This window comes from Rhododendron vialii, chromosome 6a (assembly GCF_030253575.1).
Source record: "Rhododendron vialii isolate Sample 1 chromosome 6a, ASM3025357v1".
NCBI classification, from domain to species: domain Eukaryota; kingdom Viridiplantae; phylum Streptophyta; class Magnoliopsida; order Ericales; family Ericaceae; genus Rhododendron; species Rhododendron vialii.
Window position 1 is genome coordinate 4,853,452 of NC_080562.1, and position 71,808 is coordinate 4,925,259.

At 39.3% G+C, this 71,808-nt stretch overlaps 3 protein-coding genes, 2 long non-coding RNA genes, 1 other non-coding gene and 2 pseudogenes across 7 annotated transcripts; 3 read left to right on the forward strand and 5 right to left on the reverse strand.

Moving 5' to 3' along the window:
* Positions 1-5,315: 5,315 nt before the first annotated feature.
* Positions 5,316-8,749, forward strand: LOC131331107 (uncharacterized). The gene is made up of 2 exons (XR_009201318.1): positions 5,316-5,421; positions 8,277-8,749. It is a non-coding gene; the product is annotated as an uncharacterized LOC131331107 (long non-coding RNA).
* LOC131331678 (small nucleolar RNA SNOR75) lies at positions 5,550-5,639 on the forward strand. Its single transcript, XR_009201479.1, has one exon. It is a non-coding gene; the product is annotated as a small nucleolar RNA SNOR75 (small nucleolar RNA).
* A 1,123-nt stretch (positions 8,750-9,872) lies between the features above and the next one.
* Positions 9,873-16,184, reverse strand: LOC131331108 (wall-associated receptor kinase-like 14). The gene is made up of 3 exons (XM_058364946.1): positions 15,082-16,184; positions 11,415-11,492; positions 9,873-11,325 (listed from the first exon to the last, which is right to left on the reverse strand). The coding sequence occupies exons 1-3, from the start codon at positions 15,848-15,850 to the stop codon at positions 10,058-10,060; spliced, it is 2,115 nt and encodes a 704-aa protein (XP_058220929.1). The 5' UTR covers positions 15,851-16,184; the 3' UTR covers positions 9,873-10,057.
* Positions 16,185-19,789: 3,605 nt separating this feature from the next.
* LOC131331112 (uncharacterized) lies at positions 19,790-20,523 on the reverse strand. Its single transcript, XR_009201319.1, has 2 exons — positions 20,271-20,523; positions 19,790-20,134 (listed from the first exon to the last, which is right to left on the reverse strand). It is a non-coding gene; the product is annotated as an uncharacterized LOC131331112 (long non-coding RNA).
* A 12,450-nt stretch (positions 20,524-32,973) lies between these two features.
* LOC131331111 (protein JINGUBANG-like) lies at positions 32,974-35,767 on the forward strand. Its single transcript, XM_058364951.1, has one exon. It carries the CDS (start codon positions 33,639-33,641, stop codon positions 34,992-34,994), a length of 1,356 nt encoding a protein of 451 aa, XP_058220934.1. The 5' UTR covers positions 32,974-33,638; the 3' UTR covers positions 34,995-35,767.
* Positions 35,768-36,562: 795 nt separating this feature from the next.
* On the reverse strand, positions 36,563-42,999 carry LOC131331110 (inactive protein kinase SELMODRAFT_444075-like). 2 transcript variants are annotated; one of them, XM_058364950.1, is made up of 8 exons: positions 42,657-42,999; positions 41,980-42,122; positions 40,525-40,607; positions 38,346-39,358; positions 38,001-38,161; positions 37,704-37,777; positions 37,067-37,358; positions 36,563-36,909 (listed from the first exon to the last, which is right to left on the reverse strand). In XM_058364950.1, the coding sequence occupies exons 1-8, from the start codon at positions 42,805-42,807 to the stop codon at positions 36,757-36,759; spliced, it is 2,070 nt and encodes a 689-aa protein (XP_058220933.1). In that variant the 5' UTR covers positions 42,808-42,999; the 3' UTR covers positions 36,563-36,756. The 2 variants fall into 2 exon arrangements, with proteins under 2 accessions (XP_058220933.1, XP_058220932.1); XM_058364949.1 differs by having other exon boundaries at positions 40,525-40,619; positions 42,657-42,926.
* Positions 43,000-49,114: 6,115 nt separating this feature from the next.
* Positions 49,115-52,268, reverse strand: LOC131331117 (cytochrome P450 CYP82D47-like; annotated as a pseudogene).
* Positions 52,269-58,281: 6,013 nt separating this feature from the next.
* Positions 58,282-64,895, reverse strand: LOC131328292 (isoflavone 2'-hydroxylase-like; annotated as a pseudogene).
* Between the last annotated feature and the right edge of the window lie 6,913 nt (positions 64,896-71,808).

Genomic DNA, 71,808 nt, shown 5'->3' on the forward strand with positions numbered 1-71,808 from the left:
CTCTCTGACCACCATTGTAGTTGCACACTCTTTTCAGTTAAAACCACCTGAAATTCGTCGATTTCAGCTTCCAAGTCAAAATAACTAGCCAACCAATCAAGTTTAAAAATTCTTCCCGTATGCCACATCTCCTTTCCTTTTAGGCATTTTGATTGTTTGAGGTGCATACGAAATAAGACTGTAAATAGGTGTTACTAAATGACTCAAGGGGAATTAAGTTAACCAATTACAGTTTTATCTTCTTACTGCAGTTACGGGGGCTTAATAGAAGACACAAGGAGAAAAAGACATATCAGACTCTTCCTCTGCAACAAGGAAAGTGACTTCTCAACTAGTTGACTCCCTTTCCTTCTTGAACCCATAAGCCCTATTTACTCAAATAGCTGGATTATTGAGTAACCTTGTGGAAGTGTTGGGTGATACTAATCAGCAAGAAGATTCATTTACCCTTTTGCTGGTGAAACTTATCAGAAAAAAAAAAGGAAGACGTGAGGAATGGGACAAAGCCAAATATGAGCCCAGGTTTTGCACATTTACACAATGTTTGGAGTGTGTCGCATTTGTGCCACCATGGCTTATCCAATCAATGATATGGTGCTGATAAGCCCTACCCGGCTACCACCACATCAACTTGATACAATGAGCAACTTATAAACCTATACCAATGAAATGGCATCCTAAGCTATGTTCTCTAAGAAAATATTTTCAAAATGTGCTTATAATCCCTCGTTTCTTTGCCATTTCAAATGGTAACGGATAATGGTGGTGCCCTCTTATTCGACAAAAGCCATCCAAACATCGATTTGGTTGCAAGTTCGCGCATGACCTAGTTCAATCAAATAGAAAACTTCATTGTATTATGTCTTCACCCATCCAAACCTACTTTATCTAAACCCTAGAGTGAAGGTTTAGGACAATGCACTACACGAGTAAATTCCATAGTGCTCAAGATTCTACACCCTTCTCTCTTGAGTCTCCTCGATATTTATCAGCTCATACCTCTTTGTGTCGGTATTGTGGAATTCAAAGGAAAGCCTGTGATAGTATAGAAAGAAGTATCAATAGTGGGAAAGGAGAGAGATTTACCAGTTCTGGTGACCTTGTTCATGAGAGAGAGAGAGAGAGAGAGAGAGATGGGGTTAATGTCGCGAAGCTGAAGCACGATTTGGATCGTTTTCACTCGTTCCATTACAAACACGCGTTTAAGAGACACGAGGTAACATAAAACGATGCTGCCCACGTTTCACAGAGACTTCGCATGTACATTAAAACGACGTCGCAGCCAATGGAGTTGGGACTGCAGCGTGTAATTGGTAAATTTCGAACTCATACCGAGTTTATTTCTAGATCGAAACTGTTTAAGTTGTAGAACTTATCACCAAGATGAATATTGTGAAATATTATGTTAATCGGATATCGATTGATACATAATTAGAGGTGATTTTGATGAATTTATTTTTATGAAAATAGATTTGGGCATATTGGATGAAAACCATATTTCAGGGCGACTGGAACCGTTACACACTTGCGTTTAAGAGGGGTGTGCGAACTATTTGCAACTACAAATTTTCTATACTTAGCTTATTCTAAGCATAATTCACAAATCTTATAACAATTTGTTATACGCAACCTAACAAATATCCATGAGCTTTCTAAAATACCCTTCCCACAGGCCACCAGTCGTCTTCCCCCTTCTCTCTCTCCCCGTTCTGTCTTCTCTTCTCCCCCCTCTCTCCCCGTTTTGTCTTCTCCCACCAGTCACCACCACCACCAACACACACCACCACCACACCAGTCATTTTTCTTCTTCTCCTACCCAGGGCCGGCCCAAGGTATTTGGATGCTCTAGGCCAAGTGGTGGAATAGTGTTCTATATAAATTTTTTAATTTAAAAACAATAAACAAAAATACTTTTCTATATATAATTTTCGTTCATACTATTTAACATGGTAAATATTTTGGCCTTAATGGCTTATACGGTTGCAATAATATTCAGTAGACTCAAGTTTGAATCACAGCAGCCCCAATTTGTGTGATAGAAGAAATTTTTTTTTGGCAAAAAGACACTTCAAAAAAGTACCTTAACAAGATTTGAACCTAAGCAACTTAGGTAAAAAAACAAACACTTTACCACTGAACTATCAAAGGAATTTGTATTATAATTATACACAGAAAATATATATACTTATCTAAGAAGGGGGTGCCCCATTTTTGGCCCAAAATATGGAGGCCCAAGGCGGCGGCCTCTTGGGCCTCCCCATTGGGCCGGCCCTGCTCCTACCCTTCCCCTTCTCTCTCCCCGTTCTCTCTTCTTCTGTTAACACCACCACCACCATCACACAACACCAAAACTTAATAACTTTCCCTAAATTGTGGTTGACAAAAAATTATACTTTTTGTTAAAAGATTACATGGTCAGCGAAAACTCCAGTCGTGGCAAACAAAGTTCGATGAGGTCGATAATTTTTTCTTTGGAACCTCCAATCAGATATCCAATCCCGAAAATATCTATCAAAATCAGAAATTAACTTTTGAAATTATTCAAAGAATTCGGAAGTTAGAGTTCATCGCACATTATGGTAATTGGAATCGTGCATTGATGAAATGCGTTTTAGCACAATCCAATATCCTTAAAAGCATTTCGTGCATGCACGATTGACATCACGCATTTTGGTAATGCGCGATCAACTCTAACTTTTGAATTCTTTGATTAATTTCAGAAGTTAACTTCCGAATTAGTGGGTATTTTTCAGAAATTAGTATCTGAAATTTTCTAGGCAACGAGAGTAGAATATGACCCCGCCCTAAATCTGAAATCGAATGAACCACTGCTCGTTGTTGAAAATGCTTGATGTCTACGTACAGGATTCACACGAAGGAGCTGAAGCTCGTAGAATCTCTGTTTGTTGTTGAAAATTCTTGGCGGCGATGGAGGGGCTCTAAATCCGCTCACATAAACTTGTTTTTGCGTGGTTATGGGAATTAGAGGTGTTCTCTTCTGAATGAGTTCTGATTTCTGTGCTGTTTTTTTCTTTTTTTCGTTTTCGGCAAGAAACGGTGAGTATGGTGGCTATGGTGGAACCGGTGGGAGGGAGGGAGGAAGATGGGTGGCTATGGTGGAACCGGTCGTAGAGAGGGAGGAAGATGGGTGGATTGTGTTTAGTAATTTTAAGGATATTTTTGTCTATTTTTTTAAGGGCATTTTTGTTTGAAAATGGTTTATTTTAAAACAAGTTACATTTAGAGAATTTGTGGTTACAAATAGCTCGGTCCGTTTAATATACATGAGGTAACCCAAAACGATTTTGCTGAAGTTTCACAAAGACCTCGCATCTTGAAAATGCGAGGTCACTTATAACAACGTCGCCTCCGTTTAAAGCTCCAATTACAGGAACTAGGACGTCTATTTGGTAAATTGCGAACTCATGCCGAGTTCTTTTTGTTGATCGAGGTTGTTCAAGTTGTAGATATTATCAAGGAGATAACTCTTGTTAAAAATCGTGTTAATCCAATATCAACTATTACATAATTGGAGATGATTTTGGTGAATATATTTTTATAAAAATGGATTTGGTCACACCTGATCAATCCCACCTCATTACAGAATATACTAAATTCAATCCAAGCTAGGGAGAGAGAAAAAAAAATTATGGTGGTTCGTTGCCTCGTTGGTTCAGCTATTGCAAGCTTACTGACATAATTCTTTTCAGTACGATCCTTCGCATTTGCTCTTAATCATCGCTACATATTTGCGCTCTTGTGAATTTTTATAATTTGGAATGTTTTTTTTTTTTGAAATATCTTTCGAGCTCGTGCTTCTGCTTATACATGCACGGACATGCGCATTTTGTGACTTTGATTATGAGCACCGGTAAACTGACAATTAGAAAGAGAGGGAGTATCTCTTTGATGACTTGTTAAACTACCTATGCTCTCTCCCCTTGTTGATTGGAACGGTGTCGTGCTCATCAACCCCTGTCCTCGCAACTTGAAAATGGAAGAGCCCGGTTCCGCAACGGGAAAAAAATCCTTATTTTTTAAGAAGACAATTTCAAACTCAAAAATTATAAACTTATTGAAATCTAAAAATATGCAATATGGAACTTATTTGAAAGATCTTATCGAGATCTTTTATACGATGCAAAAAAAATTGAAAATTTATTTTTTATTTACATTATTTTTGAATTTGAAAATGTGAAATAAGCTGCTTATTTTTTAAAAAGGTTTCTGGAATGAGGCCTAGCTTCTGAGCGTATTCCAAGACACAAGTTGGAAGCCATCCGAAACGGCGTCGTTCCTTCACCCAATTCCATCGAGATACAAGCCGGCTATAACCCGACTCGATTAAAGCTTCTTTGAAAAAATTTCTTGGGTAGACAAGCAAAATTCAAACATATTCGTAAAAATAGTTAATTTTTTATGGTAAAAATCGTTAATTATTATCAAATAAATCTCGACAAACAAAATTCAAACATGTTCGTAAAAATCGTTAATTATGGAGTATCAAACAGATGAGTGATTTTGCCACTCTCTTTTTTGTTAATGACACTCCATTTTGTGTCCTTATTAGATGATTTGTATTTTGTGAGAGAAGGGGAGTGACAAAATCAATTCCCATAAAATACAGTAAAGATTAAGGTACAACAAAGGTTGTACATCAGCCATGTACAGATGGTTTTTGCCTCCGTCTCGGGTCCCGCAAAGATGATCGGAGCCGCTCATTTAGTTCAAAACATATTGTTTGTGGTCACTGTAAAAAATCATCTCAATCCGATATCGGTAAAGGCATTTACGAATCATCCAACTTTGCTTCAGAATTTAGTCGAGTTGAATGATTCGTAAAAAATCATCCAACTTCCGAAGTAAAGTTGGATGATTCGTAAATGCTTTTATCGATATCGGATGGAGATGATTTTTTACAGGGACCGTAAATAATATGTTTTGAACTAAATAAGCGGCTCCGATCATCTTCGTGGGACCCGAGATGGGCATAAAAATCATCTGTACACGGCTGTTGTACGTCCTTTGTGTACCATTAGCAGCTCTCCATCAAATAAAGCTCGAACAAACAGTTACTCGGGCATTTAGGAATCGATAAATTTTTGGGTGCCGGGTGATAACACGTCGGCCAGCCGATGTGGTGCTCAAGCAACATATTTTGACCGTTCAAAAGTGTATTGGACGACCGAGATTGAATCACTCTCTCTCTTCTTTTTCTCTTTTTTCTCAATTCAAATCCGAGCTGTCCAAAACAGAAATAGACGTTTTAAATGTGCAGAGCAGGCATCACAGGTGGTACCCATTCCGTGCTGAAAATCTTTAGGAACCTTATCCGCGATGCTATCCGCCTATCTATAAAGCCAAAGCAAGCAGCGCCGCTCCATGGAACAGTTGTTATGGTCTAACAGTCATTGCTTTGAGGTTTGCTGCTCATGCCTCTAAACTCTTTCTCTTTGATTACTCCTATTGGTTTTACTTACTAATCCTCAGTACGATCTCTAGCTTTTCTGATTTCAATTGATCTGTTGATTTCTGGATTATTGTGGGTTTCTCTGTGATGATTAAAATGATGACGAGTCTGAACTCTATTTATCCATTCCATTCACCCATGACGACAATGAGGCATTTGTCTGAGAGAAACCCCCTCTTTCCTGTAACTTAGTGTATATAGCGGCCTCAGTGAACAGTTTGGAGTTCGATTTCTTTACTCGTTTGACAAGTCGTTGAGCATTATCCTTTAATGTGATTGGTTAATACAGTGGGATCGGTAATTTTTGATTGAGCTTACCCGTTGTTTTTATCAATCACATATTGGAGGGTAATGTTCACCCACTTGTCAGGTTGTTTTCATTCAGGTGGGCTGTCCTAAACAAACTTGCTCCGATACAGCAAAATCTGATCCTGAAAGAATGTCGCAATGCACTGTGCCTGTGTACACGTATATTGCATGATGACATGGTGGGTATGAAGTATGGACTCTGATTTTGTTCACTCACTTGACTTGTCGGTGAATGAAACTCCCTTTTGTGGCTGGTTGAAATAGTAGGACTTGCCTCAACATTTTAATCAATTGGTTCTATTCATTCTCGTGTCAAGTAGGTGGACAAGATAAATTTTAGTGCATCTCGCATGAACAGCCATGTTTTATCTTTCATGAAAGTATTATGAACTTTGAGTTTCAAAGTTGAAGATTGAGTTTAGATCACGTTTGCTTGTTTTATCCATTTTCAATCACTCAGACTGAAAATGGCTCCAAACTCTAAGCCTATCGCTTCTAGTGGGTTATTTTGTTTGATGTCCTTTGGTAGTTAGGGTAGATTAAACGGTTAAAGAATCTAGAGTCGTCTTGTCAAATCTGACATGATGAGGCAAACCCACTCTTGTAGATAGGAAGGAAGGATAGAATGGCATTTGACATCATTATCATGGTGGATAAGTCTTGGAATCAAATGGTTTGTTTGCTTTTAAGGTGAGAAGTGTAGAAAAGAAAGTTATATACTAATTCAATAAATTAGGATTGTTGTTTAAGAGAGATCATGTTTAAGATGTCAAATTGTCACGTAGGAGTATCTTCAACACAGATTTCATCTAGGAAATGTCAAGTTCTATTTGAAGGTGCTCATGTGGCAATTTGAAGAGTTGGATACTTGGCATCTACAAAATATGAACTCTACTTGTCAAATGTAATCTGAAATTCATCTAAATTTTTTTGACTATTTTTACCAAATTTGAGCACTAGCATATTTGTCCTTTGACTTTGCAAATGGCATGACTATTCAAATGGGAATCTCCAATTGTCCTTTTTCTTAAACTGACGCTATGACTTTGGACATGTGGATTCATATAACAATCCATAGTATATAGCTTTTGCTATGCCAAATTTTACACCCAAGCTTTGTATGTCAAAACTCCCATGGAGACTGACATTTAAATGGGAGAGAAACGGACTTCCGCTTCTTTTACCATTAAGGGTGTCAAACAACATTTGAGATCTTCAAATTTGGAGATTGCAAAAACTTTTGCAGGCTTAGGCCTTAGAGCAGCTCCAAGAGAGCCATAATGATCAATTTGGAGTGGACAAAGTAACAAATGGAGTGCTAGATCACTCCAACTGACCGGCCAATTGTAATGAGAAATCTGAGTTACCATTTGGCGTATGAATTCTGCTGCCTAATTTGGCCGTTCAAAAACCGCTATGCCAAATGATAAAGTTCAGCATTATTTTGGTTGGCCATTCCAAAGTTGAACATTGAAGTTTGAATTTGGGGGATTGTTGGAAATGGGAGTTAACATGTGAGAATTGAGGGAATTTAGCACTTCATTTGAAGTCTGTTTTGCAAAGCTTGTTCTTCATTGTGTTATCAGTTATGCAATGCAGGTTATCATTGCTTGGCAAAAGCAAATACTTTAAAACTCTCTGAAGTCAATTTTGCTGAACATCACAAGTTATTTTACTGTCAGGATGCAATGCTGGTTGTCAAAATCATTCTCATTGAATATCTTCAAGTATTTGATATGCAAGTCTTTATGCAAGCACGGCATCCTATGAGATTATCTTTTTTTCTCTCTCCCTCGACTAGGTTTGATGCTATATCCCGAATGACCTCTGTCCTCATTTGGGCTACGCATAACTTCCAAAATAGGATGCCATATCCCTCTGATTATCTTAGTGGGTGAATTTGAATTTTGAAGACATTGGTTGGTGCTTGTTTTGACAAACAAATTGGAAGAGTATGGATTCAAGGGATGTTAGTTCATAGCAAGCATGTTGTAGACAGTGTAATTGTGTCCTTTAACACATGCTTTTTATGAGCACTTCCCTATTTTTCCGTTGGGTGGTTTTGTTCCCTCTATTAGCTGTTGTTGGCCTATGCAAGTGAAGTAACATATGGTTCTGGGGTTATGTTTCATCTGCCTTTTTACAGTAGTAAGCATTGATGGAACATAGAGTTGCTGAGGATTTGTTTATCAGTAACAAACCAAATTCTGTGCGTCGCATACTGGGAAAAGGCTTGCATTAACCATTGGTCTGGCCCTCAGCTGCTAACGAATTTACTTGAGTGTAGATATTACTCATAGTTACCAGTGAAAGGAGATACCTAAGTTGATATAGCTTTCATTGCCTATTTTTGGTTTGTCAATTGAGCGGAGGCTTGGATTCCAAAGCATTGGAATTTACTCGGTTTTGATTCTTTTGGCTAATTGGGTATCCGGAAATACGTCTCTCATTGCCAATCTAGCTTTTGCACTTTCCCATGTGATTCAGTTGTACACAGGTGAGCAATATGGTAGCTTGCATTGGAGACTAGAAATCGGTTCTCTGATATCCCTCTCTCAGAAGATTTGTTTACTGGAAGAGAGCATAAAGTTCAAGTGTCTCAAATGTATCAGACTTACCAGAAAAAAAAGTGTCAAATGTATCAGTCCAGCGCTGCAAACTTGAAAGCTTTGATTATGGAGGGATATATGTGTATATATGTCCAAGTTGTATTACCTGATGCTAGGGGGTGAAGTGCAAGCACACTCAGTTAGCTTTCTCTGCTTATATCACCCAAAACAGAGATTGGTCTCTTATACGTAATTTGTTATTGGTGTGAAATTTGATTTTTTTTTTTGGGTTGTATGTGATGAATCTCAACAAATTGTTGTACCAAAATGGAAGCTTAAATCTAGAGCGAATGTGTAAAAAGGAGTTGCTGTCATGAGCTCTTTCCCTTGGTTTGAATTGTTTCTGTATATTTTCCACTCACTCCTCTTGGCCTTTTCCATTGCAATTTGTGTCAATATTTTTTTGAGCAAGGAATTCATGTTAGTATTAACTATTAAGCATCCAATATCATGTGCCTGCTGTGTTATTCTATGCTATGATTTCTCTTGTAGGGCCGTATTCAGTTTTGTGGTTATGCGACGACTAGTTTTTGGTTTTTCACAAGCAGTAAGATGTTAAAAGCTTATATGTTGCACCGATCAAAAACAAAAACTTTGTATGTTTTGCTTCTATAGCTAGGATTCATATGTTTGGTTTTGATAATCGGACTTGGGAGTTGCAAACCTTTGTTGCACCTCAAAATGACGCTTTTGAGGTCAACCGTAGCCAAGCCGAACACCTCCTGGACTTTTTTGGGGCCAATTCCGGAACCGAGACGAACACCTGTTAGCTTGCATTTGGTAGCAATTATGTTTGGATGATTGCAAATGCATCCTTATGGCTTACGCAGCCAGGCAGCCTAGAAGAGATGAGTAGCTCAGAGCAGGCCTGATTGATGCTTTAAAGTTTCCACTATGGGAAGTGTTGTGCTAGAAAGAAAAAAGAAGAGAGAAGGAAAAATAGTTTCCATTGTGGTTTCATTTCTCCTCCCCTATCAAACAAGTGTTGAGAATTCCCTTTTAGTTCTCTCCCCCTATCTCTTCCATTAGGCCCTATTTGGAACTTGGGGAAGGGAAGGAAAAATAATGAATGGGAAAATTAGAGGGAAAGTTAAGAAGAAAGTGAAGAGAAAATTGAATTTGTTTTTTTAACTTTGGCTTCTCTTTCTTTAGAAATCAAACAACTAAAGGAATTTTTTTAAAATACACTAGGGTGTAATTTGGCATAGGGGAAAAGTTAAGGCAAGTTCCGTATGAATTGATCCCATAAGAGGTGATTGCACTTAATTAGGAGGTTTCGAACTTGATACCTCAGAGCGTAAACCTATAAGTCTCGGGCCTTGACCACCAGTCAAGTCATTAGGTTGTCATCTCTGTAACCAACTCAGTTGATCTCCTGTTTACATAAAGCAAGGTATTGTTGATTCCAGAAATCAATAAAGAGTGCTCTGTGAGAAAAATTGAACTATTAACAAGAGAAGCTATTGAGTTGTGCACAAGCAAAATGATTCATGAATCCCCCATCAATAAGAGAAGCTATTGTTGGAAAACATGGGAACGAACTTACCTTAATCTGTAAACCAAAAAAATAAGACGCTCAGTTTTTACCCTGTGTAAAGCAAATGTACATTCGAAATTCAATCCAAATGATGCAAAAATGCAAATAATCCAAAAAAATATCAGCATAAGATCATTGGACCATATTATGGAGCAGACTATTCGATGAAGGCGAGCTTTGCTCGCTTAACCAAGGGTCCTGCACTGAAATAGGCGAAAAATCCGCTGTACTGATGCTATTGATAGCCCCAGCCTCTGTAACAAATAGACCTCTAGGATCCAATTCTGGCTTCTTAAATGTCACACCGAGTGTATTTTCGCTCAAATTAGATGACGATGAACAAGTGGATGTCTTATATAAAGCCGGTGTATTATCTTCTACTGAGGCACATCCACTGAGCCTAATATGCTCCAGAACAAGCGCTACTTCGTTCATCGAAGGCCTCATGTCTCTATCATACAAAAGGCATCTAAATGCCAGCTCAGAAACTTGATGTACTGATGAAAGGGTCCACGAATCCGACTCTGCCTTGATTAATGGATCAATTATCTCGTCTAACCGCCCCTTCACAATTCTGTCCATAGCCAGAGAAGCCAAGTTCACCTCATTCTGGGGTCGAGAAAAGTCCACCACTTTTAGTGCCGTTATGATCTCCACAAGCACAACTCCGAAGCTATAAACATCGCTTTTGTCGGAAAGTTGGAAGTTCTGATGGTACTGAGGATCCAGGTAGCCGGGAGTCCCTTGTGGGGCGGTGGAAATATGAGATGTTTCGGTGAGACCAAGCCTAGAAAGCCCAAAATCCGCTACTTTGGACTTGAAGTTGTAGTCCAAAAGTATGTTGCTTGACTTGATGTCCCTATGGTATATGGGAGGGCTTATCGAAGAATGAAGAAAGGCTATGGCTTGAGCTGTTTCTGTAGCAATAGCGAGGCGAACTGGCCAAGTAAGTCCTTCTTTCGTTTGCCGATGTATATGCTGAGATACGGTTCCATTTGGCATGAACTCGTAAACGAGGATTTGTTCCCCTTTCTCTACGCAACAACCTAAGAGGCGTACGAGATTCGGGTGGCTCACAGAAGACAGGAGTCTGATCTCATTCATGACTTGCTCTATGCTTTCGGTGTCTCTATGTCTAATCCTTTTAATGGCAACCCATTCATCTTTATTGAGTTTTCCCGCATAGACTGTTCCATAAGCCCCGGTTCCTAGGCGTTGTTTGTCTGAGAAGTAATCTGTGGCTCTCTCCATTTCTCTGTAGGGATAAATGGGGATGGTCATCCCTGTAGCTTCACATAACCGGCGGTTCACTTTCTTTGTGTGCTTTAGATTGGAGCGCCTTCGTATAAAACAACATGTCAGAGCCACACTGATCATTAAACAAGCTCCTGCAACAATACCTGAGGCAAGTAGACTTAAACATTCAGAAACAAACCCAGAGTCACCGACTAAGGCACGAGATCAAACATTCGTATAAAACTGGAATTACCTCCAACTAAGGCACCAACTCTTGTTGTACCACCGCATTGGGCGGACATGTATTTTGCAGGGTTGCATGTTAAAGAAGCTGTTCAAACAAGAAAAGGCAGCAGAGAAACTGTTTATTTTCATTAGAAGTAGAAATCGCACCTCAAAAAAGACTGTAACACCCTTTGAATGATGCATAAATCATATATGCCGCCAAAACGGATATTCTTCAAGCTGGGTATTTTGCAGTTTGACTAGGTACAACAGGTGAACAAAATATCGGTACATTTTCCCCTCAACACGAACTTGTTCATTGTATATATTGCTTGTTAGAACAAATTGCACCTTTCTTAACAGAACTTTGGTCACTCACTAGTCACTCCACCCTCTTAGATTGGTGTCTTCTTAACTTCCTTTCATACCCCAAATCCTCCTTACTCTTCCAAACTCTACCCTTGTGGGCCCATCCCGGTTCTAGATTCCACAGAGAAGAACGTCTGTGAAAGAAAACCAGTTTAATCGGATACCTATGGTCACATGATCAATGCGTATAAAGTGGACTGTAAATAGAGTTCTAACTTAAAAGGCATCCATTTTGTAAACAAATAGGAGTATTGACGTACTCATCTTCAATGTCCAATCAAGCTGACTATATTATAGATATCGTTCTCTGCAGAAAGTATGAACTCGCAGTTTGGATATCCGTACAGGACCCGGGACGGGCCCATGAAGGGAGACTATGGAGGAGTAAGGAGGATTATAGCACAAATGAAGTAAAATCTACCTTTGTTATCGTTAACATAGTTCATCTTGTTGCTATGACGATGTGATATCGCATCCTCACCGGAAAATAGTCTATCTATTATTCTATATTTTCGGCATGCTGTAAGCGGAAGTCTTGTGCATTTTGTATGATTGAGGTAGAATTATTAACCAAAAGTCTCTCCACTTTCCAAATTTCATGTTCAGTGAGTGGTTCTCTACTCAAAAGGTTTTCAATTGCAATGGCAACTTTTTCTACATGTACTCGAATGGCTTGTTTGAAACTGGACTCCCAAGGAGAAAGAGGGTTATGGGGTCCCTCTAAAGGCATTTTATAGTACTACTAGTTAAATCTACACCTTTCTAATGCACGATTTACACTTACAAAACGCTTGTGCTTAATTGCTCAACTAGCTAGCTGGGGGGAAAACAATGCCCCAATCCACTACAAAAATGATAGACGAAAATTTGGACTTCCTCATCATATCAAGTGGTTGGTCGGTCTGGTGCTTGTGATTAGTGTCAAGAGAGTGAGTAGAAAGTCAAGAGTAGTATTTTGTTGAGAAAAAGGGTTATTATGATCATTTGAGTGGAGCCTTTTGAAATAGGAAGTAGTTATTTGGTGGTTTTGAGGCACCGCCATATGGTGCCCTAACACTCTTATCCACGACACATTTTTGTGAAATTTATACACTTAGTACGGAGCCTTGCAGAAACTGTGTGGTGGAGTGGATAAAGGTGATGGGTGCCCCAAGAACACCAAATAAATTTTCAATAAATAATAGATCACGAGGGCTCAAAACATAAAAAAGTAAGGATGATTGGGTCGGTTCCTTTCGTTTTCACTTAAATTTCCTTGTGGAACATCAATTTCTAAGGTGTCACATTCACACTATAGCAGGAAGGCGTATTTTATTGAAATTATGCATCCAATTGTAAAAGAATTCCTGCCAAGCCTTTTGCTTTATCCCACGAGTCCCTCCCTGTTTTTTTTTTTTTTAATTTATTATTATTATTATTTTTTATAACTACATATTTGAGTCAGTTTACGCATAACTCGACTACTTCTAAGGACTTTAAACCCATCGTTCAGTAGCAAGAGCCCGACTTCAAGACGGAGCAAATGCTCCGCAGAAATTGAATTCAAAGATGTTGATAGCATTTGAGAAATTTAAAACCTGAGACCGTATAAAAAAGCATACCCCTTAGTCTCAAGTATTTACCACTAAACTAAGTCTCTCCCTTTCAATGCACAAGGCCCCCCCCCCAACTTCTAGAACATAGTCGTTCTTAGACTGACGTTTAGCGGCCACAACTTGGGTTTGGAACCCTGCCCTAGGCCCCTAGTGGTATCAATGCCTAAGTTCAGTTAAGATTTTTGGAGCTTTTTTATTTTGTCTCTATTTAATTTTTATGCCTATTTTTTTATGAATTAGTGATTCGTCTCGAATAAAAGAATCGGAAAAGCAAAAACTTATAACTTTTACCCAAATATATTTTTGAAAATATCCAAGAAAAAATTCCCCAAAACCTACTTTCTATACTTTATTATAGAGGATTTGGATCTGTTTTGCAAGGGCCTAGGGTCCAACAAGAATCCAACGGACTTAAGATGTGACGCAAGTATTTACGACTGGAATTTTTAACCTTTTTTTTCAGTAAAATTTATAAACCAAAAGGGCGTAATCTCAACTTGAACTAAAAAGCTGGTCAACCTATATCTTCAACTTAAATTGTATCCTGTATATTTGAGTCAGTAAATAAAAGAATTTTAATATCATCCATGCACCTGCATTTATGTAACAACAATCAACCACCCATAAACCAATCCGTCCCTCCTTTAGACACTGCATATTTGTCTTGATAACTCAGGATACCCAAGTTAGTTGATGTCTAACTCGACTAATCTGATCAATCCATAGTTCACTAGTGAAGACCTAATTAAAGTTGGGATAAAGAATTGATAACACATAATATATTTCGAACTTGACATCTACCAAAGAACAAACTCCTATGTTCGAGGTTTTAAATGCCAACTACCCTATTTCAAACAATAAACATACACGATATTTTTATGAAGGAATTGCAAAGGGGAGTATTTGGTTTGGCATTTGGGGTAGTGGCATGGGAAATTAAAAAGCTTCTACCACTTAAATGGTATACAGCTATAGCATTTTCGGTTTGATCTTTTGGCCTTCGGTTTGCCTCATCGATTTGTTCGTTGTGATGATTTTCTTTTTCGGGTTTAGGTAGTTTTGATTGTTTTTTGTTTGGGTTATGTTCGCGGCTGTGTTTGGGTTGGTGTCTTGGTTAGGTTTTGGTATATTGGATTTCGTTTGCTTGTTTGGGTTTGAGGTAGTGAGGTTCTTGGCTCTGGTTTTTCGGTTTTCAAGTTGGCGTCTTGCCTTTCTTTAGATTTTGGGTGGCTTTTTGCCGTTGTGCTCTTGATCGTTTTAATTTTTTAATCTTTTATAAAGATTGATAAATTCTTTTGCTTAGCAACAAAAAAAAAAAATGCTATACACCTATAAAAATCATTTTTCACCGGGAAGTGATTTTCACACTTTCATTTTTTATAATTTTCAGTCCTTATTCACATGAATTTACTTTTTTCCCTTTTTAATTCACTTTTTCATATATCCAAGGGCAAAATAATAAATTCATGTGAATAATGATAAAAAATAGAAAAAAAAAATAAAGTGTGTATTATAAAAAAAAGAGTGTGCGTATCATTTTTCTTTCCTATTTACCTAAGAAAAAGTTCTACAACAATTGGCCCCCAAAAAGATATATTACCATAAAGAAAGGAGTATTTAATTACGAGATTATGTAAATCTCAAAAGCATTGGGTAAATAGAAATCTACCAAAAGTTCAAAAACTCAATACTGCTATCATAAATAAACACATTTAATTCCACAAAACTCACCTTTCCTGCAGCCCAACCCCGCCCTATACCCATCGCCGACGAACCCATCTCCGCACCGGCACCGATACCGCCTCCGCCCATCCACCGGCGACAAAAGTCTCGTACAATTCGCATTCTCCGAACACTCACAACCACCCTCTAACCACCACCCCAACTGCACCACCTCAACCTCCAACGACGTCACCGCCGGCAAACCACTCCCCGCCAACGTCTTAACCGCCGATATAGCCGAAAACAGCGACTCACACCCACTCCTCATCACCCCCGAGTACTCAATAAACTCCGTCCTCTTATTTTCCTCCGAGTAACAACTCACGTTGTTGTTGCTGCTGCTGCTGCTGCTGCTGTTGTTTCCCTTGGGCCCGCACTCGAGTAACTCGAAGTGGGTCTGGACAGTTGTGTCAGGAATCTCGCACGTTTTTATGGGTTTGCTGCAGTTCTCGAGGAGGATACCGTTTTGGGAAGTGGGGGCGTAGTGGCGGCTGAAGAGGTGGCGGAGGGTTTCGATTGGGCGGCCGCATTGGGCCGGGAGATTGATCAGAACGGTGTCGGGAGTGAATGATTGGACGGCGAATCGGTCGATGGAAACGGTGCCGTTTTGTGTGCAGTTGAGTTGGATTGGGCAGCCGGAGGAGAATCCGAACGGGAACGGGACGGTTTTCAGCTGGCCCCGTCCGCATGAACGCTTGCAGTTGGTTGGGTGGTGAGCGAAAATTGAAGGGAGAATACATATACTGAAAAACAGGAGTTTTTGAGTTGTTGTAATCATCAGAATTGAATCGATTCTCCTTGGCTGGAAGAGATTTTATTTATTTATTTTTACTGTGGACAGAGAGAGGGGTTAAGGCGTTTTGTTGTGGAATTTAGAAAGGGAGAAGATTTTGCGGATTCCCGAGAGAGAGAGAGAGAGAGAGAGAGAGAGGGGTTTTATGGCGTTTTGCTGTGGAATTTAGAAAGGGAGAAGATTTTGTGGATTCCTGAGATTCGGGGTGTGACATTATTGATTGGGGAAGAATTTGGAAAGGGAAAGAAAACAAAGAAATGAAGAGGCAGAGTAGGGGAATCTAAATTAAGAAGTCTAGGGGCCAGAGTTGGCCCTGGTTGTAAAGGTTGTCAACTTTTGTGCTAGGTACATTTTTACCTATCACTATTCGTCTATTTTTCTTTTACATATGCGTCGGTTTTACAATTAATAGACCCCACACATATATAAGAGAGAAGTGGTTGGTAGAAGAGATTCAAGAGTTATTATATTCTACTTGTCGATGAATGATCGTTTTAACATTATTCCGATGTGATCAAGCGGCATAAGTTGTAGGACCATGGGAGAATTAATTGTACTTCATTAAAAGTGCTATAAAAGGAACGACGATTCTTGTCATGGTGCTGAGATTTCAAAAGGACTCACCCGAGGTCCCTGACTCCCTGCAGTGCATTTGGTGCACTATTGATAACCCATGTCCGGTCCCTTTTACTTGCATATACCCCACTTGCTACCAGGGTCGACTCCGGAGTAAACCCTCCAAGTTCTTGGACTTGGACAACCTCCAGAGTCCAGACTGGGGTAACCAAAAAAAAGCAAACAAACTTAGGTATATAAGTATAAAAAAGTTTACATTAGTCACACAAAGAGCTTGATTAGTATTGTGGTAACTGACAAGTTATCAAAACTTTGGGCTGATGAGTTCAAATCCCAACGCCCCCACTCTCTCTTTTATATTTTTCTATTTTTGTTCCTCCTCTCTCTCTCTCCCTCCTTCCTGATGCTCTAAAAATCTCCAAAATCAAACTACATAAAAAATCCCGCAAGTCCATTTTCCTCCAAAGATCAGGTTTTTAATCTCTCTTGAAAAAATATAAACTCCCCGAAGCTTTGGGTTTTGTCCTTAATGTTGTTTTTGGACTTTGAATATAAATCATTTTTTTTAAATAATAGTATTATTTCTTCCCAATTTATAATTTCAGCAGGCATTTTATTTTATCTCAATTGAAAAATGAGGCTCCATTCCACTAAAAGCATTTTTGGGCGTTTGCGGCTTTTTTAATTTTCTATGCTTTTCGAGACCATTTATTCTTCTCACATATATCAACTAAAAAGTCCAAAAAGACAAAAATCAAAAGTCCCAAATTCTTGGATAATTAAAATACGATGACTCAATTGAAAATTTTGTTCCAAAAAATGCAAGGAGAAATTGTTTTCTTTGAAGTGGATCGTGCTAATCATAAAGCACTATGACCGGAGTTTACATTTTGATGTTGATTTTTTTTTTTATGTTATTCAAGTTAAAAGAACAATGTAATTTTGATTTTTTTTTTGTGCTTGTATATTTTTTAATTTTGTATGACTTAATAGTAGGTGGGCAACAAAATAAGAGGTTAGGCTAGGGCAATCTAAATATCGAGGCCGACACTGCTTGCTACCAAAGTTTAACAAGACATACGATTTTTACCGCACACGTAGCGTTTCATGTTTGCGACATGGATAGAGTGGTAGCATTAAGCATGCTACAGCTATTCCGAAGCAAAAATCAAATAACGCTGGTTCGTCTGGTGAAAGAACACGGATAAAAAAAAAAAAAACCCACAGTATTTGACCTTATTCTCTACCCGCGAAATCATATCGGCTAGATGATTGATTACGTACCTTACTCATTTTTCTTCCCTCACGAGAGGGAAATCCTTGTTTGCAACTGACTCTCGCACTCTCTGGGTTCCTTAATTCCAAAGAGGGGTCAATAAGTCAACCAGCATAAAATGAATCCATCAATTATCGAGCCAGGGAAGTCAACAAGGTGGGTGGGATTCGTGTCAAAGGTCAGAGGGGGAGAGATTATTTAATGTTCTTGGAACACTGCCACGGAGTACTTAAAGGGCTTTTCCCCGCCAAATCATTAGAGCACCCGCCGCCATGTAGTGCTGCTCTAGGGTCTTTTTCCACTAGACATTATGAACTTTGCTGCCTAATATGTGGTGGAGAAAAACCTTAGAGGCTGGAGCACCGAGCAGGGCTCTAGAAGCACTTTTAGAATGATTACCGCTCTGAAGCATTAATATTACAGTATGTTTTCTCATGAAATGGGACCCTTTTCCCCCTTGAATCGATCACACGAAAAATTCTTCGCCCTTCAACACACTCAGAAGCAACTTGCAAGTCCTTCCACGGCATCGTAATGTCATGTGGTGAAAGCTCCAAATCTAAAATGACAATGTGCGCGTTTTCGAAAAATTGGAGTAACATTGGGGTTCTGTTTGGAAAAGCTTTTATTTCTCAGTTTTTTATTTTTGTTTCCGATATTTTTTGAAACATATACTATAAACATGTTTGTGTTATTTTTTTTTGTTTACAAAATATATAATCAATTCTATTATTTTACAGAAATTCTAGAAATACAAAGATTTCGTTTTCATTTGTTTTGAAAACACTTTTGGCAGCCCAAAAAATAAACAAACAAAAAACTATTATGGCCACCAAATATGTTTTTTGTTTTTATTTTTAATAAATAAACAAAAACTCATTTCTTATTTTTCATAAACGAGAAACAAAAACTGACAACTTTATCAAAAAGAGTCTAGATTTAAAGAATTTTTGTTCCTAAAAACTACAGTTTTTGTTGCAGTTTGTCAAAACTTTTTATCGAACATGTTATCGAATTCTACGAATTCTTGAAATCTCAAAAATGATATGAATATATGATTTTAGAGAAGTTAGGTTTGGAGCGCTTGAGTTTTGAGATTAAATTTTCGACTCTGACTAATTAAAAAGTTAGTATTCAAAACTTTGTAGTAAATTATCAGTTTTGTTGTAGATTAATTTTCCTAGCTTGCGGGTAAAAATGCCACTCTGCCGAGCAGCACCTTGCAAAGCAGTGCAGAGCGGCCGGATCGACCACTCTTTTCGACAATCAACTACTTGAATCTTAACGGAGCAATAGACCGTTCAGATATGTATGCGCTCAGATTCGATTCGCTGTTCGTGCTGAGATGAACGGTCAAATCGGCCGCTCTGCACCCGCTCGACAAGGAGTTGCTCGGCAACCTCTCGGGTCCGCTCATAAGAGCCATCTAGCTAGGAGAGCAAATTAACATTGACCATCTGTCTGTAATTCAGCCGCGACTTGCTCCCGCTATTCTGTAATTAATTTTTCGTCTTATTTCGTTTTGGATATATCTAACCGTTACGGTGGACTTTCAAATATTTGACCATTTAGCTCTACAAAATACAAGTTACTGTCCGGAAGCTAGCCAGGCCAATAAATCATCTGTTCAACAACTAGTGGGTCAGTGATTCATTCCTATGGTTTTACAACCCGAGCAGCTCCGTGCCGAATGGTCGATCCGGCCGTTCATCTCGGTACGGATGGCTCGAATCGAATCTGAGCGCATACAAACTTGAACTGCCCATTGCTAGGATAATATCCGAGCCGTTGATTTGCCGAGATGAGCGGTCGGATATGCCACTTTGCACTGCTGTACGGGGAGATGCTACCATCTCCCATTCCCTATGGTTGAACCATCCGTGAAGGACTCCCTCGCAGCAGACTTGGCGGGATTTTCTAATGGCAAGTATAGAACTTACCCGTCAAGATCAAATGTTGGACTATCATTGCCACCAAAAACTCTTGAGGTTATTAAAAGTACTAGGTGCATGGCGACGTGCCTTGCACGTCTGTCATGCCCGTTGAGTTGTCCGCTAATTGACATCGTCAAAGGCTACAATTCCAATTCTTTTCCCATTGCGATAGCTTAATTCATTGAAAGAAAAACTGATACAGGGTGTAAACTACAAATAATTTGGATAGAAAGGAAGAACTAATATATTTGTACCTAAGTACAAGTAGATCACTCCGAGATGAGATGAAGCATAAATATCTTTATGATTTTTGAACTGTTATTTTGATTTTGTTGGACACCTTAATCTTGACTTGCTGCTTTGTGCTTTTCAAACTTGGGAAGACCATCTTGCTGATTGAATTTGTGCCTCATGACAATCACTAAACTTTGTTGAGGTAGCTGCTCAGACTAAGCCACAAGAGTGCTCCCAGTAATTGACTCACTGAAAATAAGAAGCTTCAACTTAGTGTTGAATCAATGAGCAAACATCAAGTTAGTGTTTAATCAATGAGTGAACGTCAACAGAAGAAGTTACATGACACTATGTTTTGAGGTTTGTACAATAGAAGCAATAGAACCCGATGATACATTGACCCATCTAGGGAGTAGGACATTGAGCATGAGGACCAAGTTTTGTCATCTTATAGGAAGAGGGGATCATTCGATAAGTGCCAATGCATTGCTTTGCACTCAAGTTCAATCAAAGATCAAATGCCTAAATATTCAATAAACAAAGTGTCCAAAAGAGTACAATGGAAGGCTTCTATTAGTATATTTACAGTATGCACTTATACTGCCACTCAATCGGCAATCTGACAAAAAAAGGTCAAACGGACAGATAAATCAATGAAGGGCAGCAGGAAGTAGGAAACATCACTCAAAGGAAAAACGATTCTCAATATATGTGATGTCTTTGTTATAATAACAGTGAGAATCCCTAAGCTAATCCAAGCTCTAAGTACCAGAAGATGGTAAGAAGCACAGAATCACAAGAGGTCCCACCTTAAGCTCGTTCTACTAATTATCGTTTTTTTTTCTTTTTTTTTTTGCAGGCTAAAAATAATAACATAAACAGGTTACAGAACCGAGGGGGTTAAAAATAGTATAGCAAGCCACACATATGGAATGAACACAAGTAACTAATGGCTAGTACCCTTTCATAAGCCTTGCACCGTCAATACCTCTCTCTCACACAAATACAAATACACTCACACACTTAATAGGTAACTAATGGTTATGAATGTTTTGCCCTTGCTAAGAATCCTAAGATGGTGAATGAAAGGTATACCAGAAAAATCCCATCCATTTCCGAATTCCATGACACAGAACACATCAAAATAAATCACATTCATAAGATTAGTTATTGCAAGATTTAACACACTTAATCACTCAACTAAATAAGCATTTGGCATAAGTAATTGGAGTGGCTATATGGACTTGTTTACTCGAAATAAATCAATCAAAGTCATAAACCATACTTAAGTTTAAGGTAATTATGTCCTTAAATGCTACATAACCTGCCCGAGTGGCAAGTAGTGAAAGTCAACAACACATGACAGAGGCTAACCTTGTCAGCAAATCCATAACCACTTCCTTTTCCAGAGCTGGGAGACGACTGTGTACTACAAGCAGAATAGGATACGAAATGCATTAGACCTCACTAATAGTTGCTTGAGCTGCTTCTTAGATAACATGAACCACAAATTAGTGAGAGAAAAGATGAACCACAAATTGGATAACATTCTTCGTAACATGAACCACAAACCTCACTAATGTTAGGTTTAAGGGTAATGCCATTCTTCATTAGATAACATGAACCACAAATTAGTGAGAGAAAAGATGGAGTGGATAGCCAAAAAGTAATCAAGGCTCAGTTAGATTGTAGAAGAAACATAGATTCTAAAACCATAGGAAACCTATTTTCCCTAGTTCTTAGTTTATGAATTTCTAAACAAACCATTATTTAAAATTGGACAAAAAAGTAGGCCCAGTTTGGCTGATGTTTACAAAATCGAAATGGCGTATCACATGGCCCAGTCAGCCATGTGAAATCAAGCTCAAATCAAGAGCCACAAACTATACACCTTTGATATACCGCAACCAGTACCCAAATTCCTTCTTATAAATTTCCCTCGCTCTTAACATGCACAAATCGAAAACCACAGTTTCACAAAAAAAATCTGAAATTTAACAAACAATCCATTCCCTTTGTAGGGAAATTTCAGCAAATTTACAATAACCGAAATTAATAAGAAAGGGAATGAACTGTAGCTGATGTTCTAAACCAAATCGTACAACCGAAGTCATGTTAAAAAACTAACCAGATATGTAGACCGAAAAGTGTATATCTGGAAGACTGGAACGGAATCAACTCTGTGATCAACTCTGCAAAAGTTACGAAGAGAGAGATAGAGGAAAGGAGATGATTTGAGATCAATGAGAGACATGCAGAACCTGTGCAACTGATATAGTGCGAGTGACTCACCAACATGCAGAACCTGTACTTTTTTTAAGTTCTCGATTCGTGGACGGGACAATATTTTTAAGATGGGAGTATATACTACCATCTTTTTCTTTTTAATCATCCTGTATATCATCTCATTAACTTACTTAACAGTGAATTTTTTTGGCAGATAAGATTTGTACATGCATAGTGGAAATATATGCTTCATCTAGATTATTATGCCTCGATCAGAAATTCAGAAAATCATCAAATTCTCATTAAGAATACTAAAATTTCATCCCAATCAATACAGACCTAAAAAAGCTTAAACATGATGTTCGAAGAGAGAGAAAATGAACAAAGGATAGAGAGACCTACCGCACCAGAAGAACTGTTTGATTTTTTAACTTTTTTTTCAGACCGAGAGTAGAAGAACTGTGCTGCTTAATCACACACACACAGAGAGAGAGAGAGAGAGAGAGAGAGAGAGAGAGAGAGAGAGAGAGAGAGAGAGAGAGAGAGAGAGAGAGAGAGAACTTGTGTATAGTCGTGGCCCAGAAACGAGCGGTCTGGGTTTGAGCCGAAATCAGGCGGGCTGGGTAGGAAGCGCCGGAATAGAGTCGCCTGCCCTGATTTGGAGAGAGAGAGAGAGAGAGAGAGAGAGAGAGAGAGAGAGATTAACGTTTGTTGTGGTGAGAAAGGGAGAGAGAGCACGGCGAAAGGAGAGCTGTGAAGATGAGCACTGGCGAACTCAATGTCCCTGATCTTCTCCGGTTCAAGAAGCACTGGCGTTGGAGATTTCGTTCCTGAGAGAGAGAGAGAGAAGCAGCAGCAATGGCTTGTAATTTGGTGGGATAGAGAGGGAGAAGGGGAAAGTAAAGTGGAAGAGAATTTCTCTCTCAATCCTCCTAGTTCTGGTAATCCCACCTCAGAGACCCACACCACAATAAGCCACGTATACCACAACGATGCCACGTACTCCAGACTTTGGAAATGTGGAATGACAAAAACACCCAATTTATTAACATTGCAAGCCTTTCAATCAAGGGCTAAAATTGTCCAAATTGGACAAAAATGCCTAGCGAAAAATTGGCAAAACTGGCTCTTCTTTAAGAGAGGTAGGATATATCGAATCGTTAGCTTCCCAACTATGAGATTAGACGAAGAGTGCGTAAATATTGGGGTTACAAAGCAAGAAAGAGGAAGAAGAAGAAGAAGGAGAACTTTTGAATTATGCGTCCCTTAGTTTGAGGTCTCAGTCTCTCAGATAGTAAAATTTTAGAACTTTGACCCCACACTTGACTCAAACATGATGAGTTGAGCCAATTCGTACAACTCGATCTTGCTTCAGTCGAGACTTGCAATGGTGTTCATGTTCTCATTTTCCCCGGAACATATTTCTCCATGTCTCAAAATTTTAGTCTGAGTACTATGAAAAGTTGCAATTTTCGAATAAAAATAAAGTATTGCTACGCATAATTTTTCAAAAGTTTAGCACCAATTTAAAGAATTAGATCAGATACTTATTTAATTTCGTGCAAAGACATTCAAAAAGTCACGCACAAAATTCATGAATACATTGTGTGAAAAGACAACCCAACAAATCACTAAAAGCCAATTCTTTATCCTTCACTCAAATTTTGAAGGAAAATTAGGCTGGCAAGTGAAAAATTTAAGATGTGACTCCGTGCCAACTCATTTATTTGGTCGATAAGCACATTAAAGTTGGATTCCTGGAATCGTTCAAAAGGCACTTTACAAGGGCATTAGATTCTTAATTGCTTCTTTTTATTGGTCCTATTAAAAGCAATTCATATTTTTTTTCGATAAGTAACAAAAAAAAAAAAAAAAAGAGAAGAAGAAGGATTCTTCTTGCGGACGATTTCCAATATTAAAAGCAGTTCACTAATGACTGGTAGTTTGTGTGATATATTAGCCATTAAAATCAAGGTCACTAGTGACAAAGAAAGGGTAATTGGAATTGGTGTAAAGATGTGCTCATTATCATATACTCCCTCCGTCCCACTTTGATAATCCCATATTTTATTTTAGGACGTCCCAAATACATGTTCACTTTCTGAAATCAACCGTAGAAACTTGGTAAAATATCATTATTACCCTTATGTCTAAATTGAAGTGCTACTACATTCATCAATGGGAAAATGAAGGCCCATGACATGTTTTGATAATTAATACCCGTCAAGGACATCCCGCCAAAGACATAATGTCATTGACGGGTATTAATTATCAAAACACGTCATAGACCGTCATTTTTCCCTTCATCAATCAAATCACTTTTTGCTAGGGTATGGTTGAAAAGTTAAATCATCTTTATGCTCTTATAAAAAAGTTGAAATTCTCAAATGGGACTATCAAGATGAGACACAGAGAGTATAACAGTGTTGGCCTCAACGATATAATTAATGCCCCAAGAGTCCGAAGTCCAACGAAAGTTTCTAAAAAAAATCCCAAAATAAACAAAGGAAGAGTCTAATTACACACCCATATCGTATAAGGATAAATTTTACTGTGTTTCCCGATCGGATGCAACAATGGAGTCTCCTTCATGAACTTCTATTTTAATAAATATGACGCATAAATTGATTCAAACACCCTACCGATGAACAAAAAGGATAACTTACTGGTCTCAGAGATGATGTCCCAAGAGTCTGAAGTCGACGGGCAGAGAATCTGTAATAGAAAATCCCGAAATAAGATGGGGGAGAGTAAATTTGCGTTGAGATAAGACTTTTTCATGGACACTCCGAGAACAACTTGTTTATGGAGCGGCATAATCTTAGCCGTCATTCGAGCAATCAATAACTAAGATTCAATTTTTTTTTTTAACAGCAAAAAAATTTCATTAATCTTGAAATTATTACAAGACTAATAGGAGCAAGAAAATAGCATTATGCTCAAAGAACAATCATCTGCTCAATCCGAGACCCAAACCCTACAATTGGCAAGAAGCCAATCAAGGACATCCTTTGAGCCGAAGCCCACCTAATAGGGCCGAAGCCCAAACACCCCTATGGGTCTAAAAACCCAGATATTACAATTAGCTCAAACACAACAGCCCTAACAGCACCCAACAGCCCCTATCATCGGAAAGACGATCCCTACCACCACCGCGACCCGGGGAACCAACCCCTGTTGTTGCCCAGAGCGGCACAGACACCAATCCACCTCTAATTGCATCGTAGCCTCCACCGGAACCCGGGTAACTAGCCCCTGTTGTTGCCCCTGATGCATACCGCCGTTGTTGCATCAAGCCGCCTTGTAGCCACTGCCGAAAATCCCATGCTGCCATTGAAACCCTTGCTGCAGTTCAAACAACCCCCATGCTGCCGCCGAGAAACCCCCAATATTCCATGCCCTCTGCCACCAGGAAACACCTGAAAACACCACCTGCAAAAAGAAAACAAAACCCTAGCAACAGAAATCCACACTGCCGACCACCACTGGAGCAACGCCCACAGCTCGACCACCCATTATGGCGACCGACCCACTGGTGCAACCCCCACACTGTTAAGCAAACCGGTGAACACCCAACAGAGCAACCGGCAGGGGTCGCGAACCACTGAAATTGACCTCTTCCAACAAATCTTTCCAGCCAACGCCGTTAAGCCACAACCCAGGATCACCCAACAATGAACCCAGTGGCCGGAACAAATGCCGGAGAAGAAAAACAAAATCGGAGATCAAGCGACGCAAACAGAGGAGAAGAGGGTGCTTCGATCGAAGCCAGGGGGAAAAGAGAAGGGAAAAAGAAGAGAGAGAGGAGGAGGAGATGCCCGGGGGGAGGAGGAGGCGCCTCCCCCTCCAAGCCTCCCCCTTAAACAATTTGAAAACCAAAGAGAGAAGAGGGAGCGTTTTGGTCTAGGGAGAGAAGTTATGCGACTGTAGCTTATGACTAAAATTCATTTTCAATTATGACCCGTCACAATTAACTCTTATTCAGAATAGTTTCATTAACATTCCGACTGTCCAAAATACTTTTGGACGGTCATGATTAAGTGCTGTAAATAAGTGTTTTCAACACCTCCTTAAAAAGAATTTTCTCATTTACGTTTACCCATCTACCTTCTTAGTTCTTCCCCGGTTAGACAAAATGGCGGAGTCCTTTATGAACTTGTATTTTAATCAAATGGGACTCGGGTCCTCCATGATTAGTCGATGTGCACGTAAAGTAACTTCAACATCTAGTTCAAAGAATTTGCAAGTTTATCCACTAGTGAGGTGCACGAGCAAAATCGAACTATTCGAGTAACCATGTTGCAGGAAACTAAAATTGTGCGAAATGAGAGGTTGGAAACAAAAAAGTTTCAATGCAACGGTTATTTGTACCGCCCTCTCACGTGATTCCATCTGTGAGAGACGTTACAAATAACCGTTATATTGAAAATTTTATCGTTGGAAACATGGAAAATTAATGATGGTAGCTGGTTATTTTAGCCATACAAACAAAAATATAACACTCCAAAAAGAGAAAAACCTATACATACAAAAGGATTCCACAGGCGGACTTCACCGGAATCCGACACAGAAACTAAGTAAGTGAATTTAAGGTGCAGCAAAAGCATCATCAACCCATTTTTTGTGGCGGACAGAGGCCTTGTCGCCGGGCTTGGAAGCGAAGGGGGAGGTAAGGAGGGCCTTGACAGCAGTCCCAACCTTGCTCATGCGCTTCCTCTGCCTTAGACGGCGAAGGACGACTTCTTTGTCCAGAGTTTCAGTGGAGTGAGTGGGCTTCAAGTAAAGATGGGTCGTGACGAGGTTTGGTTTCTCTCTCTCTTCTGGATCAATTTCGTTGATATTGTTCTGATCAGTTAGGTCTGAGGGAGGTGGGTTGTTTTTGGAAACTATAGAAGACATCTTTGCTTTGTTTGTGATGCAGAGGAAACAGAGGAAGAAATTAGATGGAAAAGAAAAGAGTTTGGAATTCTGGCCTGTGGGGGTATTGTAGTGGGGCTTGGGGTATTGGGTATTTACTAGTTAGGATATATAGGGGGACGGCAAGAGAGGAAGGAGCAAAATACAATTACGGACACAATTACATCCAAAGTCGTTCGATACATGTGAACCTACGTACATTGAATGGTTGTGTCCGGAATTGTAGTCGGAAGGTGTGTTCCCTGACTTTTTTTTGGAGGATGAATGAACCCCTCAAATCATCTTTTATCATCTCAGTACTAATACGAAGCAAACATGTTTCTTCTCAAATTATACTATTCGTTAATTTTTTTCCCCCCAAACAAACGTGTTTCATTCATGTTTGTATCGGGTCTAATGAATTTATTTCCTTTGTGGGCATTACGAACCCGACAATCCGAGAAAGATAAACAATTCAAATTACGTACTTTACACAGCAACAAGACCGGTACTATAGAATTACACAAATATAGGAAATACACATTTATTTCTATTTCTATTTTTTTTTTCATTTTCCTACCGTAGCAATGGATACCTCATCACTTTCTATTGCTGTTTTCACTAATGCCTTGGACCAATTTGCACGTTCTTCAGTGAATGGTCGACTTAATGTACCGAGGGTTGTGTGGGAACATTTCTGCTGGTGTGTTGGGGTACGAAGCAGGTGTGTGGCACTTTGGAACAGAGCAAAAAGCAGAGAGTGCACCACCACTGATTTTTCTAGGCTAATTCGGTGTCCTGTCGGTCTAGGGTTCTTTTGAAAGGGTCTACTTTTTTTACTCCCCCAACAATAATATTGCCCAAAAAAAAAAAAAGAAAATTGTATTGTCGAATCTAATGCTTTCTAAAGTTGGGTGGAATAAGGTAAGTAATATGAATTCTTTCATTTGAGGAAGGAATATAATGATTACAAATAGTCAAATACTACGGAAAAATAGATTCCTTCAAATGCTAAAAAGGCCTTGATTGCACGAGACCATTTTGATTAAAAAAATGTTTTTGAAATAACAAAAAAATAAGATGATATTTTAGGAGCATGAAATTTTCACCCTTTGCGAATGTTTATCAAAATAAATGAAAATAAAAATTGGCATACAAAAAAAATAATAATTTAGTTGTTTGGCTAACTTATTTGTTTGAATTAATTTTTTACATTTGTTAACTTTGCTTTAAAATTATTAATTCGTTTCTAAAAGAGGGATCTAAAAAAGTAAAACATTATGTTGAAAATACTATTTTTAAATAAATAAAAAAATTAGTCAAAATAGGCTAATTTTTGGATTTCTTTTTTATTCAAAAAGAGTGATGTTTGAACATAATTTTTTACTTATTAGATTCTTCTTGTCGAGAAAAACCAATAATTCAGAAAAAATTACACAAAACTGAAAAATATGAAAAAAATTTGGATAAAGGAAAGAAAAAAACCTTCCAGAATTATGGAGCAAAAAATAAACTTAAGATTAAATGCACATGAAATAAAAAAGAAAAGAAAAAAGAAAAGAAAAGAAAACCCATGTGAAAATAGTGCAGGAAATAAGTTTCAGGTAGGCCACGGGCCCAAGAAACAAGCCCATTCCCAGCCGGGATATATTTGTGGGCTGGGGCCTAATCTTTGAAGTAAATTACTGCAATCAAAACTTATAAGTGTGCATATACACTATTTCAGAAATAGTATTGTTTCGTAGTGTTTTTTGTGTTGTTATATACTGTAGTTTGCGAACGTGATTTCTCGATTGGAAATATACCGTGGTTCAAAACCGAACCGAACAGTCCTCTAATTCGTCTCAATTGATTATGTCATTTGTTCACTCCCGTACCAAACCAATCTGGTCCATGATTCGCCCGAGGTCAAGCCCTTTTTCCCGAGGAATAATTTCTCAGCCACCTTTGTCCCCTTGTCCTCCTTATGTGGCTGATTTTCTTGGGTGGCTGATTGACCCAACCAATAATTTTCATTAGCATTCTTTCTTTAACTACTATCACTACCTTAATAAGGCAATCCTAAAGAAAAAGTTGTGGGATTATGTCCAGGACTGATGTAGCATGAATGGTGCCCTTGTGCAGCCATACCCAACCATCTAATTAATGTACGCTTCTACCACCTTAAATGAGCTTAATTTCGGGTGTCTGAACCAGTTTATGCGCACATTGACTAATTCTGAAAGCCCAATTCCACCGCTCATTTGCAGAAAGACCAATTAAAGTCCGAGCACAACTTCCTATGAACCAACTCCATAGGAGTTGATAATACATGAGGGGTCTCAATCTTGAGACCTTATGAGAGAGCGGGAGCAAATCCCCCAAATTAAAAACAAATGAAATTAAAGTGATCTGGAATTTAGACTAAATTTAACTTTGTTTTTTCTTGCTATTGACGTATTTTACTAACACTTAATTCAAAGGGAAAATGACGGCCAAGGACGTGTTTGATAATTAATACCCTCCAAGGACATTTTCAGCATTAACAAATGTACTCAAATGTTCTCAGCATGTCCTTGGCGGGTATTAATTATCAAAACACGTCATGGGCCGTCATTTTCCCTAATTCTCAAATATTACCTGTGCTTCCTTAAACATTGTAAGCAACTTTCACTGAGTTCTTGGGCCCAGTGGTTAGGCCTCAAGCAAGTGATTTCTTGTGAGCTTCTTAGTCCAAGCGTGGATAGTCTGCCTTTGACTGGATCGGAGTGAGAATTAGTTGAGATTTGTGTAAATTGGCCCAGACTCCTGGAACCGTCAAGAAAAAAAAGTAGGTGATATTTGAATCACTGTCACAATGTGGTAAGCTTATCTTAAGGATTTGATCATGGTTATAGCATATGGATCTTGTCGACATGATAAGGAAACACTGTTTGTGTGTGTTTTTCCATTTGGAGGAAGATAGGTAAGAAAACATGAAACACAGTTTCTTACCAAACAAAAAAAAAAAAACATGAATTACAGCTTCTAGAATTCTGTAGAATGAGGGAAGTCCATTAACTGATGAACATTACCCATATTTGATACACAAAGTCTCATAGACAATGGTGGACGCAGAATTCCATCAAAAACTTTTTCAAAGTTAGTCAAGGTAAGATTATCGGTCGTCTGTGAGGACCGAAGTGGCGGTTCTTCCGCGGTCGTTATTGGGGTTTGGTATCTTGTGTTCGGCGGCAATGCGGGTTGCTGGTTCGTTGCCTGGTGGTGGTATGTACGTGGTCCAAGCAGGTGGGTTCTGATGGGGGTGGTTTGGCTGCTCGGTGAGGTGGTAGACGATTTGGTGGTGGCGGTGACTGATGTTGAAATGGTTTAGGGTTTGGTTTGGGCTTCTTGGGCTGGGCTTGGCCCATTCTTTGTATAAGCTTTGCTCATTTAGGTGTTTTGGGCTTGATCCATTGATGTATCTTTTGTCAAGATTTTTTTAGTAATAAATCTGTTGCCGTTTCCAAGAAAAGGTAAGATTATCGGTCGTGAAGAGGGGCAATTGTGTCTATTTTTTAATACCTTTTTTTTTTTTTTTTTTTGCCAAACATTTTTTAATACCTCTAGTGGGCCAAAGTACTAGTATTTGTTAAATACTCCATACATAAAAATTTATACGGGATACCTTATAGTTTGTCCAAACTTGGAGCTACAGATTCGATGTCATTCAACAAAATGCTTTTTCACCCAACAAAAACAACGATGCATTTACCTTAAGTGTTTTTTTTTTTTTAATAGTCAATTATCCGGGTCAGTCTGCGTGCATCTTGACTAATTCTGAGGTTCTAAAATTAAAGACTAAACAAACTCTCCCGTGACTCCAAAGCTTGAAATGTTTAGCCTTCACGAGGTTTGGAGGGTACGACTTCATGCATCTGCCTAAAGTTGCGGGGATAAATTGAAAGCCTTTTCCAATGATTTCTTTAAATCTTTTGATGGGAAAAAGAAAAAGACTTCCTATAATTAGCTCCGATAAGGGGATATGGTTTGTTTAATGTTTGTGCTTTTACATAGCCATTACGTTAGCAAAGGCCAAAAGACCTTCGTTGACGTGGCAGTATACCAGTTGTGGAGTTGCGAGAAGCTTTTGGGTGCAAATTGGGTACAACGTGATGGTACCCAGTGTGTATCTGGCGTCCACACGTATTTTGGACGGCCCAGATCCGAACACACTTTCTCTCTCTCCCCCCAGCCGAACACTCTCTCTCCTCTCTCTCTCTCTCTCTCTCTCTAAAATCATGACCGTCCAAAATACATTTGGACGGCTCAAATGCGCGGACGGTACCTCGTCTCCTATAGGGTTTTGGACGGTTCAAATGTGCAATCGGATACCACGTGTCCTATATCTTATTTGCACCCAAAAACTTGTCATGGAGCTACACATATACTTGTCTGTCTTGATGTTAGCTGCCACAACGGTCGCTCCGCTACGTGTCGGTCGCCCGCATGGGCAGTTCGTTAGGTCGTTAAGATTGTTCATCCTTGAAGCATAGTGGATGCTTTTCTTTTTAAAAACCAATTGTTTGACCAATTTACCAACAACCCGTATAATTTCAGGACCTTAAAATTAATGAACAAATGAATTTCCGATGGACCTAAAGATTTTTTTTATTGGCGGTGAGAATTGAACCTGTGAGCTTAAAAGAACCGAACCTCTTATTTGTTGTCATACTCTCACTCGGCAAGCATATGCACGTGCGTATAAATGTGAATATATTGGCTGCTTTGATTGGCTCAGACCACAATGAAGAGAAGTACAATCTATTACTGTGTTATTCAAATGTGTTTAAACTTAAGTAAATAAACACGCTCCTTATTTTTCACTCCCCCTTATTTATAAAGTTATAACCAAACTTTATTTTATTTTTTTACCTTTACATGTGAATTTATCAACCTTTTTATGTTCCTTTCTGCTTGTGTTTGGCCATTTTATAAGGGTTTCTCTACTTTAATTAGACCTCTCTCTAGTGATAATAACATGGACGGACGCAGAATTTCAATATTGACCTTTTTATGTTCCTTCTACTTATGTTTGGCCACTTTGTAAAGGTTTCTCGACTTTAATTAGACCTCTCTCTAGTGATGATAGCAGGGATAGACACAAAATTTCAAGATTGGATGGGTGCATTTTGTTTTAGAAAATAACATATAAAAGGTGTATTACTTTTACCAATATAAATTGTAAAAATACTACGAGAAAGAGTGTTACATATTATATTTTCAACAATCTAGTCAACTACTATTATGGTCATCTTCTATAGTTGTAGCTGCATATAGTTTTGTGCATTGTTATCTATTCTAAAAACAAAATCATAGTACAAAAAGTAAAATTATGGCTACAACTAACATCACTTTTTTTAAAAAGCTCTTGCTTTGGCGAGTGTTGGATTGTTCAAGACAGTATTAGACGGGCAAACCTACATAATTTTAAAGTTTTTGTAAAAAGAGTACCATATTTCTACCACAAATTTGAAATATGGGTAGGGAAGTCGTACGGTCCCATCCGCCCTCGATCCATCCTTGGGCGGTAGATTGATTCCTAGAATTAGTCGATCAATTAGGTCGGATGCCGTGTTATAAAAGAAAAAAAGAAATTACCATGACAAGTTTGAAAATAACACAATCAGATTGGCCAAGAGGCCCCTGGTCCAACTGTATCAAAGGGTGCACATAAGCGTGAGAAGAAAGGAGGTCATGTGTTCAATTTCTCCTCCAATGTTATCTAATTATTCTAACAATCCTGATTTTCGCTGGTATACAAAAATTTAAAATTAAATACGCTATTGGATTGGGACACGAGGTATCCTGATTCCTGGCTAGTTTAAGTTCAAGATCCATGCCTCTGTCCATACAAATTCAATGTTCATTGCACCTATGGTTTAAATAAAAGGTGATTTAATTTCGCCCACAGGTTGTAGGTTTAAAAGACAATAGTGTAATCAAATTATAGACCATTGGGGTCTGTTCTAAAAACACAAACAAAAATTATGTACCTTTTGGCACATTTTATCCTCCTACCCATATTTCAAGAGTGATTACGCAGTGCTTTTGCTACGTCACATGGCGCTGCTCCATGAGCCTTTTCCACCATAAGCTCCGTAACGAAATCCACACAAATGTATGGCAAAAAATGCCCACGCATGTAATATCACGTGGCGGTGCTCTGGAGAAGCCAGCAGTAATTTTCCATATTTTAGAGCTCGAAAAGTTTCCCATAATAGATTCTTATAATAGTGCACAAACCAGCCGCCGTGCATGTCTCACCACCAATCCTTTTCTAACAAACAAAAAAAACAAAAAACAAAACCAACACCAACGTCGGTCCCTAATTTTCTCTCTCCCCCACAAAATTGTCCACACGTAAGACTAACGTTTTGTCCCAACACGTGTCCTCATCCCATTGCCCCATATCTCCCTTAACCGTTCCTCTCCGTTTATAACTTACTCTTCTCTCTCTCCTCTCCCGCCCTTTACACTTTTTATATTCTCCTTCCAAAATCCTTCTCTCTCTCTCTCTCTCATCATATCTGCAACCTTTCGGCAATCCTTTCTGTTCGTTTCCTTCAAAGAATACATAGGATTTTGGTGAACGTAACTACCTGAAACATCCATGTACAGTGAGAGGAAAAGCTTACCTTCAATGTCCCACAACATGATGCACTCCGACCCGAACCTTTCCTCATCGACCGTCACTGACGAGGACTATGCCGCCCGGAACAGCAGCTTCTCCGCCTTTGACCCGAGCCGGATGAGCGGAGAGGGGTCCCCCATGATGATGTCTCCCTGGAACCAAACCACTCCCTTCAACAAATCACCATGGTCCCAGCACTTTGACGAGAACCCACCTCAAAACCTCCCGCAAAACGGCCTCATCTCCTCCCTCGTTCGCGAAGAAGGCCACATTTACTCTCTCGCGGCCTTTCGCGACCTCCTCTACACCGGGTCCGACAGCAAGAACATCCGGGTCTGGAAGAACATGAAGGAGTTCTCCGCGTTCAAATCCAACAGCGGGTTGGTGAAGGCTATTATCATCTCGGGGGAGAAGATTTTCACGGGTCATCAGGACGGGAAGGTCCGGGTGTGGAAGATCCACCCGAAGAACCCGAACGTTCACAAGCGGGCCGGGACATTGCCCACTTTCATGGACATATTCAAATGCTCAATCAAGCCGAGGAACTACGTGGAAGTTAAGAGGAAGCGGACTGCTATCTGGATTAAGCACATCGATGCGATTTCCAGCTTGAGCATGGATCAACAAGCGGGCCTTTTGTATTCGGCTTCTTGGGACAGAACATTTAAGGTCTGGAGGATGGAAAACTCGAAGTGTCTCGAGTCCGTTAAGGCCCACGACGATGCCGTTAACTCAGTCGTGGCCACCGTTAACGGAATGGTCTTCACTGGATCCGCTGACGGGACCGTCAAGGTTTGGACGAGAGAGATTGCAGGGAAGGTGACGAAACACACACTGATAGACACGCTGTTGAAACAAGAGTGTGCGGTTACGTCTTTGGCCGTAAGCGGGTCGGGTTCGGTGGTCTACTGCGGGTCGTCGGACGGGCTGGTGAATTTCTGGGAAAGGGAGAAGGAGCTGTGCCACGGTGGGACACTCAAGGGGCACAAGCTGGCGGTTCTGTGCCTCGCGGCTGCAGGTAATCTGGTGTTCAGCGGGTCGGCGGACAAGACCATATGCGTGTGGAGGAGGGAGGGGATGGTCCACACATGTCTGTCCGTCTTGACGGGCCATACCGGGCCCGTCAAGTGTCTTGCCGTGGAGGAGGACCGGGAATCGACGGCTGGGGATCAAAAATGGGTGGTGTACAGTGGGAGCCTCGACAAGTCTGTGAAGGTGTGGAGCGTGTCGGAACTGGCGCCTGATCTGCATCAGATGGCCATGATGCAGCAACACTACAGTACTTCCTCGGAGGGGAACGTTTCGTGGGATTCTATTCCATCAGCAAAGTACTGATCAAGCTGGCGGGGCCGGGCCAGAACTTCCGATACGGTGAGTGACACGTGTAACCTTAATGAAGAACTTGTGATGATTCTCGTATGGCAACACGTCGTATTGAAGAACAGGAGGATTGTTGTTCTGTATTGTTGTGGACATGCATGATTATTGGATTATTGGAGAGGGCATTGAAACAGATTGAGATTTTTTTCCCCCTTACAAACATAGCTAATGTATCCTAAAAAACAGTTTTTCATTTGTTGCAGTTTGTGAATGTGTTTTCTAACATTCCCCCATTCTTTTGCTCCTGGGGAATTTCCCGGGTCAGGAGGCACTAGCCTCACCATATGGGTGCCATTCATTTTGCGCCTCCATTTTAAATCAAACCCAGGCTGTCTTTTGTTGAGGATTTTAGATCTCGAAACTGATACTCGAACCACGATAACAGAAACATGTCGTTCATGTCAGTGCATTTATCTATATTGGCTCTACAAACTTTGGAATTCTGTACTAGTTTGTCTGGTTTGATAGTATAATAGGACTACTCGGATAGGAAGTCAAAACTAGCTAGGCGGAGGTTTCAAAGGTTACGCAATCCCAGTGACAAGAAATTATTCTGCATTGTAACATTTCGTGATTCAGGAGTTATCAACTAGGAAATTGACAAACAAGTCAAGAAAAATGTTCTACAAGTTATTATGTAGTGAAATGACTTAATCAGGATGAGTCAAACTGTTTGTTCTTTTGCATTATTCGACAAATGAGAATACCATTACTATGTGTGCAATTGCAGAGCAGACTACTTGGAAATGAGAAATCTTCGACTACTATGAGGCACATCAGCCCATGAATTCCCTACAGTAGTTTTGAATTTTCACTCTTTCTTTCCCTTTTCTTTGCATGGTTCATTTCCAAGTACTTACTACTTTCTAAAAACTAACAGTTAGGGTTGTCATGCAAATCTTATCTTTTCCTATAAACCAAGTGTCGTAGCAACTCACACTTGCAAGGCTACAACTATATACGATTATCTCAAAGCCTTTCTTATGGCAGCTTGAATATTCGTTTTCCCAAAAGAAATTTTTTTTTTTTTACTGTCTGTAACGAGGAGTCTAGGATCAGCAAAAACCTATGAAGCACCGACACCTCTAAAGGTCGAAGTATCGTAGCATCAGACACGGAGACACATATGGTTTAAATTTTTTACGGGGACACGGCTGGAAACACGGGGGGACACAGATGGGGACACAGTAGGGGCCGAACTGTAATTTTCCAAAAAAAAATTGGAGGCCAAATTGTAATTTTTAAAAATTTGGAGGTCAAACTGTAATTTTTAAAAAAATTGGGGCCAAATTGTAATTTTTTCAAAATTTCTGGGTGTCAAACTAAAATTATTTATTTATTTATATAAATAAATAAAATACACATGGCGTGTCCTCCGCCGTGTCTGTGTCCCAATTTTTTTAGAATTCCTGTGTCCCCGTGTCCGTATCGGTGTCCGTATCCGTGTCCGTGCATCATAGGCGAAAACTATCATCGATTGGACAGAACATTAATAGGCAAAGCTTTGAAACAGTACAAGGAAGTGAAACAACATTTGAATTGTATTGAAGGCAGCAAACTTGAGTTCCCAAAGAATGACTGACTGTGGACAATAACCACGATGGTATAAACTTGGAAAAAAGAAACAGTTAAGTGATGAGAAAGAGCAGCAAAAAATAACAAGTACAAATAGATCCAGGCAACTCACCAGATAAAGTTCCAAGCCAATTGAGTATTATTAAGAATGAGAAAGACTGCGAGAATGCCTGTTTGTTGATTCAAGTCGTATGTTTGAATTTAGGCCCTGCATATATCCACTTCTACTACCCACAGAGTTCAAGTCCAAGCCCAGAGGTACGACTCCATCTCCTGCTTCTAGTATTCTTAGGACCTAGTAAATACAAAAATAAGTGGTTCATTTTGTGCAATCAACCTCTCGATCAAAGGAAGTGAAGCAATCACAAACCATTGAAAAGAGTCAGCAAGAAAAAGCTATTACTTGAAGAAATGTTCTATCTAATTATTAGATCACAGAGGGAGGTAGAAACCTTTGACACAGGGGGTCGTGATTCAGGATCAGGGTTTAGACACAAGAAGGCAGCATGACTCATCGCCTGAACCTCCGTTGGCAAGTCATTGAGTTGGTATTTTTTTACAAACATATGGCCAGGTTGTGCAGTCAAGGAGTGAAAATTTCCATGAACCATTTGCTGTCCCTCATAACATTGGAAGTCTATGGTTCTTTGACCTGTAATCAGCTCTAATAATACCAGTCCAAATGCATATACATCAACTTTTTCTGTAATCTTTCCATCACTAAAGTACTCCGGTGCAAGATACCTGACAGAGAATCGGCAATAATCACATTGCCATAATCTTTGGATCCCAGATTTTGAACTTTACATTACAGAGTTGCATGATTGAATAGCACTAAGGAAAACAAAAAGTGAAGGCAATAATATACAAAATGCATCACGTGAAAGAGGTGAAACCGCACTGTTTTTGTAACCAAAAAGTGAAGGCAATAATACACAAAACGCATCATGTTGAAAGAGGTGAAACCGCACTGTTTTTTTAAGCAAAAACTAAGTAAGAATCAAGTTTCACTGCCTTCCAGAGTTGTTCACAACTGAGAGAAGGATACAATATTGGGTATATTTTTTGAAGGACACATGTGACAATTACCTTGAAGTTCCAACAACTTGCTCATCGGATATATCGCATTCTGTGGGCAATCTTGCAAGCCAAAAATCAGCAATCTAAATAGATAAGCCACGTAATAAGACCAGTGAAGCTAAGTTGGCAAGACATGAACTTCAAAACCAAAAATAGTATGTGAAGATGAGTAGTAGCCGTGGCACCACATTAGAAGTCCATGGGTTGCATCGGTGCAGTTTGAAGTTGAACAATTTCTACTCCTAGTGCAGCACACTGTAGATATTAACGATTTCAGTTTTGTTCAGAAAAAAGAAGAAGAAGTACCAGAGGCTCATAATCATGAGTTAGGAGGATGTTTCTAGGCTGCATATTTCTATGAACGACACGGCCCACTCTACAATCTTCATGAAGGTATCTTAACCCTCTTGCCGTTCCAACAGCTATCTTTTGGCGTGAGTGCCAATCTATAGTTGTTCCCTTGTTCCCTATCATGCATAAACAATGTGTTGTGATCAGATGATGCATGCACTGAGGGCACAGCTAGTCAATTGAATATTATCGTATTAAACAAACAAACATTGACCTACGTGCAATAAAAATCAGAGTATGTGCTGAGGGATGAGGTGCGTAAATGCAGGCGGACAGAAAATGGAAGGAATTAAACTATACCGTGTAAATGGAAGTCCAAGGAGCCATTGCATACGTACTCGTAAACTAAAAGTCTGATTTTTCCCTCGACACAAAACCCAATAAGTAACACAACATTCCTATGTTGTGCACAGCTCAGAACCCTCACTTCCCTGCAGAAATCAGTATCTCCCTTTGAACCAGTCGACTTCAACTGCTTCACTGCAACCACCTGACCATCCCTCAAGACCCCTCTATGAACTGTTCCAAACCCACCTTCTGCCAAGAAATTTAAATCTGAGAACCCATCAGTAGCTTCCTTGAGGAGTTTATAATCAAATCGTTGTGGCGGTTTTCCAAAAACAGGTGCCTTGTGTTGACAAAATGAACATAAATGAGGAGCTATAGAGGAAGTTCTGCCTAAAGAGACTGCCTGTCTGATGGTTGAGTCAAAATTGTACGCTTTCTTATTAAACTGCACAATGGTATCAAATTCAGTTCTGGGAGTGGGAGATTTGGTCTTGAGGGTATTTCTGTAGTTTCTGCTAGGTGGGGCTTTCTCAGTAACAGAGTGATTTTGGGGAATCCAGAACACACTGGTATCACTTTTATCTGTAGATGATTTTGGTCTTGTTGAGAGAGTAACTACCATTTCCCCGTCCGCATTTAGTCCTTTTAGCTGGTCATTGAAGCCGTTACGTATATTACTTGGACTCTTCATACCCATCTTTGGTCCTTCAAAAAGTGGATTTCGTTCATAGACAATAAAAGGAGATTCCTTTGTGTCTGGACTGGATAACGAATATTCTTGTGTTGTTCTTGCGTAGGAAATACTTGGTTCTTCAGGGCTGCTCACAGGAGTGGAATGCCTCATCTTGTGTCTGTGTATCTCTCTAAAATCAGAACCAGGCGAAGAAGCAGCAGAAAAGAAGGGGGTTTGGAGTTCATCTGAGGGTCCTAGATTTAGCCTAAGGATTTTTGGCTGGGAGCGTTTCATTACCACAATGCTGCAGTGAAGTTCTTCCAGGCAATGCTTTTGCTCCTGCTTCAAATTTCTGTTTAGGAAGAACAAAAACCGATGTTGGTGTTTGGTCTATTCCTTAATGTTTTTACAACATGCATGAGAAATGAGTTCAAATTTTTTTTTACTACAATCAAAAAGAGATGAAGACATATTTTTATGAAGATTTCAACCCAAATACAAGTAAAATCATGCTCTGTTAATTTGTGACTATGGGAGCACACAAAAAGCTGGAAAACCATATCTCCACAAACATTTTCATCAATTGCCTAATCACTGGATGCTACATAAAATTGCAGCAACCTGAAAAATAATAGGACTTACCAATGTACGACTTCCTAATTGAGCCATTATGCCTATGCAAATGAATCATGTATAAAACTTGGATAGAACTTCAGGTATCAACATTGAAAGTAGACTCAGTTGAAACTCTATCCCAACGAGTCTGGTTGGTTCAGAGTGACAGAAACCTTGACATAACTATTGGGTTGGAAAACAAAGTCCCAACTAACTGCCCCGTCCAGTAAGGGCTCCAAAGAAATCCAATTTGCTGAACTGTTCTTGTTTCTTGTTTGGTCACCCATAGAGACAATGTTATCACCTACTTAGATGAAAACATATTTTATACTCAATAGTATTGAGTCAATATAGTGAGAATTTAGTACACTGGTTCACCCAGTGTGGTATTGAGACCTACCGGAAACCCAATTTGGTTGATAATTCAAGTGGATTTGGCCACCATAATTTTGATGACCGTCTTGCTACCTCTTTGTCACTTATATTTAATAACTACTGAAACACCTTGAAATCATTGCAAGGCAAGATGCTCCCATTGAAACTTAAGACCTGAATTGAGCACTCATATGCGTCATGGTTATAAATGAAAATACCGAACTACACATGAGTCTCAAATACAAGTTGCATACAAGAATTCAAGACTTATTTTAAACCTATCTCATGTCATTGGAGATAGCGAAACAACTGCATAGATTTCTATTCACACACAGACTGCCTAATATAACAGTATAATGCATAACAGGATGTGTCCATACCCATTTAGCCAGTTTGGTACCCTTCCCTATAAGGAGGATTCCATGACGGAGAAAAACTAAAGAATCATGGAAAAAGTAGTAATTTTGACACCAAACAATCCAATTGATAGGTAAGAAAATGAGAAATAATACATTTATGTTTAATTACTTGTCCAGTATGACCCAGCTGGCTGCATGATACTTTGCCTCTGCAGCAACACCTCCAGTTGGTGTACCTGATACCACCTTAATCTGTATTGTAACCTAAAGTCAACAAACAGTTATGAAGGCAGGGCGATCAGGCAGTTACAAGTTACAACTATCAATCTATTATTTGGTAAGCAAAGAGAAGACTTGTTAAAATTTCTTGCAGTTTGTTCTGGTCAGAAGTTATGAAGGCATGGAGAAGTCCGGCAGAGAGAAGTTTGTCGGATAATATATCTGAGGGTAAACTCATCGGACCACAGAAATTTGATAGTAGTCGCTTGGAATATATAGTCCATGCTCATTTCTGCTCAAAGAAACGGGGACTTAGAGTGTGGTGCATCGGTGTTGATAGTTACTACAGTAGAAATAAATCTCTTTGTTGCGTACAAATATATTTGTTTCCCCAACAGCAACCGTGCACTATGCATAATTTACCGCTCGAGGCTAATGTGGACTGTGGAGCATCAGGGTTGTACTGAATGGTGACTATGAAGGATAATGCAATTATATAAAGATCATAGAATTCCCGAGGTCATGCCAATCTAATTTAAACATTTCCAGGCACATGGTACCTCCAAATCTGAAATAAATTACACTTTCCCAAGGAATTAACAGGCTCAGAATCTTCCAAACCTCAACAACTCAATCGAATGCCACTGTGCCAGAACCCCAATCCAGAATAAGAGATTCTCCAAAGACGCAATTGAGTGAGCAGATACCCAAAGTATTTTATTGTTTGACCTCTTAAGAGCAGCTCCAACTCAATTCTTCAAAAAAATTCATTTTGAAGAACCAAAAAAAGTATATTTAATTACAAAAGTGATTTTGCAAAGTACAATTATTTACATTAACTCCAATCACCATTCTTCATTTCTTCAAAATTTCATCCATTTCTCTCCAAAAACCTCCACTTTTCCTCCAAATTTTAAAGTTGTGATTTTAAACAAATTTGTTAGATAAGTTGATGACTGGTCTCATTTTAAAGGCATTGTGAATCCCTTTCTAATTATACTAATTTTATGATAAATAAATTACAATACAATCTACAATACCATTTTAAAGTGGGGTATAAAATGAAGAAGGTTCTTCATTATATGAAGTATAAATGGTTCATTTTTAGGAATTCAAATGAAGTTTTGAAGCTTGGTTGGAGATGCTCTAAGGCTTTCAAAAATTGAGTTATCAAGCATTTGCCAGATAGCAATCTTAGGGTTTGCTCCTTTCTAGATCTCAGTTTCAAAATGTTATTGACTCTAATAGACCAGTATGGCCACTCAAACGAACTTGTCCCGGACTCCCGGCACTAATTGGACGCCACTAGTGAAGGGTGGAATTGGCCCTAAGAAATAATAGAGGCGCGTGTGAGCTGGCCCTACAACGTAAAGCAAGCGAAATTGGGGAATTTAAGTAGAGTCACCTCGATTTGATCGTGAAGTTTCAGTTTCATCTGTGAACATGACTGAGAGATCTGATGAGATATCCGCTCCGGTAACTTTTCCCAGTCACCGGTCCTACAATCTCCGGTCAGTCTGGGGAAGTTCCACAGTGATCTCATCCTACCTGCAACCAACATACAATGAACACAAGTTAGGCCACATAATCTTCGACTCTCCGTTCCACAATGATCTCATCCTACCTGCTCTCAATGCTCTACGCTCTTGCCTCTCAATTTTGGCTTTCACGAAATTTAGTAGTTTTTTTTCCCAAAACGATAACCAAACCAGACAAATCTTTCCGAGAAATAAACACACACTTCTCAATAAGCTTCGATTGAAATTCAATAGAAAAAGTTGTTCAAAAAACAGAATTCCAATTGAAAAAGAAAAAAGAAAAAGAAGGAAAAAATCATAACATCATGAACCATCCTAATCCGTCGCTGGTAGAACCACTGCGACCACGACCATGACCACGAATTTTAGTAATTTAAAATGTTTCCGAAAGGCGCTTTCACGTTCTCTTACCCGCTCTCATTCATGGCAATGCACGCGCATTCGGTGACTCAGAAGTCAGAACACAAACGCCTCAATTCCAACACAACTCAAAACATGAATGACAGAGAGAATTTTGAAGTTAGGTCAAAGCCAAATTACTTACCATCGGTTTTGTGGCCGGAAATGACGGCGAGGAGCGTAACGGAATCGCCGGGGTGAACGACGTGGGACAGAGCCCAAGCCAAGGCAGCCTTCGAGATCACCTTCTCCGCCTTCACGGCGACGATCACGTTAGAGGCGGCTCGCAGGCTCATGCGTCCTGAATTATTTTGGCGGGAAAGTGGGTTAGAAAGATTTCCGGCGGCCGGGGAATGACGGAATGTACGCGTACTGAAAAGCTTTAAGAATGGCTGTTTAGCCAGTTTATATTGCGGGAAGAATTGGCTGTTTATTTTTTTTCATGAGAAAAAAAAAAAAAAAAGAGTTCTCATTTCTAGTAAAATCACTTATTCGGATTAAATGTTTTGATGAGAAATTGAGAGAATAAAATATTTTGATTGGGTCTTTTTTTCTCTCTCACTAAATCTCACCATTTTTTCACAAAGGAGGCCAGGATTCGAAACTCGTTAGAGATATTTTAGGCTTAGGACTATGGATAACTTCTGGACTTTCAGTGAACTTACTTTCTCCGTCCCATTTTTTTGTTCATTAATCTTTTTGTTTCTTTTGTGTTTATTGCGTATATTTCTTAATATAAATTTTTAAAAATATACAATATAAATCTTAGTTGATAGATTTCAATTTATTCTATAATACAAAATTATCGAAACTTGAAAAATATTTTAGATTGAAAGATATAAGTAATAGACACAAAAGCGACAAATAAAATAATGGACAAACAAAATGAGATGGGGGAGTAACTAACTAATTTCCTTGCTAACCCCTTACTAATAGTAATTTATACTCCCTCCGTCCCCTTTTTAATGTCCAGTATTTCATTTTAGGCTGTTCCTTAATAAGTGTCCATTTTGTAAAGTTAGTGGGTAAAAGTGGGTACATTTCTCATTTTGCCCCTAAAAGTAGATTCCATTTTGAAAAGTTAGTGAGTAAAAGTGTAATGATGATGTTTTTATAGAGGGTAAGTAGGGAAAGTGGAGGTAAAAGTTGATGTGAAAGGTGTAATGATGATATTTTCTTAATAAGTTGGAATTACGAAGTGAGACACTTAAAAAGGGACGGAGAGAGTACAATATAAAAAAGAAAAAAGAAAAGGGGCTGTTGGTTAACTGTGGTTAAGTCTTTAATTCGTTTTGAGGGGACCATGGCGTTAATCATCCAGGTTGGCCAATTATCAGGGATCAAGCTTCAATTAATGGAAGTTAGCATATAATTTCAACAGGTCAATTGTAGCTTGTAGGCGTCGCTTGAGATCACCTGTCCGACTCCCCTTGTCTGACCTGTCTGTCCCATACCTTTCGACCATTGATCTCGCAAATCAACATTTGAGATGAGCCGACCTCTTTGCTTTGAAACAATGTCGTTTCAACTCTTTTCTTTGAAATACGTCGTTTCAACACTGTCCATCTCAGCTATTCATTTGCAGGATCAACGGCCAAAAAGAATGGGACAGACGGGTCAGACATGTGATGTGTCGACTTTTCTGAGGTGCTCCACAAAAAAATAGTAGAATTCAAGTTAGAATACATTTCGAGGCTTCTTTCGAGTTTGGTTGAATTTGGTTGCATATTGATTCAAAATGCTAAACAAATGAAACATAAATTGTAGTACAATTATACAACCTGGTGCGATGGGAGAGCTGTCATGACCATGTGGAGCTAGCTGAGATATCGCCTTCAAAAACACGGGTAAACCAGCCTTTTTGAAAGGGACTGAGCTCCCGTCCCGTCTCCCTTCCCGTCCGTTCTAATTAGGCCATTTGTGGGCTTTTACCAAACGTACAATATCGAAATCGTTTACCTTTTAAAGCGCGAGAAGAATATCAACGACTCGAAAGTTATGGTCTTTTAAAGCGTGAGGAGAATATCAACGACTTGGAAGTTATGGTCATTGGATACCGTTTGATAGAATTTTCAAATGCATTAAACTTTAGATAATCATCCGCCTGGAGGAGATATAAGAGTCTAAAAAGTACAAAATTATGACAAAAAAAAGTTCACTAAACACGAAGAAAATATCAAACAACTGTCTTATTTATCTAAAGTGACGTCTTATTTTAATTTTTTTAACATCCGTCTATATTTTTATACTTTTTCGATTCGTCTCGTCGAGACGATTAACCTAAAAAATTACGACGAAAAACTAAATAAAAATTTTTGAAAAGTAAAAAATATGGTTGTTGGTGCCACGTACCACGTACATGAAAATGATGTATTTTCTTGATCGAATGGCCGAGATTTCTTCATGGATGACTGATGATTGTTGATAATACACACCGGACCGGCAAGGAAAAAACGATTGTGTATAGCTCTTCCGGTTGGTTGATAGATTTGCTTTCACAATTGAACATGTTACAATGCTTGGAGTTAAGCCACAAGAAAGTAATTTCTTGTAAATTTTCTAGTCTCGGTATAAATGACTTACTTTTGACATAACAAAAAGAACTATTTGATGTGCATGTAAGTTGAAAAAAAAACTGATCATGTGTACTGTTATTATCAGGCACACAAGCAGCATGTGCTCATAGTTAATGCTGTCCTCATTCAGGGGTCCATATATATTATTGGGGTAGTAAGCAAATAATTAAAGCTAGTAAATTCAAAGTTGTCAATACCGTACCGGCCAGCGTACCATTTTCATTACTGGAATGGTACGTATCGGTACCGGGCTGTATCCCGGTACCGTTCCGGATTTACCACAATTAATATTATATATATATATTTAATATATATCTACCATATTTTAAGTATAAACATAAATAAAATGTAAAAAAAAAAAAAGAGAGAGAGAGAGAGAGGGTAATTTTGTACCGGTCGGAACACCGGAAAATGTCCGGAACAGGCCGGTATTGTCCGGTACACCCGGTATTAGCCGGAACAGGCCGGTATTTCAACCGGAACGGAACATGACTCTTTGCGTTCCGTTTACGCACCGGTACGGTACGAATTTGACAACTTTGAGTAAATTAGTACCATTATTAATGCTGCATTTATCAGTCAATCGTGTTTACTTTTTGGAGTACTCGCTTAAAGGAGACAAGGCATTATCTCTCTTCCAAAGAAAAGGGCCCTGCTAATGCCATGATCCAAATTCGGGAGGGGGAATGTTGGGCCTGTGATGCCCCATGACTTTGGCTATACCATTCTCTGTGATCGCAATAAAAACATATTTGTAGGTGCGATATCAAATGCCATATAAGATTTAATTAAAGTATTTTGTAACACTAATTGGTCGTAGAAGAAATGGTGGATAAGCGGTTCGACAAGTGGCATTAGAGTCAAAAAGTCATGGGTTTGAGTCACATGAGTGTCCTCGTGATGGAGGAATTGTTGGGCCCGGAGTGTCTCCATGGATTTAGATACACAATGTCACTCCCTACGACCGCTCAAAAAAAAGTCACATGAGTGTCCTCCTGATGGAGGAATTGTTGGGCCCGGAGTGTCTCCATAGATTTGGATACACAATGTCACTCCCTGCGACCGTTCTAAAAAAAAAATTTGCGAATACGATGTCGAATGCGTATCTCTAGCTTACCTAGAGGATTAGAATCATCGGAATAGTCTATTTATTACCAAACTTTTGAGTTGAACAAATTTTAGTACTAGCTGTGATCACATTGAATGAGACTCGGCATTGGTAGACTTTGCTCTTCAAATAATTAAGTAGACGGTCATTCTGAAAATTTTAGTACCTCTTATCTCCCAAAACAAATGAGCTTTTGAACTTGTATTCCTTGAAGGGCGATCTTATTCTGCATACACGAATAATTTTCCTGTTGGGCGGTAGGAGTATTAATTATGGAAGTACACCATAGGATATCAGTAACTATCGTCACTTGACTGGCAAGGATGCAACTAGGGGAGACAAGTGGTGGCAACAGCCACAACAAAGATTTTAAAAAATATAATTATTATATGTAAAAAAAATATTTATCCCAAAATTATACATACCCGCCATCGCTAGATTTTTTCTCTTACTTTTTTGTTATATGGTGAGTCCTATTTTTTTTTTTTTAAAGAGACCCAAAAAAGTATTCCAAAACTACATTCAATGAGCCAAAGTAAAATATTAAAAAATACGAGGTCTAAATTAGGGGGAGAAAACTTCACACTTTGCTTGTTTGCAAAGTACTACAAAAAGGGAGGAGGGAAAAAAAAAAACCCTAAAACAATAATTTAATATTATTTTTCCAAGTACTTTAACTAATAAGAAGAATTTCATAGGTGATCAAACGATAACCAACCAGAATTTGAGTCTTGATTACAAGCTGAATCCGAATATATGAAAATTTGAGTTCTCTAATACGACTAACATATGGACTTTTTTTTTTTTTTTTTGTCAATCGATAGGAGGGGATAGGAAAAGGGTGTTGCAATTCACAGCAATAAGACTCGAACCACTGCTACAATAATAGATATACGTCACACTAAGGAGATTCACAAAGATTACGGTTTTAAGTGAAAGTGTGCTAAAATGTGGTGCTTAAAATTTTTTATCTCAGTTTAAATCCAAAACTGAGATAAAAAGTGAGTTTTAGCGCAAAATAAAAGACCTTGCTCTTGCGGCGAGATAAAAGAAAACCAACCTCACCCTTGCGGCGTGATAAAAGATTTTAGGGCAAAAAAAATTAAATAAAAGATCTCGCTCTTGTGGCGAGATAAAAGAGAAAAGATCTCACAATTGTGGCGTGATAAAAAAAGAGAAAAGACCTCACCCTTGTGGCGTGATAAAATATTTTAGAGTGGAAAAGAATGAGATAAAAGATCTCGCTCTTGTGGCGAGATAAAAGAAAAATGATCTCATCCTTGTAGCATGATAAAAAACATTAGCGTGGAAACAAGTTAGATAAATGATCTCACTTTTGCGGTGTGATAAAAAGCCTACTTATTTAGGCGCGCAGTCTGAATTTTCACTTGGGCAGGCTGGTACTCATTTAGACAGACTTTGAAAAGTTATGTGAGAAAAACGATGTTGTTTAAGAATTTTGAAAAGTTCTTTTTTTTTCTTTTTTACAAAAGGTAAGAAAATAAGCCCTAATTATACTCATCCCAAAAAATCTTTACGTTTCATCTTCATATTCACGCCCAAAAAGAGAGAGAGAGAGAGAGAGAGAGAGAGAGAGAAGAGGCAAATCCCACAATTGGGTTCCACCAGTGCCGATTGTTTCTTCGACGACGGACGGATTGTTCCACAAGTGCTCGATTTTCACGTGGGCAAGCCATGATCTTTATGGTTTATTGTAGTAGTGAAATTTAGTTATTTCGGATGTCTTCCAAGTATACGTTTTACACATTAGATAAAAAACAATTATATTATTAAGGCTTAGCCTTATCTGAAAAGGTTTAAAATCCAATTGAGAAGCTACCATTGAAATTGAAATTCAATATAAACACAAAATCCATGTGAAATGGTTAGTTTATAAATAAATAAAAAAAATCTTTTGGTGACCAACAATTAATTTTGATTGCCAAAAGATCTGTTGTCATATTTTTAAATTTTTTTAAACAATGTTTATTTATGTATTTTTATATATTTTAATATTATGTTAATTGCATTTCAAAAAATTCAGCAAGTTTTAAGAGAAATTTTTTTTTTCTCACTTTAGGAAGTAAGTATAAATATTTTTGTTTTCCTAATGTAACAGAAGTTCTTGGCTAGCTTAGTGGTAAGAGCTTAGGAAATCAACTAAGGGTGCGTATGTTCGAAACTTGGCAATGACAAGAAAAGATAGTCCAGTAGATATAAAGAAAAGATCACGCGCAATGATTTTCTATCTTAGTTTATGGTGGTGTGATCATTTTGAACTTTCAATCACGGTTATAGACAGTGATTTAAAGTGACATACAATCACACCCAGAAAAGAAAAATGATCACGCCCAAGAGAAACAATCACGGCTTATAACAGTGATAAAAGATAAATGATCATGCCTTTTGGCCGTGATTGTTTCTCTCTTTCAATACTGTATATAACCGTGATAAAAGAGAGTGACTCACAATCACACCCAAATCCATTACGGTAGCAAGAGCGTGATGAAAAACTTATAATCACGGCCAATAGCTGTGATCTTTATGGTTTATTGTAGTAGTGAACCCAAGCATTTTACTTGGTAAAAGAGTGTCACAATCACTAGGCCAACCCCTTAGTCTTAACATATGGACTTCAAAGACCAAAATAATTGAACAGAGCAAACTACAGTTGAGGGATCCATGGCTTGTTGGACTCTTCCTCATCTGTAGCACCGTCCTCCTGCTGGAATGGCTTTTTGGCTCCTTCGCCAAGACCAAAATCGTATCATGAGCGATTAACACTCAGTACTGAGCCGAAAGAATTTTATACTGATGCGATTGAGGAAAAAATCTTGAAGCTGCTCCAACATCTCGTCTAGCATTTTATCTTTATTGGGTAAAAATAAAAATTGAGAATGACCAAGGGCACATTGGGGCTGTGAGATAAACAACATTAGATACTTTCAGGTACAATAATTTATTCCATAAAAAGTGTATATATATATCTCAGTGCCAGCTAATATCTCCACACTTTATCATAGACAAGTTCATTTCAAAACTATTAAACAATTTTGTTGGAAATATCATGACTACTCATAGATAACCCTACAGTTGATAGAACGCACACTTGTAAATCGGGTCACCATCCTCCATAAAGTTCAGAAGGCAAGCGCGGAGTGAGATGGACTTGAAGTGGCATTGCTTTCACATTAGTGAATCCAAAGCTCTCAGTCGTATCAACAAGCTCATTAGTTGGAGTCGTAATGTCAAACGCATGTAGCAAACTAGCAAGCGTAAAGTGCACCACCTGGAGCGCAAAGGAGATTGCAGGACACACTCTCCTTCCACTTCCAAATGGCATGAAGTCAAAGTGCTTCCCCTTCAAATCAACATCCTTGTGAGTCGTCAAAAACCTTTCGGGTCGGAACTCCAGTGGTTCAGGCCATACCTGCGGATCACGATGAATTTTCCACAGATTCACAAATAGGCGAGTGCCCGCAGGGATGTGGTGCCCGCCGACGATGCAGTTCTCTGTGTTTTCCCGTGGGGGAAGGAGTTGGGCCGGTGGGTACAAACGTAGGGTTTCCTTGACAATGGCTTGGATGTAGACTAAGTTTTTAATGTCTGATTCTTCTACCTGCCTTTGCTCACCAATATGGATCTGTAGCTCTTCTTGGGCATTCTTTAGTGCCTGAGGATTGTTGAGGAGCAAAGCCATGGCCCATGTAAGGGTTGTGGTTGTGGTGTCGGTGCCCCCTAAAGTAAGACCCTACAAAGGCTCATTAAATATGGAGTTAATTGGTTGCATGCCCCCTAAAGCTAGGGTTGTTCGTTGGAGAGGAGACTGTTAAATGAGGACGGAGAGAGTAATCCTTCAAATAAACAGATAAAAGCAAACTATATATTGACTATATTTCCCAATACGAAAAGGATTCTCCCCCCACAAATAAGGACTTCTTAAAAAATTTCAAAAAGGAGACTTATCGTACCAGACATGTAGCCTTATTGATTGTATCAGCATCAAAATTGAGTGCCTCATTTGTACCACCATCGAGAATTTCCAACATCACGTCCATGAAGTCTTTCTCCGCCTCCGCCACCGCCACCGCCTCCGCCGTCTCATCGGTTTTCCGTCGTTTGTGCTCGTCTAACCACCCCTGAAGCATATCATCCAATTTCTTCGCCGTCTTCTTCATCTCATTCTCATAGCCACCCAAATCCAACCGCCTCAAAAAAGGAATAGCATCCGCCACGGTAAAGACTCCCATGAGCTCAAAAAACTCCCTAAACGCCTTCCGATAACTCTCATCCACCTCTTTTCTTCCATTCCCTGCAGTAACTAAGCACTTAGATTTATCGAATACTATTTTGTTCACCCACCAAACTGTATAGGAGCCACGTTAGGTTCTACTTCGATAAGGGGGTTAATTCTATAGTACTTGATTTTCAAACCATTGATGCTAAAATTAGCTCAATCTCATATTGGCTGGTTAGAGCTAGATCAAATCGCCAATTAAACAAGAGTAGTGCTAGCTGCACCGACGGTTTCCGTAGGGAAACCGTACCGACGGCCACCGGACGGCCGATCCGAGCCGTCCAAAAAATTTTTAAAAAAAAATCGAGGGGCCTTTGCGCGGGAATCAACGGCATCCGAGGTGTGTAAGGTGCTTGATCCGAGCACCATTTTTTCGTGTATATATGTATATTCGCACGAAAAAATGGTGCTCGGATCAAGCACCTTACACACCTCGGATGCCGTTGATTCCCGCGAGGGGCCCCTCGAATTTTTTTTTTTAAATTTTTGGACGGCTCGGATCGGCCGTCCGGTGGCCGGAGACGGCCGCGCGCGGCGGTCGGTACGGTTTCCCTACACTTTGGTCGGTACACATAGGATTTCTGATTAAACAAACACTTACCAATTATACTAAATCAAGCTAATTTTCTGATAATTTATTGTAAAAATTAAGTTCTAAAATCAAAAGATTTTGCTATAATTGATCATTGAAGGAGGACAAAGTGTCAACCAATGTTTGAGAGCTCTCAAATTTATCACTCACCCGTTATTGAAACGTTCAAAGTCTATTTATTTCCTAAAATAAATTCTCCAGATGCTACCAAGCAGGGGTGTGCTTGGCAGCGGTGCCGAGCGGCCGATCCGACTGTCCATCTCGGTAAGAACGGCTCGGATCTAATCTGAACTCATAAAAATCTAAACCGCCCGTTGCTCGAATTAAGATCCAAGCCGTCGATTGTTGAAATGAACAGCTGGATTGGCCGCTCGATATTGCTGCCAAGCAGGAGTGCTTGGCAGCATCCCCGGGCCTGGGACTAGGATTTAGTAGTAAGCTAACCTGTACATCCTGTCATCAAAATTTTTAAAAAAGTAGTACTTTATATGCAATATTTTCAAACCTGCAATAATTCTAACTGTTAACTTCAAGGTTATCTCATCAAACCATCTCTTGATCTCCACCAAACAACTCCCCTTCTTGACCCAAATCTCATAGGCTTTTTTCACCGATTGTTTCACCTCCGACTCACGCACGTGGCTAAGCATCTTGAGCCGGTGGTTCGACAAAAGCTCGAGCATTGTAATCTTCCGCATCTCGCGCCAATAAGGCCCATAAGGGCTGAACCCAAAATTGGCATAGTTATAAGATAAGTGCTCCAGAGCTATAGATTTTGGCCGGTTTGAGAAAACCTTGTCGTTTGAACCGGTAAAGCACTCTTTAGCTATTTCTGAATCGCTCACTACAAGGGCTCGGTGACCCCGAGCCGGATTGTGAATATCGGTCCATGTTTGTCAGCTAAGGCTCCCAACACCTTGTGGGTCGGTTCATGGCCGGATAATAGGCGGAGGTGGCCTATTAAAGGCCACGCTCCGCCGGCTTCCGGTGGGGATCTTTTGTTGGCGGTAGGAGTAGTAGTTCTTTTTCTGTGGAAGTAGTAAAGGAAGAGTAGGAAGGCGAAAATGGAAGGTAAAACGGTGATTGGGGGTGGGAGGAGGAATTCCATGGGGGTGGCGGTGGTTCAACTGAGATTGTAAGGTTGAAATGAGTTGGTTTTCCACGGATAGGATTGTGATGGAGGTAGCGGAGGGCTTTGTTGGTCCAAATCTGTCTCATCGTGTTTCGATAAGACACGAAATTAGCGCTAACACTTTGGTGGAAAAACTTCAACATACCCCCCAATCTTATTCTAAATTTCAATTAGACTCCCAACCTTTTAAAAAAAATAATTTTACTCCTAACATTATCTTCCGTTAATCAAAACGCCATCTTCCGTCTGACTGACTAACAGATTTCGTTAAAAGCTCCGTTAAATAGCGTCTCGATCGAATTTCAATTATTTGAGCTACTCAATGTGATTTTAAAGGTACCTGCGAAAAATCAGCAAAAAAAATAATCGGGAAGGGCTTCATCCGAACAGTTTTTTATTGAGCTGTTCAATAAAAAGCTGTTCGGATGAAGCCTTTTCCGATCTTTTTTTTTTGCTGATTTCTCGCGGGTACCCTTAAAATCACGTTCTGAACACATTGAGTGGCTCGAATCATCAAAATTCAATCGCGAAAGGGGGAGGTACTGACCGATCTAGATTTGTTCAAGTGAGGACGTCTGGATTTTGCTTCGGTCCGCACCTCCCCTTTTCTGATCGAATTTCGATGATCCGAGCCGCTCAATGTGATTAGAACGTGATTTTAAGAGTACCCACGAGAAATCAACAAAAAAAAGGACCGGGAATAGATTTATTTGAGCAGTTTTTTATTGAACTGTTCAATAAAAAATTATTCAGATGAAGCCCTTTTCGGTCATTTTTTTGCTGATTTTTTTGCGGATATCCTTAAAATCACGTTTTGATCACATTGAGCGGCTCAGATCATCGAAATTCGATCAAGAAGCTATTTAATGAAGCCTTTAACAAAATCCGTTAGTTATTCGGAAGAAGGGGGCGTTTTGATTAACGGAAGATAACGTTGGTAGTAAAATTGATTTTTTTAAAAGGTTGAGAGTCTAATTGAAATTTAAAGTAAAGGTTGGAGGGTATTTTGAAATTTTCCCTACTTTGTGGTGACCATGTTTTAGGAACAGGAGAATGGTGCTGTGTGAAGCGAATGATGAATTCTACGAAGTGAACATTTTCAATCATCAGAATGAGATCGGAGCAAACGCAATTGCCATGCACAACACCGTGCCGTGCACACACGGTGGTGCGCCATCCCCTGGTCTACATTTTAGTGACCATATGTACCATGTAATTGTTCACTTATGTATTGGTAGAAGTGTACCATTTGTTAGGTAGTTAAACAAATTTTACTAATACAATGAAGACACATCACATTATATATATCTGAAATATTGTCCCATAATGTGGTCAGTGTAGCATTGCTCTAAATTAGTTTTCGTAATCAATAATGCAGTTGACTTCTCTCTCCGCCGACTCTGTATGTTAGTACACATAGATACTTTTATCTGTCCATTAATGTTTGTCCATGTTTGTTAGTTCGGTCTTGTTATTGTCAGTCCACTGGGCTGACGATAAACACACTAAAAGACAAGAAAAATACATATTTCTGTGCACTTGTTACATCTTTTAATACACATTCACACACCTACTATCGTCAGTCTATTAGGCTGATTTTAGAATTTTCCTTGTTAGTTTACAAACATACTAGTATTTGAAAGTTAAAGAGTAAATTGTGTCAATTGTGCTCTTTTACCCTTGTATTCAAATATTGAATTAATTGATTGAAGGGCCTAGAAAGACAAGAATTGTACAAAGCATCATGATGTTCCCGATAAAAAAAAGTTGAAAACCCATGAAATAGACAAAAAAAACACGGACGGAGAGAGTATTAAAAGCACTCAGTGAAAATTCTGTATGGACGGCGATATTCGGTTGATTTAGGTGGCAAAAATCGTACCTTTCAAGCAAACGTCATAATCAGTGGACTCCACATGCGAAAATTGAGCAAACAAAAGCCAACTCTAAAAGTTATCGTGTGAGAACAATGGGGTGTTTTTTTTTTTTTTTTTTGGCGGGGGGGCGGGGGGGGGGGGGGGGGGGGGCGGCGGGGGGGTTGGGGTTGGGGGTGGGGGTGGGGGTGGGGGTGGGGCGGCGGGAAATGGTGATGCAGAATAATTTAGGGATCACTTTCATTACTTTTGAAGCTTTGGAGAGTTGATGATTTGACTAGCTAGCAGGAACAATTGTAACGATTGTGTAATTTTCTTGAGAATATAAATAGAAGCTTACATAAGTTCACAGGAATTTTCAAACTAAAAAATATGCAGTTTATTGCATATTTTCAAACTTAAAAATAATATAATAGAAAAATAAATTTTTAATTTTTTTTTGCATCGTATAAAAGATTTCGATGAAATCTTTCAAATAAGATCCATATTGCATATTTTTATATTTTAATAAATTCATAATTTTTTAGCTTGAAATTACCTTCTTAAAAAATAAGAATTTTTTTTCTCATTGCGGAACAGGGCCTAAGTGCAAGAGATGAAATTCCAAGTGTACACGCCCTTCCTTGACCCCTCTGTGGATCCGCCCATGCATGTCTACCGTACATGTAAAACAGACCTGGTTTTGAGCCCAAAATCATAATGAGGAACATTTGTGTAACGCCCGAAAATTCGGAGACATTAAAATAATAATAAAAAGATTATTTCCACAAAAGAAATTCATAGGTTTACTGCTTCACCATTTCAAAAGCATATGTCATTATATTACAGCCGTTTTGAATAAATCAAAATATTACAATTTTCAAATAAACTTAGAAGCTTCCAAAATAAAGTCAACTTAGATTAATCAGAGCGACTATGCACACGGAAACCAAGGTTTTCAGCTTCTTCCTCAATAGGATTGAACTCGATCGAATCGTACGACACTTCTGTTCCGTCTTTGGTATCTGGCGTTCGAGTTACCAGGGCAACATAGTACCGTGAGCGATGACGCTCAATAGCCAAAACCCACCCGAACCCATAACTTACAAGCAATAGGAATATAATTGGTACGCATTAAAAATAACATCAAAAGAGGGCAATCAACTTTTCTTTCATTACTATCATTTAACCTATGTTAGATCTCAAATGTTATCCACAGATCCGTTCATACCTATAACCTCCGGCGTAAGGCACTGGTGTGGTTTGACTCCCCCTTTTCAAATCTGGATGAAAAATACCTAAGTTATATACCTGGTATCCCATTCGCCACCATAAGTTCGGATAAAATTTCACTGGATGCGCACGAGAGCACATTCAAGCCCGGGTTGTGACACAAGCACAATACCACCCTTATGTCCCATCCCAAACATCCGAGAGCCGATCACCACCATGCCGTACCCAGGGTTCGTAAATCAACACTTTCAACAAATCACCACCAATCAACCTCCAACAATTTAATCCCCGGATTCCTTGTTCGGAATCACAATCACAACCTCTCACTTTATTCCATTTTCAGTTAACCCTATTTCAACGTTTAAGATGATAAGTCCGCACATCGCAACCAACTTAGGAACCTAGTTGTCCAAACTATTAGTATAACAACATTTCACACAGTTCAACATTTTTCGAAACATGGTCACAGGCTAACAACAATTAAATTCACGATAATAACAAATCATGCGATAAAGCTAAACACATATTAATTTATCATACGTTCAATTTAATCATGCGATTCAGTGATTCAACTAAATAACAAGTGTGTATGTATATAATAGGTAAAAGGAAAAGAAAAGTGGAGTGGGAGGTGGAGTGTTGAAGTTGTTGGATGGGATAGAAGGTATGGTGAGGGGAGTGGGGTTCGGCTGAATATGAGGAATGCTACATACATTACACACTTTCACTATACCATCCATTATATTTTTTATGGGACTCATTTTGGGTCCACCAAAAAATACAGAAAAATATCCATAAATTTTAAAATAATATTTTAGGGGGCCCTGCAAAAAATCAGCTTTAACCGGTATCGGTAAGTATTATTTCTAAATTTATAGGAGTGAAAATGCTCAACTGCGCAGTTTCGAACATACGAACCCATAAATAATATTTATCGATACCCGTTAGAGCTGATTTTTTACGGGGCCTCCTAAAATATTATTTTAAAATTTATGGATATTTTTTTGTATTTTTTGTTGGACCCGAAATGAGTCCCATAAAGAATGTAGTGGATGGTGTAGTGAAAGTATGTAGCGTATGTAGCATTCTTGCTGAATATGGGGAGAAGGAGGTGAGGTGATGGAAGGTGGAGTATTGGTTTGGGTTGGAAAAATGATCCAGTGCAACTCATACACATGTTAGGAAAATTACTTGCTGGATACGTGTGCGCACAATCGATTACGGAAATAAAATTGGCGTGACGACATAAATAATTTTTTTTCCACATTAAATAAACTAACGAGCAAAAATAATATTTTTCTTTTTGATATCTATTATTATTTATTAAAAATGGCGCGTCTTTACATAGTTGTCAAGGTCTGAAACCTTAGGAATTTACAATTTTTTTTAAGTCACATGCTCAGAACCACCTAGGTATTGTCAATTGAGGGGCTAGTACTTAATATGGGGCTTTGCTGCAACTTCAATTGAACTCTGCAAGCGGACAATGCGATAGGTTTCCAAGAACTACTCGAGGTATGAATTTGGTTGCCAGTTTTGAAACTTTGGAAAATGAAAGTAGAAAATGCCATATGAAAGTCAATGTGAACGGGACCAGATCTAAGGCTCTATTTTCCTTTGTAATCCTCAACTCCATCCTCTGTAATGCCCCATTCTCATGATTTGTTCTATCCAACTTATCACGATACACCATTCAATTGGGGTTAACTCAGTTGGCCAGGACTCTTGCATCTCATTAGAAGGTCGGGAGTTCAAGTCTCTCACCTGCGTGTTAGTGTTTTACCTTAGAGGCTTTTCCTTTCTTTCTTTGTTTTTCCCTATAATAGGTTTATTTCTTGTATTGGATGAGTTGTTGGGCTTGGTTATCTCGTGGACTCTTACAATTGATGTAGTGTTCCGGGTTTATACTCTGTACTTTATATCTGATATAAAAATGATCTCTTCTATCTATTGAAAAAAAAAAATTATCACGATACACCCACCTAGAGACCACATTAGCTACACTGACATAATAGCTTGCGCAAATAATTAGGACACTCACATATCACATATGTATTCACTTGTCCCGTATTTTTTTCATTAATGTTCGATCAGTTAGAACCGGGATTCATTTATACTGGAATAACAGATTGCAACACACGAAAAAGTAATCAAGACTCGAAACTTACTGGGCCAATTTTAGACATCTGAATACTGGCAATTGAAGCTAGTATTTGGATATTATATCCTTAAAGCAAATTCGTCCCCCACACTCCCTAAAAATACCAAAATAATTAAACAGAGCAAACTACGGTTGAGGGATCCATGGCTTGTTGGACTCTTCCTCAGCTATAGCACTGTCCTGGTGTTGGAATGGCTTTTTGACTCATTCGCCAACACATGGTGTAAAATGATTCGGCCAAAATCGTACCACGAGCGATTGACACTCAGTATTGAGCAAAACAATTTTATACTGATACGATTAAGGAAAAATTCTTGGAGCTGCTCTAAAATCTCGTCTTGCATTTTATTGTCGGTAAAAATAAAAATTTAGAATGACTAAGGGTCTCCCATGCACCCTCACTTGGGGGAATTACGGTTCAGTGGCCGTTGGGGCAAATAAATCTCAAGTCATGAACTAGTTTTTATGGAATTCCTCTAGATATGAAATGGAGAAAACTAATTCATAATACACGAAAAGGGCCATGTAAAAAGACTAATATACCCCTTGGTTGGTGGTGGTGGTGGGGAAGAGGTTGAGAAGGGGGATGGCGGGGGCCGGTGGTTGTGGGAAGGGGTATGTTTGTCTCTGTAAGTTTGAAATACCATGTCTTGGTAATTATTTGTTTCCTTGCTGTTACTTCATAATTTCGAAAAAGTAATCCATGAGTTGAGACTTATTTGCCCCATGTTTCACTAAACGTGAATTCCCCCCTTTCTCACTTCCTATTAGATGACACTGGATCACACAGGTGCTGTGAGATAAACAACATTAGATACTTTAATTTCAGGCACAGTTATTTATTTCATAAAAGTATATTTTTCCCAGACCCAGCTAATATTTCCACACGTTATTACAGACAAAGCCACGCAACATAAACACTCGGTAACTCACAAGTTCATTTCTTAAAACTATAAAACAACTTTAAAGATTTTGTTGGAAATATCATGACTACTCATAGATAACCCGGCCTACTGTTGATAGAACGCACACTCATAAATCGGATCACCATCCTCCATAAAGTTCACTAGACAAGCGAGGAGTGAAACGGACTTGAAGCGGCATCGCTTTCGCATTGGTGAATCCAAAGCTCTCAGTCATATAAACAGGCTCATTAGCTAGAGTCGTAATATCAAATGCATGTAGAAAACTAGCGAGCGTAAAGTGCACCACTTGGAACGCATAGGAGATTCCAGGACACACTCTCCTTCCACTTCCAACATCCTTGTGAGTCGTCAAAAACCTTTAGGGTCGGAACTCCCACGGTTCAGGCCATACCTGCGGATCACGATGAATTTTCCGCAGATTCACGAATAGGCGAGTGCCCACTGAGATGTGGTACCCGCCGAGGATGCAGTCCTCTGTGTTTTCTCGCGGGGGGATGAGTTGGGCAGGTGGGTACAAACGTAGGGTTTCCTTGACAATGGCTTGGATGTAGACTAAGTTTTCAATGTCAGTTTCTTCTACTTGCCTTTGCCCTCCAATATGGATCTGTAGCTCTTCTTGGGCTTTCTTTAGTACCTGGGGATTGTTGAGGAGCAAAGCTTCGGCCCATGTAAGGGTTGTGGTGTCGGTGCCCCCTAAAGTAAAGACCCTACGAAGGCTATTTTCAAACCTGCAATAATTCTAACAATTAACTTCAAGGTTATCTCATCAAACCATCTCTTGATCTCCACCAAACAACTCCCCTTCTTGACCCAAATCTCATAGGCTTTTTTCACCGAATCTTTCACCTCCGACACACGCACGTGGCTAAGGATCGCGAGCCGGTGGTTCGACAAAAGCTCGAGTGCTCCGCCGCTATAGATTTCGGCCGGTTCGAGAAAACCTTGTCGTTTGAACCGGTAAAGCACTCTTTGGCTATCTCCGAATCGCTCACTACAAGGGCTTGGTGGACCCCGAGCCGGATTGTGAATATCGGTCTGTGTTTGTTTGCTAGGGCTCCCAACACCTTGTGGGTCGGTTCGTGGCTGGACATTAGGCGGAGGTGGCCTATTAAAGGCCACGCTCCGCCAGCACCCGGTGGGGATCTCTTGTTGGCGGCAGTAGTAGTAGTGCTTTTTCTGTGGAAGTAGTAGGAATGCGAAAATGGAAGGTAAAAATTTGATGGAGGTAGCGGAGGGCCATAGTAGACTGGACTTTGTTGGTCCAAATCCGTCTCATCGCATTTCGATGTGTACTATGTAATGGTTCACTTATACATTCGTAGAGAAGTGTACCATTTGTGAGGTAGTTAAACAAATTTTACGAATGCAATGAAGACACATCACATGACACTTGAAATATGGTTACATAATGTGGTCAGTGTAGAATTGGACTTTGCGGGTTGAAATCTGTCTCATCGCATTTCAATAAGACACAAGATTAGCACCAATACTTTGGTGACCACATTTTATTAACCGTATTTTGGGTATTATGTAATAGTTCACCTATGTATTGGGTAGAAGTGTACCATTTATCAGGTAGTTAAACAAATTCTACTAAATGCAAGAAAGACACATCACACATGATATTTGAAATATGATTACATAACGTTGTGGTGAGTGGAATTGTTCTAAAATAGTTTCCGTGATCAATAATGCAGTTGACGAGTAAAAGTACCCGACAAAATTCTGTCTGGACGGGTACATATTAGTCAGGATGTTGGGGAAAAAAAATCCCAATCAAGTCCAATATTGCTTTTTTGGGATTTCGATGAATCTGGTTCGCTCCTTCTTGACTGTGGTTCAAGGATGGCTCATGACTTTCACCTAGCCTGCAGAAGAAAGCATGAGACCACACCGGAGGATCTTTGGAATGACCTTCCGGTGCAAGGATGAGTACAGTTGCTCCAAGATGAAAGTCAAGAACTAGGGTTTTAGAGTGCAAGAGCATGTACCTCTCTAGAGTTGGCATAATGGGTATTTATAGGGCACTCCTTAGCTTGGCCTCAAAGGCTGTGCATTTGCTTGTCACGCATTAGCTGACGTCACCCTTCCATCATGGTGATGGAAACCCAGTGCGTGACAAGCACATCAAATTCCCCGAGTACATGTACATCAAATTAGTCGAGAAGCACATCAAATTCCCAGAGTACCCCATCAATCAATCAATACATACTACATGCAAATGTATTTTGCTTTCAAGCATTCAAATCCTCCGTCCTAATTTTTAGATTTTTTATTTTTTTTGTTTGAGAGAGAGAGAGAGAGAGACGTGGGGGTTGAATATGGAGAAAAAAAAAATCATTTTATGCTTCTAGGACACCATCATGTGGTACTCCAAATTCGTTTTCCACTACATATGTCTTTTAATGTATAGAATAAGACTAATATTACCGTCAATTGAATACGGGATGAAAAAAAATATTAAACGATCTTTTTTATCGATTAGCGTTATACCCGTTCGATATATGGAACCGAATTCCTTCAACTGTCTTTGTTAATGCCTCCAAACTACCGATTCTAATTTTTTAGAATTTTAATGGAGAGAGAACAGGGGGGGAGGTACGTGGGAGGGAGAGAGGGACGTGGGAGGAGAGAGAGACGTGGGTAACTTTCTATTTTCCCTCTCCAATTCCTTCAACAGTTTTTGTTTCTAATAAATCATGCTTTTTCATTTCTCCTTCACTTTGAGCATTATGCTCTCTTCCTCCATTGATTTTGTTTGTTTTTTTTTTTTTTTCATTTTCCACTTTTGGCAAATTTGGTTTGTGTAATTTTTTTTATTGTTTTGTTTGTTCATTTATATACTCCCTCTGTCCCTTTTTAAATGTCCTACTTCGTAACTTCAACTTATTAAAAAAACATCATCATTATACCTTTCACATCAATTTTTTCCTCTACTTTCTCTACTTACCCATCATCATTACACTTTTTACTCACTAACTTTTCAAAATGAAATCTACTTTTAGGGACAAAATAAACAATGTACCAACTTTTACCCACTAACTTTACCAAATGGACACTTATTAAGGGACAGCCCAAAATGAAATACTGGACTATAATAAGGGGACGGAGGGAGTATCATTTAGTATTGTGCTCTCTTCCACCATTGATTTTGGATTTTTCATTTTCCACTTTAGCAAATTTAATATATATTACTATTTTTTCAAAATTTTTAATGTAATCTACGTTTCAAAGTGGAATTATTTTGTCTTGCATTTTCGTCGCCAAATCGTACCTTTTGACATGGCATTTCGTCCTCAAATGGTACCCTTTAACGATAAATAACTTTTTTTATTCTTTTTTGGTAGTGGAAGGTCTCGTCGGACAATGAAACATAAAACATAAGACCATAGTTAATGCTGCCCGCTAAATTAGCAACCTACCTCATCAGTTATTTCATAGTAATGGCTGGGTGCATTAAATAAGACTAGCATATATATATTTATTGCTGCCCACTATATTACGAACCTACCTCATCAGCTATTTCATAGTAATGGCCGGGTGCATTAAATAAGAGTACCATAGTTAATGCTGCCTGCTATATTAGGAACCTACCTCATCAGTTATTTCATAGTAATGGCCATGTGCATTAAATAAGAGTACTATAGTTAATGATGCCTGCTAAATTAGGAACCTACTTCATCAGTTATTTCATAGTAATGGCCGGGTGCATTAAATAAGACCGTAATTTTTTTTTTTCCAAAGGTTAGGATAGTATTATTGATAGGAAAAAGTAACCAAAACATCAACCGGGGGGGGGGGGGGGGGGGGGGGATAAAATTTTCCCACGTACGAATCCCACTCCTTCTCACTACATTCTTGGCCACAAAGTGCGCCACAGAATTGCTAACTCTCCTCACAAAACTCACTTTCAAATATTCAAAACTATTCCTCAATCTGTTCACATCTGAAATAATCACACCAACTAACGAATTCGACTCTTCCTAATATATCCTATGTCTTGTATTCTCTTCGATCCTAACCTACTTTGTGTTTGTACCCACTTGGTGTCTGTAAATTTGGTATCAGAGCCATGTCTTTCATTCTAGCTTAAACCCTCTTCTGGGAACTTCTTTTCCAAAACTACTTCAAATCTTTTCTAAAAGAAAAACTTGAAGCGTATGCTCTGTGGTTGCCTTCTCAGGATCCTCCACAACAAAAACTTCATCAACTACTATTTTGGTTAAAAGAATTTTGTATCAGTGGGTTAAAGTACCTTGAGACTTTTGGCTATTGAGCGGTGTGTCTCGGTTTATCTACCCTAGTATACAAAATTTTATTAATCAGAAATTAGTTGAAATCTTTTACGTTGAAAAAGAAAAAGGTTTGCTGTACTAAGGAAAAGGAGAACCCAGATTTCTACTTAAAAATGAATCATCTGTTTACCACCCACTCCTCTGCTACGTCATTCTTAGTTCCTTCATGTTCCTCAACCAGTAGAAATTCCTCATCTTCTTCTTCTAATCTTGAATATTTGTATGAGTTTGAGTACCTTCCTGATGATAGTAAAGTCCCTCTTACTGATCTCCCTTTCTTAAATCCCTATAATGCTTTTGTTAGGCCACAAACTTCTATAAAGAAGACCGTCACCCAACTTTTCTCCACAAAACGCCCAACGTCCGTAAAAGAGTATGTTCAACCTCTAAATTTGATCAGTGCTTTATAGCAGCTACTGAAGCTGAACAACTTTTACCTTTGGAAATCCCGGTTGATTTGCCTCGCCTTTGGCAACAACAAGGATTTACCTATCTTCATTTTGGTGCAATCCGCTTGGCTGTTACTTTCCATGGTAGAAAAGGTTTGCCTGTTACTTCCAGACTTGCTCTGGTCGATACCAGGTTTCTACAGTATCAGCACGCATGTATCGCTACAGTCCAAACCACTTTAAATGCTGGAACTGTGATCTTTACCTTCTACCCCAATTTCAACATGCCTTTAGCAGATCCTCATCTGCTATCCGCCTTGAAGGTCCAGGTTCAAATTGGTGGTGCCTCCCAAATTTTCACCACATATGCCGCAACCATTCACTACCAAATGGCCTATCGTCTTCAAAACCATGCCTTTGACATGTCCTTACCTTCCTCCACAGATGAAGCCCTTTTCCTCACTGTTAACGCACCTCACCAAGCCTCTTGTGTCCATGTACCACGACAGATTTCCCGTCCTGAGCTTCTCAAGCTTCTTCCAGAAGCTTGGGTTACAGCTTATGAGAAAAATCAAAACAAGCCCATACCTGTCCAAACTTCCAACACAACTTTCATCACCAAACCTGATGGTACTGTGGAAATCACTTTTCCAAAAGAAACCTCTGCCTCATCTTCCACCCATCCTGTTATTTTTCTCTCAAGAATTAACATGTTTGTGGATGGTTCTAGGCCTGGCTCCCCAATTAAATACTTTGATCCCAATGGCCTTCCAGTCTTCTATTTCAAAAATCCAGAAACAGGTCATTGTTATTTTGATGCCTGTGACTGTGATGATTGTCTAGAAGATAGTCTCTTAGAAGATGACGAGGACTTTGAAGAACCATGTCCCATATGTCCTTCTTCACCTCCCACTCATTGTAAATCTCCACATCCTCCTCAACCCCCATCTAATGATGGTTCGTCGAGTCAACCGAGTGGATGTTTTATGTTTACCTCATCCCCTTCCTGGACTGAAGCAGATTTTCCTCCTTTGGAATTTCATAATTCCCAAGAAAGGACGACCCATCGGCATAAAATTTCGGACTCTACTACCATTCTTCCTGATGGTAGTACCAAAGCCGTTTCAGCAGCAGAAGCAACAATAAATTGGCAGTCAGCAAATTCTCTGGCTCAGAACAAAATCCTTCAGAGAATTGCTAACTCCCAGCAAAATTTGGAGAATGTTGTCCATAAGAAGTTATCAACTTTGGAACTTCTTATCAGAGATCTGCAGCAGAAAATTCAAAATGTTCACCAGGAACTTCTCCAGATGGCATATGCCAACCAAGCATTTTCAGCAGCTTTTTCTCAAAAGGATGCTGAAATGAAGCACCTCAAAAACCAGCTTCACTCACTTCAAGCTGAGCAGTATTCTCAGCAAAAAAGCCCATTTGACATGTTCCCTTCTTACTCTCAAGAAAGTTTGTTTGGGTATCCTCAAATGTCTCAACCCTTACCTATAAATCCTACTTCAAGATTTGGAGAGTCTAATATCTTTGGAAGCTCATCAGCTTTTCTTCCTCCACCAAAAAGACCATCTCCACCAAAACTTCCTTTCCCAAAGCCCCAGATAAAACCTGTCCAGCCTCCACAAAGTCCGTTTCCACCATTTACATCTACATCTACTCCAACTACCTCTACTCCCTCTAAACCATCTGACCCAAACTCAAAGTCACCCCATTTAATGGTCCAACCAACATCAAGCCCTGCTAAAAATCCAATCCCCACTCTCCTACATACCTTAGCCACTATACCTGAAACACCATCTCCTGAACCAACCATTGAGTTTGATTCAGATACTGAATCCACAGACTCTATGCCAATTCCTCATGTTTTAATGATAAACCCTGAAAACCCAGAAGAACATGTTGATGATTCTATCATTGAAGAAGGTCCTGAGTTTGATACACCTCCACCTCCAGAAATCCCAACCTTTGATTCCTTCTCACATTCCAATATCCATACCCAAGGTTTCTCCTTTGATAATATTCCCCCATCAAAATGGTTGGATAAACTTTATGAAATTCATGCTTGGTGCACAGCTGCTATGCTCTCTCCTAATGCTACACTCAGTGATGTCATTACTAAGTGTACAGCGAAATTCTTTGACCGTCTCCGTCAATGGTACTTAGCTCTGGGTGAGTACGGACACCTACAACTTTAACAATTGCCCACCCTTGATCAATTCATCTCAGTCTTGCATACTGAGTTTCTTGGTGACCACAACAACACAAAAGAGTTTGTTCGAGAGGAATATCTCAGCATGAAGTGCTGTTCATTCAAAAGGAAAGATCTCGAGATTCATTATGACCGTATGTCTCAGAGATTTTATCTTCTCAACGGCATGGATGATGTCAATCTCAAGCAAGCATTTCTCAATTCCCTTCCTGAACCATTGGGAAATGAGACAACAAGATTACTTCAGATAAAAGGATTGACGCTGAATGCAACATCTCTTGGTGGTATTTACCAGCACTCTTTGATTGCCTTGGAAAAATTGTGCAATCACCAGAAATTCCTCAAAATTCTTGAAGAACAGGGAAAACTTCTTGGTAAAGCATGTGATCATCCTGACCTATCTATAAAGTGCAAAGACAAGAAGTGCACTTGCTGTCCTTCACACCAGAAGTCTAAACACTTTCAGAAATGGAAGTTCCAATCTCCTGGCAAGTTTTCAAAGTTTTCAAAATCTGGCAGGTTTTCACGTCGGAAGAAATGGAAATTTTTCAGGAAGAAAAAGTTCAGAGGGCAGCGAAAGTCTGATCGCTGCTACATATGCGGAAAGAAGGGGCACTATGCAAAACAGTGTCCAAATAAAGCAGCAAGAGACAAAATGGTAAACTCTTTGGCTCTCATTGATGATGATCTTGAAGATGTTGATGTAGAATCACTATTTTCTATCGATAATGAAGCAACAGATGAAGCAGTCCTTGCATTTACCTTTGATGCTTCAGACGATTCGTCAGAATCAGGTGACTCTTCTGATGATCCTGACTCATTCCCCTATGAAGTCCAAACAATTGGGTTTTCCAACATCATGCTGGCTCAACCTTTGGCCAAGGTCAAAATCTTGCTTGGCAAATATGAGAAACCCATACCAGTTATCGCTTTCTTTGATACTGGTGCAGCAGCCTCCATTCTCAATCCAGCAATCCTTCCCATGTCCTACTGGCAGTCATGTTTCAGACCCTTTACAGCAGCCAATGGAGAAACATTTGTCATCACTCTGATAAGTAAGCCTGTGTCCATTCAACTTTTTCCTGGATACACCATAAAACACCAAGTCTATGGTTCTGATCTCCCAGGAAAAAATTTATTGTTAGGGTTTGATATTCTCCAAAATCTCAGCAAAATTTCTTGGCTCAAAAAAGGTTTGAAATACAAAAACTACTTGTTACCCTGGACCACCCAACCAAATCTCTTTTCTATAAAAACTTTCTCCTCCATCAAAGAAGCCATAATCCAAACTTCCTGTGCTGAATCCCATTCCCAGTTCCTCACCAAATGCTCCAACCCACTTTGGAAAAATTCAGATTTCTTCATTTATCTTCCCTTTAAGAAAAATGAAGACATCAACCCCACAAAAGCTACCCATCTTGGAATGAACCCAGAACACTACCAGCTTGCTCTTCAAGAACTCCAGCAACTTCAATCAGAAGGTTTGATTGAGCCCACAACTTCTCAGTGGGCATGTGAAGCATTTTATGTCAACAAAAGAACAGAGCAGTTAAGAGGAAAGCTCCGTCTGGTTATCAACTACCAGCCTCTTAATCATTTTTTGCAGGATAACAAATTCCCTCTTCCTCGAAGAAGTGTTCTTTTTGCAAACTTGCCTAAAGCTCAAATTTTCTCAAAGTTTGACTTAAAAGCAGGTTTTTGGCAGCTGGGCATCCATCCAGATGATCGCCCTAAAACTGGTTTCTGCATTTCAGATCATCACTTCCAGTGGTCAGTCATGCCTTTTGGATTGAAGACAGCTCCATCCTTGTTTCAAAAGGCCATGATTCGGGTATTTGCTTCTATTCTATCCTCAGCCCTTGTCTATATAGATGATATCCTACTTTTTTCTCCAGATATTGAGTCTCATGTTGTCCTACTACAAATTTTCCATTCTCTAGTCCAAACCCATGGTATCATGCTCTCAGAGAAAAAAATGTTTCTTGCCCAACCAGAAATTGATTTTTTAGGGATGCATATCTTTAAAGGTGAATATACCCTCCAGCCTCATATAGCCTCCCAACTTGACCATTTTTCAAATGAAAATCTCACAGTCAAACAAGTTCAACAGTTCCTTGGAATTGTTAACTATATGGCTGATTTTATTCCCAACCTGGCCCAATACTCTCTCAGCTCTACTAAAGAAAATCCCTCCTCCTTAGTCAGCCCTTTGTACCAAAGCTGTAAAAGACCTCAAAGCCATAGCCAAAACTCTTCCTCCATGAACCATACCTTCAGATGGAAAGAGAGTCCTTCAGACAGATGCCTCTGATCTATTTTGGGGAGCAGTTCTTTTGGAAGAAAACACAGATCAAAAGCGCAGAATTTGTGCATATAAGAGTGGTGCATTCTCTCCAGCAGAACTTCATTACCACTCTACTTACAAAGAAATTCTCGCAATCAAAAGGAGCATTGAAAAGTTTGAACTTCATCTAATCGGTCATCATTTTCTAATTGAGACTGATATGATGAGTTTTTCCAGCATACTCAAGTTCAAACAGAAGCACCTCCCAAAAGTACAGTTACTCAGATGGGCAAATTGATTTTCCAATTGGAGTTTTGATGCTGTTCATATAAAAGGAAAAACAAATGTCCTCCCTGATTTTTTGTCAAGGCTCAAAAGAGAAATCAACCAGTTTTCAAAAATAAAACCACATTCCTTTGTTCCTGGTTGTTTTCCCATGATTTCCTGTTTCCACCCAGTCAATCTCTCTGTCCACCTTCAGTGTCATCTTTTAGAGTTAATCCTTCTTTCTAGATGTGTCCAAATGTATCAAAACCTTCAACATCTCTGTATTTTCAAGTATGGTCTTGATGGAGGTCCCATAAAAGGTCTACCCTTCCATCCTGTCTATCCTTTTCTCACCCAGTTTGAAGTGTCTTACCATAATGTCTTTTATTTCAAAAAAGAAGCCTATCTTCTCTTATGGTATTTAGTTGATGTGTATACTATAAGTGTCTGTTTTAATAAATCAGCAGTCTTGGTTTATCTGGCTCATGCGGCGTTCAATCAAGTTTAACCTCCAGAAGATTTCTTTTTGAAATTTCTTCTGCTCTTTGGCAACATACCCTACTGGCAACAGAAGATCAGACAAGTCACCACAGGTCCAGACGAAGACCTCCAATTTGCTTTTTGGATAATTCACAACAACAGATGTCTTCCTAATCCTGATGGTTCTATTACTTGGAGAAAGGAGTATCACACTATATTCCTTTCAGCATATCAAGAGTCCCCGAACATTGAGATCCACAGCGGAAATTATCTGGTCATGACTCAAACAATGTGTTCACTTAATGGATTGACACCTGCAGACGTTCCCTCATCTCTCCTCCATTATGAATCTGCAAACTGAAAATTCAATGATACTTATCCGAAAGAATGGCGCCAAAATATCTGCTATCTGTTGGAACAGTATTACTTGACTGACAGAGATGAAGAAAGTAGTTCAGATGATCCAGAGTGACAAGGGTGAAAATTATTGGTGTTTACCGTTTGTTGTTGTTGTATCATATTATTAGTGTGTACTGTAAACTAAAGTGTGGTAGTTTTGTCCTCTTTCCGGAGAGGGTGAAATTATGGGAATTTACTGTTGCGTATTTAGAGTCTTGTAAAGTAGTTGTAAAGTAGTAAATGCCTGTAAGTCTGTAACCTAAAGTCTTTGTAGTAAATGCATGCCCAGTAACAAAAGTCTTATGTAGTAGAAAAAATGGACGGACACCAATTATGTAAACTCTGTGTAAGCCTCCTTACTCCGTCTATAAAAGGAGAGCTTCACTTCTGTAAAAATTAAGTTAATGAAAACCAGTGTCTTCCTAATATATCCTGATGTCTTCATTTTTCTTAAAGGTAAGAGAAATGAAGAAATCTGAATTTTTTCAAAGTGGGTTGGAGCATTTGGTGAGGAACTGGGAATGGGATTCAGCACAGGAAGTTTGGATTATGGCTTCTTTGATGGAGGAAAAAGTTTCTATGGAAAAGAGATTTGGTTGGGTGGTCCAGGGTAACAAGTAGTTTTTGTATTTCAAACCTTTTTTGAGCCAAGAAACTTTGCTGAGATTTTGGAGAATATCAAACCCTAACAATAAATCTTTTCCTGGGAGATCAGAACCATAGACTTGGTGTTTTATGGTGTATCCAAGAAAAAGTTGAATGGACACAGGCTTACTTATCAGAGTGATGACAAATGTTTCTCCATTGGCTGCTGTAAAGGGTCTGAAACATGACTGCCAGTAGGACATGGGAAGGATTGCTGGATTGAGAATGGAGGCTGCTGCACCAGTATCAAAGAAAGCGATGACTGGTATGGGTTTCTCATATTTGCCAAGCAAGATTTTGACCTTGGCCAAAGGTTGAGCCAGCATGATGTTGGAAAACCCAATTGTTTGGACTTCATAGGGGAATGAGTCAGGATCATCAGAAGAGTCACCTGATTCTGACGAATCGTCTGAAGCATCAAAGGTAAATGCAAGGACTGCTTCATCTGTTGCTTCATTATCGATAGAAAATAGTGATTCTACATCAGCATCTTCAAGATCATCATCAATGAGAGCCAAAGAGTTTACCATTTTGTCTCTTGATGCTTTATTTGGACACTGTTTTGCATAGTATCCCTTCTTTCCGCATATGTAGCAGCGATCAGACTTTCGCTGCCCTCTGAACTTTTTCTTCTTGAAAAATTTCCATTTCTTTCGGCATGAGAACCTGCCAGATTTTGAAAACTTTGAAAACTTGCCAAGAGATTGGAACTTCCATTTCTGAAAGTGTTTGGACTTCTGGTGTGAAGGACGACAAGTGCATTTCTTGTCTTTGCACTTTATAGATAGGTCAGGACGATCACATGCTTTACCAAGAAGTTTTCCCTGTTCTTCAAGAGTTTTGAGAAATTTCTGGTGATTGCACAATTTTTTCAAGGCAATCAAAGAGTGCTGGTAAATACCACCAAGAGATGTTGCATTCAGCGTCAATCCTTTTGTCTGAAGTAATCTTGTTGTCTCATTTCCCAATGGTTTAGGAAGGGAATTGAGAAAGGCTTGCTTGAGATTGACATCATCCATGCCGTTGAGAAGATAAAATCTCGGAGACATACGGTCATAATGAATCTCGAGATCTTTCCTTTTGAATGAACAGCACTTCATGCTAAGATATTCCTCTCGAACAAACTCTTTTGTGTTGTTGTGGTCACCAAGAAACTCAGCATGCAAGACTGAGATGAATTGATCAAGGGTGGGCAATTGTTTAAGTTGTAGCTGTCGGCACTCACCCAAAGCTAAGTACCATTGACGGAGACGGCCAAGGAATTTCGCTGTACACTTAGTAATGATATCACTGAGTGTAGCATTAGGAGAGAGCATAGCAGCTGTGCACCAAGCATGAATTTCATAAAGTTTATCCAACCATTTTGATGGGGGAATATTATCAAAGGAGAAACCTTGGGTATGGATATTGGAATGTGAGAAGGAATCAAAGGTTGGGATTTCTGGAGGTGGATGTGTATCAAACTCAGGACCTTCTTCAATGATAGGATCATCAACATGTTCTTCTGGGTTTTCAGGGTTCATCATTAAAACATGAGGAATTGGCATAGAGTCTGTGGATTCAGTATCTGAATCAAACTCAATGGTTGGTTCAGGAGATGGTGTTTCAGGTATAGTGGCTAAGGTATGTAGGAGAGTGGAGATTGGATTTTTAACAGGGCTTGATGTTGGTTGGACCATTAAATGGGGTGACTTTGAGTTTGGGTCAGATGGTTTGGAGGGAGTAGAGGTAGTTGGAGTAGATGTAGATGTAAATGGTGGAGACGGACTTTGTGGAGGCTGGACAGGTTTTATCTGGGGCTTTGGGAAAGAAAGTTTTGGTGGAGATGGTCTTTTTGGTGGAGGAAGAAAAGCTGATGAGCTCCCAAAGATATTGGACTCTCCAAATCTTGAAGTAGGATTTATAGGTAAGGGTTGAGACATTTGAGGATACCCAAACAAACTTTCTTGAGAGTAAGAAGGGAACATGTCAAATGGGCTTTTTTGCTGAGAATACTGCTCAGCTTGAAGTGAGTGAAGCTGGTTTTTGAGGTGCTTCATTTCAGCATCTTTTTGAGAAAAAGCTGCTGAAAATGCTTGGTTGGCATATGCCATCTGGAGAAGTTCCTGGTGAACATTTTGAATTTTCTGCTGCAGATCTCTGATAAGAAGTTCCAAAGTTGATAACTTCTTATGGACAACATTCTCCAAATTTTGCTGGGAGTTAGCAATTCTCTGAAGGATTTTGTTCTGAGCCAGAGAATTTGCTGACTGCCAATTTATTGTTGCTTCTGCTGTTGAAACGGCTTTGGTACTACCATCAGGGAGAATGGTAGTAGAGTCTGGAATTTTAGGCCGATGGGTCGTCCTTTCTTGGGAATTATGAAATTCCAAAGGAGGAAAATCTGCTTCAGTCCAGGAAGGGGATGAGGTAAACATAAAACATCCACTCGGTTGACTCGAC

Excerpts from the sequence above, each read along its gene's own strand:
- LOC131331108 (XM_058364946.1), bottom strand. The coding sequence starts at position 15,850 with ATGATTACAACAACTCAAAAACTCCTGTTTTTCAGTATATGTATTCTC. Across the intron at positions 11,493-15,081 it reads GGGGTTGGGCTGCAGGAAAG|CTTCTTTAACATGCAACCCT; the intron begins GTGAGTTTTGTG and ends TTGTTTGAACAG. Across the intron at positions 11,326-11,414 it reads AGTTGGTGCCTTAGTTGGAG|GTATTGTTGCAGGAGCTTGT; the intron begins GTAATTCCAGTT and ends TACTTGCCTCAG.
- LOC131331111 (XM_058364951.1), top strand. The coding sequence starts at position 33,639 with ATGTACAGTGAGAGGAAAAGCTTACCTTCAATGTCCCACAACATGATG.
- LOC131331110 (XM_058364949.1), bottom strand. The coding sequence starts at position 42,807 with ATGAGCCTGCGAGCCGCCTCTAACGTGATCGTCGCCGTGAAGGCGGAG. Across the intron at positions 42,123-42,656 it reads TTCCGGCCACAAAACCGATG|GTAGGATGAGATCACTGTGG; the intron begins GTAAGTAATTTG and ends TGTTGGTTGCAG. Across the intron at positions 38,162-38,345 it reads CTTGGACTTCCATTTACACG|GGAACAAGGGAACAACTATA; the intron begins GTATAGTTTAAT and ends TATGCATGATAG.